We start from the raw sequence: 72,089 nt of genomic DNA on the forward strand, positions 1-72,089 counted from the left end.
AAGTTTAAATTACAAATATATTTCCCTTCGCCATCTTTTTCCATTTTCAAACATTTTTGAAAAAGCACCAGGGAGCCACTAGGTGGCGCGAAAGAGCCGCATGCAGCTCCGGAGCCGCGTGTTGCCGACCCCCGAGCTAGAGGAAGTGGTCGGGGAGAGGGAAGTCTGGGCTTCCCTGCTTGGGCTGCTGCCCCCGCGACCCGGCCCCGGATAAGCGGATGACGATGGATGGATGGATGGATGGATGGACAAACCCAATTGAGTCCAAGGTTCCTTGGTTTGCACCAGCCCGACATTAAAATCAGTAAAAGTCAGATTATCATTTTCATGATTCCCTGAGAAACTAAAGAATATGTAGAATATGTCACATAGTTAAAGAACAAAAATGATGGTTATTTCTGGGTTCGTTCTCTAAGGCAGTGTTTCCCAACCTTCTTTGAGTCGCCGCACATTTTTCACATTTACAAAATCCTGCGGCACACCACCAACCAAAATGACACAAAATGACGTTCTAACACAGTACATATTCGATTAGATGACCTTTATTATAATACATATAATTAATAATATAGTTTGTTAATGTACTTATACTTAGTGGGAAACCTGGGGCTGTTTGGATGAACACAAAATGGATATCCTGCAGTAATGGTAGAAAGACACACACGAAGCTCTTCCTCAACAGCTCTCAGTCTCTCTCTGTTTTTAGTTTTTATCGCCGTCGAGCTTGAGAAGCTCAGCTCACACAGATATGTGGTTGAAAACGGGAGCAATGTCAGAATAGCTTTGTTGGCTAGAACGGGGAACTCCTTGGCAACAGATAACCAGAAACTGTCCAAAGGAAGATCAGCAAAGTTTAGCTTTAAACCACCATCTTGTTTCAGTTCAGAGTTCCTCTTGCTCCTTTGAAGTCAGGTCCTTTCCAGCACCCGATGCTGAGCTGTGTGGGTCCCGAACCCAGTCAAGGCATTCTGTGGAGGCTGAATAGAAATAAAATGACAACTTCAAGAGTTTTCAAATGTGGGCCAATCAGCTCGCTCATTGCAGCAGCGTTCCCATCATGCAGTTCCTCGGTGAGTGGGAACATCTCAAGATGGCCGCGTCAGGGCGGAGCATCTCGTTCACCTTTACAAGCTGCAGTATTAATGTTTCTGCCACAGTGTGGGACTTTCTGATTTAGCTACAAGTTCAGCAACAAGGTAGCTAGCTTTGAGGACTCTCTCCTTTACCTTTGAGGTTTCTCTAAAAAGAGTTTCCTGTTCCTCATTGTTTGCACGTAAGCGTACAGAATAGTCCATCTTGTTCTGAACGGGGTGTTCCGTTTGGAGACGGCGTTTGAGCTTGCTTGGCACCATGGAGTTATTGGATAGCTTCTCACCACACACCAAGCCCAGCGGAGTCGGTGCCGTTGCATCCCCGGTGAAAGTCAATCCAAATGAGAGATAGCTTTCGCTGTGTTGCCTCAAGCTCACCGTCTTTTCTTTATTCTTTTGTCGACCACTCATACCAGGGCCTTCATCTGGGTCTGGATCTTGTCCAGGGTCCTGTTCGGCATTTGCATTTTCTCTTCTCAAAAACGTCTCCATCACTGTCACTCCTCGTCTTGCTGTGATCCCAAACTGCCTCTGAGGATGATCCCCCTTAAAGGGGAACCAAAGCGCTCACAATGTGTAGAGTAGGCAAAGGCGAAAGCATTTGCACCCTGAAGACCACGCTGAGAGACTTCCACCAGTACGTCACATGCCCCACCAGGCACAACAAAACCCTCAACCTCTGTTATAGCAACATCAAGGATGCATACAAAAAATTCGAAATCATAACTTTCATTTTGTCCCTGCAATACCCGTGTTTCACCAGCAGATGGCGCACTGACAACCGCGGTGGCGTGTAGCGAATTACTCTTTGCATTAGTTTTTTTTCCCCATTAGTCTCTGACCCGTCTGTAGAAATGAGCGGACCAAAGAAAAGCAAAGTAGACGGTGAGGGCCGAGTGTTTAATAAAGAGCGCACAACAAGATTTCTTTTCACCGAAATCCGATCTACGGCTGCATGTCTGATATGCCAAGAAGCCGTTGCAGGTTTTAAAGAATATAATATCAGCCGTCACTTTGCCACAAAGCATGCAAACTACGCCAGCAAGCAATCAATGCAAGAACGGGAGTTCTGCCGTCGCTTCTCTGATTTAAAGAAAATTGACGCATCACTTCAGCTGGTGTCCCGTCCCGTCACAAGACCCTGAAACAGCACCGCAGGAGCTGCAGCTGGAACTGATCGATCTTCAGTCTGACTCCGCCTCAAAGGATAAGTTCAAGTCTCTTAACCTGAATTACTTTTATGTCTCACTTAACGAAGCAACGTTTCCAAACGTCCGGAGGACGGCACAGAATATGCTGTTGTTTGGCTCGACCTACGTGTGTGAGCAGACGTTCAGCGTCATGATCAATAAATCCCGTTCTTTTAATGAAGTGCTCATTTACGCACAGCAGTGGAACAACAATGAGTGCAGCAGAAATGATTGAGATTTAGTATTTCGTGTTTTGATATGTTTTGAATGTTGAAAGTGATCATCTTTTTTCAATAAATGTTGATTTATTTACGTGTTCAAGTAAAATTTACTAAAAACAGATGCAATCACCAGGTTTGACAGATCACAGTGTCATTGCTATTTTAATCTATTTACATTTCTCCTCACACTGTTGTTCTATTTTAATCTATTTACATTTCTCCTCACACTGTTGTTCTATTTTAATCTATTTACATTTCTCCTCACACTGTTGTTCTATTTTAATCTATTTACATTTCTCCTCACACTGTTGTGCCAAAATATGTGTAAATGCTGCATCTTGCATATTCATTGTGACAAACGTACTACCTGGATTAGGGCTATTTTGCACATTTGAAAGACGCAGTTCTTCGTACACACTGTTAGTAAAGCGGGTTGTACATTTATCTGTGTGTGTGTACTGTGCTATGAGGTTTGCACACGACACGCAGCGCTTTAGTATATATAAACACTCATCCAAATGCTCCTGGCCCGGCCCCTCTGTCAAAATTTCAAACCCAATGTGGCCCGCACGTCAAAAAGTTTGCCCACCCCTGACCTAGACAGCCAGCGGTTGAATGACGACATGCGGCTAAACATATCGTCACCCGTCAGATTGGGGAGGGGGCCAGAGAAAACTACGGAGTCCGACATAGTCCTAGCAAAGCTACGCACGACTCAATATTAATTTTAGTGACCTCCGGCTGGCGTAGCCGGACGTCATTAGTGCCGACGTGGATTACAATCTTACGGTATTTACGTTTAGCTTTCGCCATCAACTTCAAATTTGATTCAATGTCGCCCGCTCTGGCCCCCGGGATACACCTCACTATGGCCGCTGGAGTCGCTAGCTTCACGTTTCTGAGAATGGAGTCACCAATCACCAGAGTACTGTCCTCAGCAGGTGTGTTGCTGAGCGGGGAAAATCTATTAGAAACGTGAACGGGGCGGTGGTGAACCGTAGCGGGCTTCGGACTATGCTTCCTCCGAACAGTCACCCAGCCGCCTTGGTGTCCCGGCTGCTCGGAGGCAGCCCGGAGACGGTTAGCGGCTCGGTCCGCACCGCTAAGGGAGGGCTGGCTAGCTATCGAAGCTACTGGATTCGCTTCTATGGTGCGGAACCGGGTCTCTAAATCATTTAGCCTCGTCTCCAACATAGCGAATAAACTACACCTCTTACACGTTTCGCTGTCAGTGAAGGAAGCAGAGGAGAAGTTAAACATTTGACACACTGAGCAGGACAGCGGAGAGGCAGAGGGAGAAGCCATCGCTAGCTAGCTAGCGGTGCTGACAGCTGTTCGGTAGTTAGCTTATTAAACCAAAGGAAAACTGCCCAACAAAGTTGTGAAAATTGGTGGAGCTAATCTGCTATCAATGAATATGACAAGCAACAATTAAATGTATGTGGGAAAAGGACAGAAAGTATGAAAGATTTTTCAGTGGCAGAGAGAACACAACCAAGCCGTGAAACAAGCAAACAGGAAGTGACACAATACGCTCACCGGCGCACGTCAGTACGTCGATCCTCCGCCAAACAGCGCTGTTGTCAGTATTGTGAGTGTGAAGTTAAGTGTTCATGAGTCTTACAGTCGAGGGGAAGAAGCTGTTCTTGTGGCGGGAGGTTCTGGTCCGGATGGACCGTAGCCTCCTGCCTGAGGGGAGAGGGTCAAAGAGTCCATGTCCAGGGTGAGAAGGGTCGGCTGTGATCCGACCTGCACGCCTCCGAGTCCTGGAGACATACAGGTCCTGGAGGGATGGCATCACCTTCTCCGCAGCACGTACACGGGTGTGACCGTGTCTGTCGGCCTCAAAGCGGGCAAAGAAATGATTTAATTCTTCTGCCAGCGAGGCTTGAACGGGGACCTGATTCTGAAATTAGGGTGACCAGACGTCTCGCATTGTGCGGGATTGCAGCGCAGTACGTTGCACAGGCCTTGACAGATTTATTCTGCTCCAGCTCGCAGAGAGAACAGTTTGAGGACTTACTTTGGCCGTTGTATTGGTTGACAGTAAATACCTCATTGCCAGTGCGACCTGTCGTTGTTTCCGTCGCATCTATCCTGCGTTATGATCATGCGGTCAACAAAAAGTTTCTCCCCACGCTCACCCCACCAGCATAACAAGACACACACACTGACACAGCACAGGTGAGCGCACACAAATAAAGCCTCCACTCCAGCTGTGCCACGCCCCAATCACCGTGGCGTGGATGCGCACACACCCAGCACGCACACACCCAGCGCACATTGGCTCTTATAGACCCTCCTTTTCAGGCGGATTTCTTTGATCCTGTCTGGAGTCCGGATGCGCGTTCCCACTGGCCCAAACGGAGCGGATTATCCGAGGAAAGGAACTCTGGTCAGTTTAAACGGGAGCAAACGGCGGCAGTGTGAAAGCTCCCTTAGAAAGTAGAGGCGCTGGTGGGCCTTCTTTACTCAGGCAGCTGAGTTGGTCCTCCATGCCAGGTCGCTCGCGATGTGCACGCCCAGGTACTTGATGCTCTGGACCACCTCGACAGCCGTTCCTCTGATGTAGAGGGGGGGGGGTGTAGCCTCCTTTCCTGTAATCCACAATCATCTCCTTCGTTTTCTTCACATTGATGCAGAGGTTGTTTTCTCTGCATCACTGCACCAGATGTTCCACCTCCTGCATGTCCTCAAAACACTTCAAATATATGATATGTCTGGAAATAATAATCATTGTTTGGCATCTGCAAAGTGTCCCACCTTTGTCCCACTTAGACCTGCTGTCCCACCTTTGTCCGGTGATGATCTGGTCACCCTAATTCTGATTAGTTCTCCGAGTCACGTTCGTGAGAGGTTGCTATGGCTTCAGTTGTCCACCAGATGCCACTGTCACTGAAGGTTAGAACCTTTTGCCTGCCTACCACTATAATTAAATTAAATCTTTTAGGGAGACATGTGGCTACTCACACTTTACCAAATGTCGTCACTTCAGTTCCGACTTCCGACCGCCGTCTGGACGTGGACCAATTGAATGTAGCCAGAAGTTGTGTTCAACGTCCCCACCTCACGTGGACCAATCATGGTGGACTGCGTGGAGGGCTGTGGGAGGATTCAACGCGGTAGCAGTCAAGTCAGCTGCAGTTACGCGAGGAAAACGGTTTCAAGTTAAGAGCAGTTTGCTTTGCTGCAGGGCACAAGCCCAACATGCTCGCTATGCGGAACTAGACTGGTTAGACTAGAGCCTGGTTTAAATACCAATGGCCATAGGAAAAAAAAAATCAGTCTAATTGTCCTAATTTAGACATTTGCTTCCACACGGAAGCAACTTGAACTCAGCCCATATTTGTATGTATAGATTTATGACAAGACTTCGATATTTGAATTCCGGAGTATATTTAAAAGCAATAATAAATACGACTTCTGGTCTGATATTTGTTTGAATTTAAAGTTCCAGCCTGCCATGAAGCTGCTCGTTTGCGAGGTGTTTTACTCTTTAAAACAACCGGAAGCAGTATGTCTGCTTGTCGGCGTTTTGACCTTAGCTTCCGCCCTAGCCGCGGCGTCAGTGGACCGATTGAGGTGACCGCGTTCCGGGCCTGACGCGTGCGAGCGAGCCGGTGATAAGAGGATCTCCGAGCTATCAACAAGCAGGCTCTGAATCGGAAGGACCGAGCAGGACTCTCGGAGCCGGGCTGAACAGCGTATCCTGCTCGGGCTTCAGCTTCATCTCTGCCGGTAAGCTAAAGGCTAGTTAGCTTCACGTGTCTCTGCGCGGGTTAGTTCCGGTCCCGGACAGAGCTAGCTATCCGTCCCTAGACCGGGTATCTGTCCCTAGACCGGCTGTCTGTCCCTAGACCGGGTATCCGTCCCTAGACCGGGTATCTGTCCCTAGACCGGGTATCTGTCCCTTAACCGGGTGTCTGTCCCGACCGGCTGTCTGTCCCTCGACCGGGTATCTGTCCCTCGACCGCGTATCTGTCCCTCGACCGCGTGTCTGTCCCTCGACCGGGTGTCTGTCCCTCGACCGGGTGTCTGTCCCTAGACCGGGTGTCTGTCCCTCGACCGGCTGTCTGTCCCTAGACCGGGTATCTGTCCCTCGACCGGGTGTCTGTCCCTCGACCGGGTGTCTGTCCCTCGACCGGGTATCTGTCCCTCGACCGGGTATCTGTCCCTCGACCGGGTGTCTGTCCCTAGACCGGCTGTCTGTCCCTCGACCGGCTGTCTGTCCCTCGACGGGCTGTCTGTCCCTCGACCGACTGTCTGTCCCTCGACCGGGTATCTGTCCCTAGACCGGGTATCTGTCCCTCGACCGGCTGTCTGTCCCTAGACCGGCTGTCTGTCCCTAGACCGGGTATCTGTCCCTAGACCGGGTATCTGTCCCTCGACCGGGTGTCTGTCCCTCGACCGGGTGTCTGTCCCTCGACCGGGTGTCTGTCCCTCGACCGGGTATCTGTCCCTCGACCGGCTGTCTGTCCCTCGACCGGGTATCTGTCCCTCGACCGGGTATCTGTCCCTCGACCGGCTGTCTGTCCCTAGACCGGCTGTCTGTCCCTAGACCGGCTGTCTGTCCCTCGACCGGGTGTCTGTCCCTCGACCGGGTGTCTGTCCCTCGACCGGGTGTCTGCCCCAAGGCCGGGTGTCTGCCCCGAGGCCGGGTGTCTGTCCCTAGACCGGGTATCTGTCCCTAGACCGGGTATCTGTCCCTAGACCGGGTATCTGTCCCTAGACCGGCTGTCTGTCCCTAGACCGGGTATCCGTCCCTAGACCGGGTATCTGTCCCTAGACCGGGTATCTGTCCCTTAACCGGGTGTCTGTCCCGACCGGCTGTCTGTCCCTCGACCGGGTATCTGTCCCTCGACCGCGTATCTGTCCCTCGACCGGGTGTCTGTCCCTCGACCGGGTGTCTGTCCCTCGACCGGGTATCTGTCCCTCGACCGGGTATCCGTCCCTCGACCGGCTGTCTGTCCCTCGACCGGCTGTCTGTCCCTAGACCGGGTATCTGTCCCTCGACCGGGTGTCTGTCCCTCGACCGGGTGTCTGTCCCTCGACCGGGTGTCTGTCCCTCGACCGGGTGTCTGTCCCTCGACCGGGTGTCTGTCCCTCGACCGGCTGTCTGTCCCTAGACCGGCTGTCTGTCCCTAGACCGGCTGTCTGTCCCTCGACCGGGTATCTGTCCCTCGACCGGCTGTCTGTCCCTAGACCGGCTGTCTGTCCCTCGACCGGGTGTCTGTCCCTCGACCGGGTGTCTGTCCCTCGACCGGCTGTCTGTCCCTCGACCGGCTGTCTGTCCCTCGACCGGGTGTCTGTCCCTCGACCGGGTGTCTGTCCCTCGACCGGGTGTCTGTCCCTCGACCGGGTGTCTGTCCCTAGACCGACTGTCTGTCCCTCGACCGGGTGTCTGTCCCTAGACCGACTGTCTGTCCCTAGACCGGCTGTCTGCCCCGAGGCCGGGTGTCTGTCCCTTGACCGGGTGTCTGCCCCGAGGCCGGGTGTCTGTCCCTTGACCGGGTGTCTGCCCCGAGGCCGGGTGTCTGCCCCGAGACGGGCTGTCTGCCCCGAGGCCGGGTGTCTGCCCCGAGACGGGCTGTCTGTCCCGAGATGGGCTGTCTGTCCTTAGACCGGGTGTCTGTCCCGAGACGGGCTGTCTGTCCCGAGGCCGGGTATCTGTCCTGAGACGGGCTGTCTGTCCCGAGGCCGGGTGATCTAGAACCCAGGATCTGTTTCTGGTAAGATTCCCAACATTTCCTGAAAGTTTCATCCAGATCCGTCCAGAACTTTGAGGTGTCTTGCTAACCGATGGACGCCGGCGGTCACATAACCGCTGCCTCTGCCTAAAGTGTGATGTAAAAGCAGGGGTGTCCAAACGGTTCCAGGAAGGGCCGAGGCGCTGCAGGGTTTCCTTCCAGCCGGTTACTAAAGCAGGTGATTCTGATGATCAACACCTCCTTGAACTTGAGAGAAGGAGCTCATTAGGGATCAGCTGCTGGAGAGATGGTGGGAAAGGAAACCTGGAGTGTCTCGGCCCCCCAAGGAACAGTTTGGACACCCCTGATCTAAACAATAGGTGACGATGTTTCAGCATTGCCGGAAACAGAAGAAGATCCTCTCCCTTCAGTTGCTTTTTATTACCGGTAACTCGGTTGCTCAGACAGTCACTCCTGCTAGCATTTACTAATCCTTCCCGTGCTGCTAGCATTTACTAATCCTTCCTGTGCTGCTAGCATTTAGTAATCCTTCCCGTGCTGCTAGCATTTACTAATTCTTCCCGTGCTGCGAGCATTTACTAATCCTTCCCGTGCTGCTAGCATTTACTAATCCTTCCCGTGCTGCTAGCATTTACTAATCCTTCCCGTGCTGCTAGCATTTACTAATCCTTCCCGTGCTGCTAGCATTTACTAATCCTTCCTGTGCTGCTAGCATTTAGTAATCCTTCCCGTGCTGCTAGCATTTACTAATCCTTCCTGTGCTGCTAGCATTTAGTAATCCTTCCCGTGCTGCTAGCATTTACTAATCCTTCCTGTGCTGCTAGCATTTAGTAATCCTTCCCGTGCTGCTAGCATTTACTAATTCTTCCCGTGCTGCTAGCATTTACTAATCCTTGACGTGCTGCTAGCATTTACTAATCCTTCCCGTGCTGCTAGCATTTACTAATCCTTCCTGTGCTGCTAGCATTTAGTAATCCTTCCCGTGCTGCTAGCATTTACTAATCCTTCCTGTGCTGCTAGCATTTAGTAATCCTTCCCGTGCTGCTAGCATTTACTAATTCTTCCCGTGCTGCTAGCATTTACTAATCCTTCCCGTGCTGCTAGCATTTACTAATCCTTCCCGTGCTGCTAGCATTTACTAATCCTTCCTGTGCTGCTAGCATTTAGTAATCCTTCCCGTGCTGCTAGCATTTACTAATCCTTCCTGTGCTGCTAGCATTTAGTAATCCTTCCCGTGCTGCTAGCATTTACTAATCCTTCCTGTGCTGCTAGCATTTAGTAATCCTTCCCGTGCTGCTAGCATTTACTAATTCTTCCCGTGCTGCTAGCATTTACTAATCCTTCCCGTGCTGCTAGCATTTACTAATCCTTCCCGTGCTGCTAGCATTTACTAATCCTTCCTGTGCTGCTAGCATTTAGTAATCCTTCCCGTGCTGCTAGCATTTACTAATCCTTCCTGTGCTGCTAGCATTTAGTAATCCTTCCCGTGCTGCTAGCATTTACTAATCCTTCCCGTGCTGCTAGCATTTACTAATCCTTGACGTGCTGCTAGCATTTACTAATCCTTCCTGTGCTGCTAGCATTTACTAATCCTTCCCATACTGCTAACATTTACTAATCCTTCCAGTGCTGCTAGCATTTACTAATCCTTCCCGTGCTGCTAGCATTTACTAATCCTTCCCGTGCTGCTAGCATTTACTAATCCTTCCCGTGCTGCTAGCATTTACTAATCCTTCCCGTGCTGCTAGCATTTACTAATCCTTCCCGTGCTGCTAGCATTCACTAATCCTTCCCGTGCTGCTAGCATTTACTAATCCTTCCCGTGCTGCTAGCATTTACTAATCCTTCCCGTGCTGCTAGCATTTACTAATCCTTCCCGTGCTGCTAGCATTTAGTAATCCTTCCTGTGCTGCTAGCATTTACTAATCCTTCCCGTGCTGCTAGCATTTACTAATCCTTCCTGTGCTGCTAGCATTTACTAATCCTTGACGTGCTGCTAGCATTTACTAATCCTTGACGTGCTGCTAGCATTTACTAATCCTTGACGTGCTGCTAGCATTTACTAATCCTTGACGTACTGCTAGCATTTACTAATCCTTCCTGTGCTGCTAGCATTTACTAATCCTTCCCGTGCTGCTAGCATTTACTAATCCTTCCTGTGCTGCTAGCATTTACTAGTCCTTCCTGTGCTGCTAGCATTTACTAATCCTTCCCGTGCTGCTAGCATTTACTAATCCTTCCCGTGCTGCTAGCATTTACTAATCCTTCCCGTGCTGCTAGCATTTACTAATCCTTCCCGTGCTGCTAGCATTTACTAATCCTTCCTGTGCTGCTAGCATTTACTAATCCTTCCTGTGCTGCTAGCATTTACTAATCCTTCCTCTACTGCTAGCATTTACTAATCCTTCCTGTGCTGCTAGCATTTACTAATCCTTCCTGTGCTGCTAGCATTTACTAATCCTTGACGTGCTGCTAGCGTTTACTAATCCTTCCCGTGCTGCTAGCATTTACTAACCCTTCCCGTGCTGCTAGCATTTACTAATCCTTCCCGTACTGCTAGCATTTACTAATCCTTCCCGTGCTGCTAGCATTTACTAATCCTTCCCGTACTGCTAGCATTTACTAATCCTTCCTGTACTGCTAGCATTTACTAATCCTTGACGTGCTGCTAGCATTTACTAATCCTTCCCGTGCTGCTAGCATTTACTAACCCTTCCCGTGCTGCTAGCATTTACTAATCCTTCCCGTACTGCTAGCATTTACTAATCCTTCCCGTGCTGCTAGCATTTACTAATCCTTCCCGTACTGCTAGCATTTACTAATCCTTCCTGTACTGCTAGCATTTACTAATCCTTGACGTACCGCTAGCATTTACTAATCCTTGACGTGCTGCTAGCGAAAAGAAAAAAAGATGACGAGTATCGTACATTTTAGGACGAACGGACCAAAGAATCGGCCTTTGTGGAGAGAGCATCCTCTCTGCCCCCCGCTGCCCCCCGTCGGGTCGGACTGTTGTGTGTTTTTGGTCCCGGGGTGCAGAACGTCCCTGTGCCACGCCCCGTCTCTGATCCTCGCCCGTGCTGACCGCAGCTGGTTTGCGCGCCCAGGTCGTGTGTCGTGTTTTTTGTTGTGAGTAACTTGTTCACTTTGTCTGGATCTTATGTTCCGTTTTGTTTGCGGCACCAGCCGGTCGCCGTCTGTTAGTAGAGCTTGTGTTGCATTTTATTGTGAAAAATCACAGAGCGGAAGCACGCTGTCACGGCTCCGCCCTGAGCCTGGGCTGCCACTGTAAAAGTAGGCCGTCATCCCGCCGTTAGGGGTGGGCGTGGCCAGCTGTGTGCACGGTGGCAGAGTGGACTTTGTTTGGCTCCACCTTAATTCCAGATTACTACTATTTTAATGTATTCTTACCTGGGACCTTCTTTTGGAATAAACGTGTGAAAAAGACGGGGCCCTGCGTTTGCTTCAAGAGGGCATCACTTGCTTTTTGGTTTTCTCTCGGCTGTGTATTATTACGTTGGGCTCCAGCCCCCCCTCGTCCTGTGTGCAGCTCCAGGTGTAAATGATCAGTTCAACCATCGCACCGTCTCTGTTCTCTGCTTTCTGGGGTCCGCTCACGTTAGTCCGTAACGTTCAGAGGCTTATTATACTAGTTTATTACCTGCTTACCGCTTATACTGACGTTTAGCTGAATTCACGTTTAAAATATATTATATGGCTCTCACTGAAATAAATGTCCAAATATTTTGCTTTCATGGCTCTCTTAGTCAGAAAGGTTCCGGCCGCTGCCTTAGATGATACTTGATGTCGTGTGTTTCTCACCTGTAATGGTCTCCTTTCGTACACGGTTTGTACATAAACCTACGAGCTCTTGGTTGTTCCCGCTGCCCGTCGGTCGTCACGCTTTCGATGTTTTCCAGTCGGGTTTCGGCGCATGTGATGATGTAACAAGAATAAAATAGCTCTTCATTGTTATTACAGCAAGAGCAACAGAATTGCAAACACTTTCATATGCAACTGATTTAATGTGGTTAACCTGATATTTACGTCTGTATTACACACTAATGCTACATAACAGGTACCTAGGTCACCGATGTAGTATTTTTAATCAATTAGACCTAAACTACTAGATAACCAGGAAACGGAGGAAAAGAGTCCCATAGAAGGAATCACTGAATTTCAGGGGTGAACGCGTACATTGTGCGAATCCCTTTTATCAGGAAATTTAACTCTGTAATGTGAAACTATTAATACAGGAGCCCCCCAGGGGTGCGTTCTGCCCCATGTCTTAGACACGCTGTATACCAACGGCTGTCAGACTGTCGGTTTAGGGAAGGGAATGCATTTTGTGTCTCCTTATAGTGAACGAAACGAGGAAGGGAGGGTGTGTGAATGTGTGCTGCTAACCTAAACTGAGATGTGGGAGGGGTGCAAGGACAGGAGAACATGGGGGGTCTGGACGAGGAGCGTTCGTAGGAAACTACAGAGATGTAAAGGCTGTGAATGGTGGAATCGTCCATTTATCTGAGGACACTGCACAGGATAGAATCAAGACTGCATCATTTTTCATTACAGTATATTGAAAGCAGATGAGTAAACCAAGGCTATTGATCCTCAACCTGCCACAACGTCTACAGCGTGCGTGACAGAATCGTTGATTACCTCCGGCGAGGCAGAGGTCGTGTAATCGCTCGTCTGTATAACTCATAATGATCTGGACAGATCTTGATGAAATTGTCAGGAAATGTTTGGAATGTTACCGGGAACAGATGATTACATTTTGGTGGCAATCCAATAGAGATATTTTGCATCTGTGGAGCAATTTATTTTTATTTTATTGGTATTGTTAAATGTCGATGATTTATGTACGAAGGACTTTCAACGGAAACAAGACCGCAAGAAATGCTCCTCTGAGACAGGATGTTTGATGTACTTGTACTGTAATACATGCTACTGTGTGACTGTACTTGTACTGTAATACATGCTACTGTGTGACTGTACTTGTACTGTAATACATGCTACTGTTTGACTGTACTTGTACTGTAGTACATGCTACTGTGTGACTGTACTTGTACTGTAATACATGCTACTGTGTGACTGTACTTGTACTGTAATACATGCTACTGTGTGACTGTACTTGTACTGTAATACATGCTACTGATGTTTATGGAATTTTAGTTATGTAGGGGGGGGGAGGGGGGGTGTCTCAGCACTGAATTTCATTTGGATCGGATCCAGAATGAGGTCAGGAAAAAATATTTAATTTTAACATTAAAACCATTCATGGATTCAAGAATCTGTTAAAAATACACATCATCTCTGATTCACTTTGTCTTTTCATGTTGGTGTATAAAGATACCAAGAACAATCTAGAACCTTCTGGTGCTGATCCAGATCACCATGTGGACGGTGTAGATCCAGTTAGGAGGGGAGCGAGCTGCTTGGGGGAGGTCTGTGCTCTGAGGGCTTTTCTAGTTGGTTTTAATTTCTAGAGGGCCACATAAATGGTAATGGTGGGCCAGGTTTGGCCTGCGGGCCTTGGCTTTGAAACGTGTGCTTAATGGGTTCTCCCCCTTGACGACATGGAAGACCTTTCAACGTGATCCTGAACTTGATTGAGGCGGCTGTGGCCGAGTTGGTAGAGCGGGTCGCCCAGTGATCAGTGAGTCAGCGGTTTGAATCCCAGCTCTGACTGTCCACATGTCCAAGTGTCCTTGTGCCAGACACTGAAGCCAGTGGGTCTGACTGTAAAGCGCTTTGAGCACCGCAAAGGTGGAAAAGTGCTATTTATGTGCAGTCGAGTTACCATTTCACGACATGGAAATCTATCGGTGAGCATGGAGCCGCTGCACGCACGGGCGCCGCCATCTTGTTAAGTCGTCTTGTCCCACTATGCAAGTGCAATAAAGGCTTTCTATTCTGTCCCGTGAAAATCTATCGTGTTGTTTGTGCATAATAATGCAGCTTCAGCGGTAGCACGGGTAGCGTCTCCCCTGGGCCGGTCCCGAGCCCGGATAAAGCAGGGTGGCGTCCGGCGTGAAGCGTTGCAGAATCACGCATGCAGTCGACTGGAGAAGTTGTTTTTGTATACTCTTGGTGAGGGTAACAAACAGATACTTACAGGGCAGTGAAAACGTCCCCCGGAGAGTGGAGGGGTGTCCATTAAGCATTCAAACGGAGAGACTAAGGTGCTGCAGGTTTCTGTTAGAGATTAGGCTGAGTAAAGAGCACTCTGCTGATCGCATTGCTGGAATAAATACTGCATTTGTTCATTCACAGCTCATCATGGGGGGCAGGAAGGCTGTGCTGGGTGCCGTCTTCTGGCTTGTTTTGGCGATGTTGCCCTCTCCCACAGGTAATGTGATCCATCATCATGTAGAGCCGTGTGTTACATGAATCCCAGATTGGTGAACGCTGCTCTGCCAGGCGCTGGATCAGCGATGAGCTCCACCGTCCGGCAGTCTCCGGCGTTCCTGTTCTGCCTCGCTCTGTGTAACGTGTCTTTGTGTTTGCAGCGACTGTAGCTGTCATGTCAGTCGATCTCGGGAGTGAGTGGATGAAAATAGCGATAGTGAAGCCTGGCGTGCCGATGGAGATTGTTCTTAACAAGTAAGTATGACGGGGAGGTTATTACACAAAAGTACTCTGCTAGCGGTCAGACTCTCTCCTGTTGGGAGGGGTTTACTGAGGGCACCGTTCACGCTGTCATTAAAGGTTTCACCAATACATCCATGATCAATTCAGTGGTTGCAGAACTCTGGATCTGCCTCAAAGATCGTGGTTCATTCTTGTCCCTTCACAAAATCTAATTGGAATCTGATCGTCTGTTAAAAGACACAATCACATTAAAAATGGAGGTAAAGGAAGATTTGATTTAGTTTTGAGTGTGATCCATTTATTCTGATGCCAGATAACTGTTTAGCATCTTAATTAAACATGCATCATGTTACCAGCATCATTGAACATGGGGCGGCGGTGGGTCGTCCTAGGACCGAGAGGTTGGCGGTTCGATCGTAGCTCCACCTCACGGCTCGTTGTGTCCTTGGGCAAGACACCTCGCCCGCGTTGCCTGTGTGAATGTTGTGAGCGAGTGAATGTCGGTGGGGTCAGGAGGGCCGATGGCCCGCTTGGCAGCCTCACCCTGTCAGTCTGTGGCTACAGTAGTAGCTTCACCACCAGTGTGGAGTGAATGAGTAAGGCACAATGTAAAGCGTCTTTGAGTGTCCAGAAAAGCGCTAAATAAAACCAATAAATATTATTATAAGAATATCGTCCTCCAGCTCTACAGTCTGCAGGACTGGGTCAACATGGAGGATCAGTGTGTACGTAGGTAGTTGCACAGGACAGATCTGAGTGAAGTGCATGTTCCACTAGCCCGGGGGCTGGGAACACGCGGCTCTTTGGCGCCACCTAGTGGCTCCCTGGCACTTTTTCCAAAATAATTGACAATGGAAAAAAAAAATTTTTTTGTTTGAATATGGTTTCTGGAGGACAAACATGACACAAACATTCTTTACGCTTTCCAATGCCGTAAAAATGTGTAGAATAAATATTACATTCCAATACTTCTGTCAACGAAGACTTGCTTCAAAGCCTGCGACACATCAGCAGGGCGGGGTGCCAGGCAGGTGGCTGTGTGATGGGCCATGGACCCCCCCCCCCCCCCCCCCCAAAGGTAAAAAGAGAACAGAGGATTCAACGATTCTTGGACCGAATCATTTGCATTCGTTGCCGATGCGGAAGGATTGCCTGAATGTTTGCTCTGTAGCGAGAAGTTATCAAATAACAAAAAGAGTCATGTGGAAAGACATTTCCAGGGAAAGGCTACGTTTGCAGCCGAGCACCCAGTTGGGAGTGAGAGAAAGTGTGATTGCATCACTGCATGGATCATGCTGATTGACTCCTGCAGCGTGTACTGTACCTTTAAAATCTCAAATTGAGGCTGATAGATTTAAATAGATTTAAAAAGTGGATTGCATCTCCAAAGTTGCAAGTGTTGTTGCATCCCGGGAGATAATAATATTGTACTGAAGTTAAACTTGATGCGTCATTCTCCACAGGATGCGCTGCAGGGAAAATAAACATTTCATCATGAAGGCTCATTATGTATTCGTAACCAACTTAGTCATTTTGATAGTCGGCTAATATAGCTAATATAGATAGATACAGCATGTGTTGCCTTGATTATAAGGCTTATATAAGGCTTTTAATTTTGTACGGCTCCAGACATATTTGTTTTTTGTTTTTTTGGTCCAATATGGCTCTTTCAACATTTTGGGTTGCCGGCCCCCGCTCTAGCCGTATGCAGTAACACCGCGTATAAATCGTTCCTGGACTGAGCTCGTAACTTGAATCACTTTTATGTCAAATAAAAACACTTGAATCAAAACTAATAACAATATACACACACACAAAATTATATAATTAATTGTATACAGTGGTACTGTGATATAAAATGTGGCTTTATGAGTTTTACCTTCAAGACAGATGATAGCGGCTAACGGTGGTGTGCAGTGCGTGGGGGGGGGGGGGTTACAGTACCTAGACACTTTATATAGTAATTGTACCTCACACGTACACAAACATCCGCTCGCACTGGCGTGCCAGATCACTTCCGGACGCCATTGACGCATGAATGTTGCGTGACGTGTGCGTGGAGCGCTCGTATGTCGAGGTATTACTGTGAATGTCATGATACAACAACCAGGGATCTGCCTTTGATTAGAACATGAGCCTGACCTTTCTCCAGAAGGATGTGTGGACTTTGTAGTTGCAGTCCAATGTTTCTTCAGGCATCACACGGCGTTCTGTCTGAGTGCTATATGCTGCCCGTGTGTGCGTGTGGCTGTGTGTGTGTGTGGAGCATATAGAGGGCCGGGCAGGTTGTGGATCCATCATAGTCATGGAATGAAGAGCAGATCTACAGATTCTGAAACCATCAACTTAAACTTTTAAAATTCCACTTTAAAGTGAAAGTCTAAATAAAATATTCCATCATTATCATGACAACCACTTGTTCCTTAAAAGGAAAGGAGGAAGGCGTAACAGGCGTCTGTTTCGTTGATAGTTCGGCACCAAAACAGTCGGCCGTATCATACGGGGAGAAGTTTATCGCTTTTTAGTGAAATACGTCTTTTAACGCTTGCTGTTGTTACATTGCAGGGAGTTTTGTTTGCCTCAGAGTCATTTGATTTTGAACCGATACCGAGTCCTGATCGATACTTCTATAACGCATTAAAAATAAAGAGTGAAGAAACGGATCCAGGATGTCCCTTATTTTTTAGTTTATCATCTTATTTCAACATTTAACTCTTAAACAGAGCACTTCTGTGGTGTAGCTTGAACATTCAAGTAATAAATAAAATACTTTTTTACTTTGGACTTGGACTAGTGCAGCAGGAAATATTAAATACCAATGCGCGGTTTCCGATCACGAGATCGGATCGGGGCGATGTTCTTGAAGACGCGAGAGTTCTAAATGCCCACGATGAGCAGAATGTTCAGATGACCGTATGTCGTATTGTCTTCAGGGAGTCTCGGAGGAAAACACCCGTTGCTGTGTGTTTGAAGGAGAATGAAAGACTGTTTGGCGATAGTGCACTAGGAGTGGTAAGAGTTCTTCTTATATTTAAGCTCAATGTCAAATATGTCCGTTTAATGAAGATTTCAAACATGAACTTTATCTTCTAAAATGTTTTCCCTGTATGCTATTAATGGTGAGCCATTGTGTTCATTTCAGTCTGTGAAGAACCCCAGAACTGTTTATAGACGCCTCCAGAACCTCCTGGGCAGACGGCATGACAATCTCCAGGTAGCGCGCTACCAGAAGAGCTTCCCTGAGCACCAGCTCCAGGCAGACCCAGTGAGAGGCACTGCTTACTTCCACAACTCAGAGTAGGTGTTCTTACCTGCCTCCTTATGCTTTCAGTATCACATGATGAGTCTTTGAAGTAGTTTAGTGTGAATCACTGATTGCTATGTTTAACTATTGATCTAGTATATCATTCAGATTGTTAGTTTCCTCCACCAAGGAGGTTATGCGTCTGTCTGTTAACAAGATAACTTAAAGTTCGGGAAATGTTGGGAATCTTACCAGGAACATGGATTACAATTTTGTGAAGATCCACAAGAGATCCTCGATTCTGCACCACTTTGAAGTCTTAGGTAGCGTTGCTGTCAATAAAGCTTTAACATTTGTGCCTCATTATCTCGGTTGATTATTGACCGATATTTATGGAATTTGACAGTCATGCAGGACGTAGACCTCTATCTTACCACCGAATTGCAGATTCATCTCGCCTGATCAGCTGCCTCTGTGTTTTCAGGCTCTCCTGTTCTGTGTGTTGTCCCGTATTCCCTAGTTCTATCTTTACTACATGAGGAAACAGATCCAGTTAAAATTGGGGGCAAGTTTTAGAACAAAACAGAATTATTTTTTTTATATTTCTCTCGTTACTCCACAAGGGAGGTTCTTGTTTTTGCTGCCTTTACCAAGACACTGGAATTAGTAGTGGACAAACAGAATTCTTGTATCTTCTAGGGATCGGCCAATGAAATGGGCTGATATTTGGCATTTGGACACATCCGGCACATTTTTAATCCAACAGCCGATGAGAGATTAATGTAAACTGGCTTATTGTGGCTCTGATGCAGTCGCTACTCTGTGTCCAGCATTGTCCTGCCCACAGCACCATCTGATTGGCTCCACCATTTAGCCATGGCACGGGTAAAACAGCAGTGAGCTGTGCATGCAGGGGGGGGCTCCGTGGACACAGAATGTTTTGCGAGTGAAGAAACTCCGCAGAGAGCGTATACAGTAGTCCCTCATTTTCCGCGGGGGTTAGGTTCTAAAAATAACCCGCAATAAGCCAAATCCGCAATGTAGTCATCTTCATTTTTACATGAGAAATTCATAATATATCCCAGCCTTGTTCAGTAGTCAGTTTATTCCTTATTCAGTGTCCGAGTTGAACAGCTGGGCGAGTACGGCATCCGATCCCGGTCCCGTCAAAGTCGCCGTTGTCCGTTCAGTGACAATTCCTGCCTTCGTGAAAGCTCGGACCACGGTCGATACCGATGTATCAGCCCAGGCATCCACGATCCATTGGCAGATTGTGGCGTTATGTCGCCGGCGCTGTCCCCCCGTCTTCGTGAACGCGTGTTTGCCTTCGGTCGTCCACCGTTCCCACGCAGTTCGCTTGCAAACTTGTCCTTAGAAGGATCCTCCTTTTCACCGTCGGCCCAGGTCAACGTCTTGTAGATTTCTCTGCCTTGCTCGCCGATCCATGTACCTAGCTAGCCTGCTCGTTGCCGGCTAGCTCGTTGCTTAGCTGTTGGCTCGGAGAGCGGTTCGGAGAGCGGTTCGGAGAGCGAAAACAAACGTGACGTGACTCTTGAATCTCTTGCACGCCAACCCATCCCTCCAACGGCATCATCAAGTTCGCCGATGACACCACCGTGGTCGGGCTCATCTCGGGTGGAGATGAGTCGGCGTACAGAGATGAGGTTGGTAAACTGATGGCGTGGTGCTCGGTGAATAACCTTTCATTGAACGCCACGAAAACTAAGGAACTCATCCTGGACTTCTGGAAGCGCAGCCCAGACCCGGTTCCACTGACCACCATGGGGGGCTGCGTGGAGAGGGTCCACTGACCATCATGGGGGGCTGCGTGGAGAGGGTCCACTCATTTAAATTCCTGGGCGTCCACATCACCGACGACCTGTCCCGGTCTGCTAACACCACGGCGGTGGTGAAGAAGGCCCAGCAGCAACTCCACTTCCTGAGGGTGCTCAGGAGGAACCACCTGGAGGAGAAGCTGCTGGTGGCCTTCTGCAGAGCCCCCTGGAGAGCATCCTGGGTACTGCATCACGGTGTGGTACGCCGGGTGCACAGCAGCAGAGAGGAAAACCCTGCAGAGAGTATCAACACAGCCCAGAAGATCACCGGCTGCTCTCTGCCCCCCCTGGACTGTATTGCCGGCTCTCGCTACCTCAGCAGAGCTACAAACATCGTCAGAGACTCCTCCCACCCTGGACACGCCTTGTTCAACCTGTTGCCCTCCGGATGGCGCTACAGGTTGAACAAGAGCAGGACCAACAGACTCAGAGACGGTTTTATACCGAGAGACATCAGCGCTCTGAACACCGATCAGGACTAAACGGGACAAACACTCACTATGTGCAATAACTCATGTACTGTATTTCCTTATGCAAAGTACTGGCCAATCTCACTCCATGCACTGATCACTTTAAATCCTACTTTTACTGTTCTTGACAGTAAAGTACCTGCAGTCGCTGATCCACAAAGTTAAAGCAGACTCCGTCCTTACGATGTTCTTGTTGCGGGCAGTTACAACCCTTTCTGCTTCCCTGTTAAAACATATTGCTGCTGTCGTTCTTGTGTTATCTTCCTCCTTTTTTATGTAACGAACCGAAGACTCGTTTATTCCGTAATGGCGCCCTACAGCCGCGTAACATTTACCCTCCTTTAGCATGTCCAGAAGTACAACTTTTTGTACAATGGTTAGCGTCTTCCTCTGCCTTTTGGATGCAACCACAGGTGCCTTTGTCGGCGCAGAACGTTTCGTCGCCATTGTGGTTCTTGCAAATACTGTACTACTTCGGATGTAGGAATATGCTGATGTCGATTTGGCTAGTTGAGCGCATTCTGCACTGTACAGGAGACAAGGAGATTGACAGCGGCACAGTACAGTCCTTTAGCCAATCAGGTCGCAGAACACGTTCAATGCGCGTTCGTGCAAGAAAGAAAAAAGTATGCAAAATTGCATTAAAAAGCTCAGTGAAGCAGCGAGGTCGCGGAAGATGAACCGCATTATATCGAGGGACTACTGTATTGAAATTTATGAGCACAAGAGAAGCCATCTAGCTGGAGAGCAGCAGAACGTTTTTTGCACCAATCTAATGCTCCCTGAGCCGCCACCTAATCGTGGTGGGTTTGCGTGTCCCAGTGATCCTTAGGAGCTCAGTTGTCGGGGGGGCTATATGCTCCTGGTAAACAGGTTCTAGGGGAGGGACCAGACAAAGGGTGGCTCAAAAACCCCTTATGATGTGTACAACAATTGGTCCTGGGCTTCCCTCGCCCGGGCGCGGGTCACCGGGGCCCCCTCCTGGAGCCAGGCCTGGGAGTGGGGCACGATGGTGAGCGCCTGGTGGCCGGGCACAGCCCGAAGAAGCAAAATGGGACCTTCCCGTGGACTCACCGTCCATAGGAGGGACCAGAGGGGTCGGCTGCAGTGTGAGCTGGGCGGCAGCCGAAGGCGGGGACCTTGGCGGTCCGACCCTCGGCTCCAGAAACTAGCTCTAGGGACGTGGAACGTCACCTCTCTGGCGGGAAAGGAGCCCGAGCTGGTGTGTGAGGTTGAGAAGTTCCGACTGGATATAGTTGGCCTCACCTCGACACACAGCAAGGGCTCCGGAACCACCCTTCTTGAGAGGGGTTGGACTCTCTTCCACTCTGGAGTTGCCACTGGTGAGAGGCGCCGGGCAGGGGTGGCAATACTTATTGCCCCCCGGCTCAGTGCCTGTATGTTGGAGTTTACTCCAATAAATGAGAGGGTAGCCTCTCTCCGCCTTCGGGTGGGGGGGCGGATCCTGACTGTTGTTTGTGCCTATGGTCCAAACAGCAGTTCAGAGTATCCACCCTTTTTGGAGTCCCTGGAGGGGGTACTGGAGAGTGCCCCTTCTGGGGATTCCCTCATTTTGTTGGGACTTCAACGCCCATGTTGGCAATGACAGTGAGACCTGGAGGGGTGTGATTGGGAGAAATGGCCCCCCTGATCGGAATCAGAGTGGTGTTTTGTTATTGGACTTCTGTGCTTGTCACAGATTGTCCATAACGAACGGCGGTTTGATTCCCAGCTCCGGCACCTGTGTCCACTGTTGTTGTGTCCTTTGGCAAGATACTTCACCCACATTGCCTGTTTGAATGTTGTGAGCGAGTGAATGTTGGTCAGGAGGGCTCGTAGCTCACCACCACCAAGTATGGAGTGAATGAATAAGACTGCACTTGTATAGCGCTTTTCCACCGCTTTACATTCACCCTCACATTCACCCATTCACACACACATTCACCCTCCAGTGGGCGACTGCTGCCAGACCCACTGGGAGCAATTTGGGGTTCAGTGTCTTGCCCAAAGGCACTTCAACATGCAGACAGTCAGAGCTGGGATTCAAACCACCGACTTTCTGATCACTGGACGACCCGCTCTACCAACTGAGCCACAGCCCACACACAATGTGAAGCGTCTTTGCTCTATATAAAATCAAGCATTATTATTATTATTATTAATGTGACTCACATTTCTGGATTTTTTTTTTTATCCAACTTTGCTTTACTTACTTTATTTTATTTAAAATGTCAGGAAGCTATTTGTTTAATTTGTCATTTAACTTTGTTAGATGTGCTGCTGAGCCTGAGAGCTGCCTGCACTTGTCACAATTTTCAAACAAAGATTTATTGATTACTGTCCAAGATTTAAAAAACAAAACAAACATATGCTTAAATGCTTTTAAACGAAGCTAGGCATTGGAGCTAGGGTTAGGGATTATTCTAAATATCGGCTCCAAATATCGGCTATCGGCCTCCTTGACCACTAATAATTGGTATCGGCATCGGCCATAAAAAAATATATCGGTTGATCACTAATATCTTCAAAAGCTCTGGATCTAGGTCCAGAAGAATCCACCATTACTGAAAGTGTGCTTTTCGTGAGTTACTTCTAAACCAATAATGATATCAGTGTGGATCAAATTAGTAAAGGTTTGTTTTCATGGTTCAACATCTACAAATAGATCAAATAAATGTAGGACCATTATTTTTGGTGCAAGTCCCAGTTTAGGGAGACTGATGTGCTTGGCGAAGGTCTGAGTTTTTCTAGTTATGAAGATGGTTACTCAGGATTGCAATAAATTGGATAAAGAAGCGCCCATCTAACCTGTACTTGTGTGTTTTTCCCTCCAGGAAAATGCAGTACACACCTGAGGAGCTGCTCGGTATGGTGCTCAATTATTCTTGTGCACTGGCTCAGGACTTTGCAGGTCAGCCTGTTTATGGAAAATGCTGTACAACATGTTCAAATACGTAAAGCGTATCAATTATTTTCCAATTTATACTTCATTATCTCTCCAACTCCCAGAACAACCGATTAAAGATGCGGTGATCACCGTCCCCGCATTTTTCAATCAGGCAGAGCGCAGGGCAGTCCTGCAGGCTGCACGCATGGCAGGTCTGAAGGTTCTTCAGCTCATTAATGACAACGCTGCTGTGGCGTTGAACTACGGCGTCTTCAGGAGGAAAGACATCAACACCGTACCTCAGGTTTGTGTGTGTGTCAAGACATTATCGAGACTAGCGAGGACCGAGACGAGATCGAGATCGAGACGAGACTTTATATGTCAAAGAGAAATTGTAACGAAACGGAACAAAATGACCAGTATCTTTTTTTTCATTAACAAATTCTGCCATGTTGTTTTTGAACCAGAACAATGAAACAAAAGTCACCTCAGCAAATTTGTTGTTTCACTTCTTCTACAAATTATGCAATCATACTTATTACAACTGGCACTGTCCTGACAAGCCATGATAAATGTCATTTCACAAAGACAATTTTAGATAAGTCAGGAATAATGCTTAAATTAAATGAAGTGAGTGGAGGAAAAAGGTATTTATAAAATAATTTTCTTGAACATGGGTTTTTAACTTTGACAATTTGCATTTTGGAGTATTTGTGTGAGCTAATATAAATGACATGTAAAAGACATTACATTAAAAGATTTGGCATTTTACAGGTAGCATTACGGGGAAAAGGTCAAATGAATGAGGTTTAATTATAATAAAATGTAATTTAACTATATAATTTGGACAAGTTTGGCGGGCCGGATTAAATAGCCCAACGGGCCGCATATGGCCCCCGGGCCTGGGTTTGCCCATGCCTGAACTAGGTTAACTGAGGAAGAAGAGGCAGGGCAGAGTGAGGGGGGGGGGGGGGGGGGTTCCATTAACTCTCGTATGGAACCCAAACGTAATGTTTGAGGAGTTTGCCTACATTTTTAATGGCTAATTTTCCGGGGTGCTGCGTCTCCAGTCATCTTTGTCAGCTCTGTATGCAGGTGTGTGTCCCTCCAGGTGTCACAACGACTACGTGACACAGTGAAGGCAGCGCAGCAGCTGCATTCTGCATTTCTCACTTATCACAGTACTGCTGGCATAGTCTCGACTGTCCAGGTCAAAATGTCGTTTCTGTCAAATCAATCTTGTGTTTAGCCCACATTTAGAGCATTTTACTTGTGTGACAGAGGAATACCTGGAAAGAGCATTCAAATGAATGCATTTCGGACTGAGTCAACGTTTATTTTTGCTGTAATGGTTCATTTATCTATAATTGTATATGATAAAAGGCTTAATTTTTTTTCTATATCTTTTGATCTCATTCCTTTTCAGAACATCATGTTTTATGATATGGGGTCAGGCAGCACAACAGCAACCATTGTGTCATATCAAATGGTCAAAACAAAGGAGTCTGGCACCCAGCCCCAGCTGCAGATCAGAGGTGTTGGGTGAGTCCAGTGATGGAAGCTTGTCCTTCACTCATTTATACAATTTTACGACCTAACATTCATCACCAAAGAAAGAAAAGCATGGATGATTTCTGCATATGTGATTGATACCTACCTCGAAATGAATCACTCCTGGGCAGCATATGTGTGGTCCACGAGATCTGGGTCCATCAGCACTGATTCAGAGCTGTTGGTAGTTATGCACCGTTCACATTGTACCAATTTTTTTTTTGCTTTTAGTTTTGGGTGAGCATTTGTTAAAGGCTTTTTCCCCATCAAGCAATTACATTCTTTTTGGGAATAGAAATGACATAATATGTCTCACAAAAGTAAAACCCAACATCTACATATATTTATGTGGGGTACCGTATTTTCCGGACTATAGGTCTTCACTTTTTTTCATAGTTCAGATGCGACTGTACAGTTTACTGTATGTATAGTGAACTGTACAGTTTACTGTATGTATAGTGAACTGTACAGTTTACTGTATGTATAGTAAACTGTACAGTTTACTGTATGTGTAGTAAACTGTACAGTTTACTGTATGTATAGTGAACTGTACAGTTTACTGTATGTATAGTGAACTGTACAGTTTACTGTATGTATAGTAAACCGTACAGTTTACTGTATGTATAGTGAACCCCAGGTTATCCGCACTTCCAACTCAAGTACCCACAATTGTTTAATCGTTACTTCTCGTGAGATTTCACTCAGCATTCAGATCTCGCGAGAAGAAACTATCTGATTTTGATAGAAATCTCGCGAGATCTGAATCACGTGATTAGTTTTGTTTACCTGGTACTTAAGGCGGTGTCGATCAATTGATCAGCGATAATTGCCGCACATATATACAGCGCAACGATCTCCTTTTCCCATATTCAGAGAAATTTTATTCAGAACAGGCGAGTAGCCCCCAATCAGGTCCAGAATCCCTTGCACACAAGATGACGGTATCCGCGAAACGGCCTGTGAAAGTGCAAGGTGCCGTCCAATCAGCTAGCGCCGTTTATAGAGGCATGCTGAATGACAAAGAAACGGCATCTCAGTTCCAGCGATTTAATAAAATGGATTAAATATAAAATGTTTACGTAGAGTAATTACGTTTTTAATACTTTTCCTTAATGCTGCACGTAATTAAAATAATACTATTTAGAATTTTTATAATAACTGGTGTAAAAGTAAATGTGATTGAAAACCAATCAATATGAGCTTGGGTTGGTTTCCTCAGAGATTAGTCTGACGAGGAATTGATGTCCTGCCCCTGTTCTGGCTGTAGGTTTGACCGTGGGTTAGGGGGCTTTGAAATGGACTTGCGACTTCGTGACCACCTGGCCAAATTGTTCAATGAGCAAAAGAAAAGCAAGGAAGATGTGAGGGAGAACCAACGGGCCATGGCCAAGCTCCTCAAAGAAGCCCAGAGACTCAAGACTGTGCTTAGTGCAAATGTGGACTTCATGGCCCAGGTAAGTCCAGGGACCTGAACCCACAACTTTCGGTCTGTTTTGCTGCTTGAACATTAAAAAGCAATTCAGTAATTCTCTGAAAAATATGAAGTTAATTGATTTAAAGTTCCTCCTACATTTGAGGAAATGCAGCAGTTTCTTGATGTATATATGAGAAAACACCTTCGTGAACCAGACCAATATCCAGGTCACGTTGGAAGTAGTCCTATTGCATTTTCTCTTCATTTCAGGTGGAAAATTTAATGGATGACATAGACTTCAAAACTAAGGTGACCAGGAGTCAATTTGAGGATCTCTGTGCTGATCTGTTTGAGCGCGTACCTCGCCCAATCCAGGACGCCCTCACCGCTGCTGAAATGAAGCTGGTTAGTTTCCCTCACCTGCAGCTTTGTTGTCCCACATGACACAATAAGATAACACATTGGGTACCATTGAGCTTTGAACTGACACGGTACTCCTGTCATTTCAAAAATGTAATTTAATTTGTCAAACATTACAATTTATGGTTGGGCACCGGCATTGCTTCAAATGATGGAGCTGCTCACAGATCTGGGAGCAGCTGCAGAAACTGGTTTTTACTGCATACATGATACTAGACCTAGAAACATGGTCTTATGAAACAACTGAAGGAATGTCAACTGACGTGTGTTGTGCTGAACGAAACTATTAAGACTTGTGAAAAGGATCACTGTCGAATACATCTTTGGCGATGCTACATAGTTCAGTCATGACTGTCACTTTGCTCCAGGAAAAGACCTCTTCAGGTGTTTTCCAACTTTAACTGTGCGGGTAGACCCTAAAGCACAATGCCCTGCAGCCGGCGGGTCCGGCATTGATGGCCAGTCATTGCCCATCCTTTCCTGGCCCCCAGTTCAACTCCTCTCTTCTATTACGGAGCCAAAAAGATGCTGTTTCTGCTGCCTCCCCAACCTGTGGGAGGCAGCAGGAACCTCCCACAGGTTTTCCTCCCTCTTCCTGCTACTCCCAGCGCTGTGAGTGTCTCCCACACAGACTGTGCTGGGAAACCCCTGCACCCAACCTCAATTGGGAATAGCCATACCAGCCATCCCTTGACCCTGCACTCCCCGACAACGTCCTGGTGCTTGGAAGCCTTCCTTTCATATGCCTCCTTGCAACCATCTTCCCATAGTACCGTCAGTCCAATCAAGATGATCTTTTTTGACTCTTCCGACCACAAGACCAAGTCGGGCCTCAGTGATGTTTGTACAAACTAGGGGAAGACAAGTCTCCTTCCCAGGTACACTCTCATCTTCCAAGATTGTGCCACTTGGAGAAAGATCCTCTTGGGGGCTGGTGGTTTCTGCTCTTCCCTGGTCTCTCGTTGGTCTACTGCGTTTTCAGTCTCCCCCGCTCTAAGGTATCAGCCAGTGTACAGAAGACCTTGTTGTGATGCATCTATATCTTCCCTGTGTGCCATTGTTCCACTCCCTCCACACAGTGGGTCCTCCATCATTCCCCATCAATAGCTCATGTCTCTCCTCCTCCTTGGCTCTGCTGTAAATGTGTGGATCTGAATCCTTGACTCCCTATGCATGGTTCCCGATGATGTCCTTCAGCTTCAGTGCACTTGTGCCACGAATGTGCCAGCAGCCCATTTGCATCCCAATCTTGTTGTGACATCCACATTTCTGACCTCTTCATTGGAATCTTGGTATTCATCGTAAACTTGCACTTAGCCACCTTGAATTCTTTGACAACTGATGATTGGGGGTCATTAATATCCAACAGCAGGGGGCAGCAATATCTGTTGTAGCCTTTGGTCTGCCTTATCAGCAGAAGAAGAAACATAGCTTTACATGTTTGCTCTGTTTGTGAGGCCACGCCACAGTGACTGCATCCTGCACTTCATACTCATACATATTAAAAGTTCCAGGTTCTGAGCAGAAGAAACACAATGTTGCTTAAGACTTCAGACACAGTGCGCTGCGTGTGCAAGGTAGGTTTGTTGAACCCTTTCTTCTGTTAGGTGCTTTGTCTGTAGAACATAATGAAAAGTGTAGCCACATTTACAGCCACTTAACCCTTAAAGGCGACATATTACGATGCACTCGCTTGTTTCTACACTATTATGGTTGTTTTGGGTCCTTATCAACCCCAAAATGGCAAAATAAACCATTACAGTAAGTCAATCCTGCGTAGTTCTTTAATCACCTACTGAAACGCGTCTGGCAGAAATCTCTCCCCCTGTGATGTCACAGAGGGCGAACGTGCACAAGATTCATTGCGAACTTGGTTTCGTTTTCAGAGGCTTTTCTAGCAAAGCTGTTTGAGACAGGAAAGACGGACGCTGTCGTGCAGTTGCTATTTTGACCAAAGACTGGCACAGATATTTATTTTTGTTTGGGGCCCGTCAATGTTTACGTCGCAAGGCATTCTGGAGGAGGAGCTCGATGACGTGGCTCGGGCATCTATTTAGGATGCCTCCTGAACGCCTCCCTGGTGAGGTGTTCAGGGCACGTCCCACCGGGAGGAGACCACGGGGAAGACCCAGGACACGCTGGAGAGACTGTCTCTGGCCTGGGAACGCCTCTGGGGTCCGCTCGGAAGAGCTGGAAGAAGCGGCCGGTTAGAGGGAAGTCTGGGCTTCCCTGGTTGGGCTGCTGCCCCCCCACGCATGGAATAGAAACTACTGTAGTGGCTGCAGTTGCGGTCAGATAATTCAGTTAGTCAAACTTTATTAATAAAATATAAACCAACGTTCTGACAACTCTGTTCACTCCCAGGACAAGTGTATTCACAACACGGTACCGGTAGCTCTTACCGGTATTTGCGCCGCCTTTCCAACTCCATTAGTCACAGTTCAAAGCTACATGAACAGCTGTTTTATTTTTTCCCCCCCAATATAATAACAATATAATAACTCACCGTTGTTCAAACGTTAATGTCCGTATTCACAATACATCCCAGCCTTGTTCAGTTGTAAACGCGTGACAGAAACACGCAAAGCTCACTTTGTCAGTTTATTCCTCATCAGTGTCCGAGTTGGTTCAGTAGATTCTTTGTTGACCATGTTTAACAATGTTCTCTGCGTTTAAATCGAACTTGAGCTGGGAATTGAACACTGTTCCTACATACTTATAAGAGGTACCTCTCTCACTCTCTCTCTCTTCCTCCCTCTCTCCAACAGGATGAAATTGAGCAGGTGATTTTGGTTGGTGGATCCACCCGTGTCCCTAAAGTTCAGGAGGTCCTGCTCAACGCTGTCAGGAAGTAAATGCCAGCCACTCACTGCCCCCATTCAACTAATTGGCGAAATTTAATGAACACAACTGTTGTATAACTAATTAAGTGTATTTCATATTGTCAAGCAATTCATTAATTATGATCTGGGATTTATTTTGCCGAAATATGGTTTCTTGTACGCAAAAAGGTATTTATTTTAATTTTATTTTTTATTCTGCTTGAAACAAACAGTAAACTAAACTAATCTTACTGAAACATTTCTGGGAAAAGCCCTCAACTTGATGTATATTCATTTAAATTCATTACATTATTATGTCAGATCAATAGATTGATATTTAACAAAAAGTATATTTATAAAGTTATTGATTGTTTTTAACAGACTTGAACAGATGCTGTCCAGACATTTGCATTCTGCTGTATTTGTGACTAGTCTTCTGGATGGCGCCTCCTACGGTCGCCCTGGTGCTCTCGTGCGTTCTGTGTTGTCTGTTTTTTAACGTGAATTGTGCGTCTGCGTGCTCTTACACCCGTGCAGAGCTTCTAAACTTTAGATCGACTCCCACGGACCTTTTACCCATTTTTTTAGTTTCTGCTGCAGAATTAGTTCATGTTTTGGTGAAACGAGTGAGACGCCGGAGAAGAGGGAAGCGTGCCGGCGCTCTCGTCCGACTCCGCAGGCGCGGATCTCGCACGCCTTTACCTGGAATATTCCTCTCCAACGTCCGTTCTCTCAGCACCAAGCTGGACGAGCTGGTCCTGCTGCTGATGAGGAGAAATAAGGACTTTTCCTCCTCTTGTGTTTTGTGCTTTACGGAGACGTGGCTCAGCGCACAGATCCCGGACAGCGCGCTGCAGCTGGAGGATTTCCGCCTCTTACGCGCGGATCGTGACCCGCTGCTCAACGTGCACTCGCGGAAAAGATTTTATGTTTGGAGCGGACTTTCCCTGATTCTCTTGTTATTGTTCTTGGTGACTTTAACAAGGGAAATCTGAGCCAGGAACTTCCCAAATACAGACAGTTTATGAAATGCCCCACCAGAGAGGAGAACACGCTGGACCATTGCTACACGACGGTGGGCGGGGCCTATCGCGCTGTACCACATGCTGCCCTCGGACTATCAGACCACGTGGTCATCCACCTCATCCCAGCAGACAGAGACTGAAGCTTGCTAAACCAGTAGCAAGCACATCCAAGATCTGGACTGGTGAGGCTGTTGAGGAGCTCCGCTCATGTTTGGAGACGACAGACTGGGACATATTTAGGGCTGCTACGGATAACCTGGACGAGGACACGGACACGGTGACCTCATGGATCAGCTACAATGAGGAGCACATTGTACCAACGCGCACCAGGGTGAGTTACGCCAACGACAAGCTCAGCCAGATCAGACGTGAGACAGAGACAGCTACAAGGAGGTGAAGTACAGGTTTAGCAGGGAGCTGAAGAACGCTGAATCAGTATATTCACGCAGACTCCAGCAGCAGTTCTCTGCCAACGACCCTGCAGCAGTTTGGAGGGGGGGGGGGCATTACCAACGACAAGCCCAAAGCCCCCCGAGCTCTGAACGACCTGCCGCTTGCCCAGCGTCTAAATATGCACTACTTCTGCTTTGACCAACCAGCCCCCCACACCCCTCCGGACCCTTCAGTCACCCCCTCCTCCACCCACAACATGGAGGGCAAACCGCCAAATGCCTCCACAGACTCTCCCCCCCACGCCCACTGTCCTCTGCATCCATGAGCAGGATGTGCACAGACAGTTCACAAAGCTGAACCCCCGTAAAGCTGCGGGGCCGGACAATGTTCCCCCCCCCACCCTGAAACACTGTCCCAGTGAGCTGACTCCAGTCTTCACAGACATCTTTAACACCTCCCTGGAGTCCTGTCATGTTCCAGCCTGCTTCAAGTCCTCCACCATTGTTCCTGTCCCCAAGAAGACAAGGACCACAGGACTTAATGACTACAGACCGATAGCGCTGACATCTGTAGTCAGGAAGTCTTTTGAGCGCCTGGTTCTCCACCACCTGAAGACCCTCCCCGCCCCCCTCCTGGACCCGCTGCAGTTCGCCTACCGAGCCAACAGGTCTGTAGACGACGCAGTCAATCTGGCCCTCCACTTCATCCTGCAGCATCTGGACTCCCCAGGAACCTACGCCAGGATCCTGTTTGTGGACTTCAGCTCTGCGTTCAACACCGTCCTCCCGGGACTGCTCCAGGACAAGCTGCTCCAGCTCGACGTGCCCGACTCCCTCTGCTGGTGGATCATCGACTTCCTGACGGAGCGGAGGCAGCATGTGGGGCTGGGGTCTACGGTCTCGGACACCCTGACTATCAGCACCGGATCCCCCCAGGGCTGTGTACTTTCCCCCTGGCTCTTCTCCCTGTACACCAACTGCTGCACCTCCAGCCATCAGTCCGTCAAACTGATTAAGTTTGCGGACACCACCCTCATCGGGCTCATCTCGGACGGTGATGAGTCTGCCTATAGGAGGGAGGTGGACCGGCTGGTGTCCTGGTGTAGCAGCAACAACCTGGAGCTGAACAGCCAGAAAACAGTGGAGATGATCGTGGACTTCAGGAAAGTCACAGCCCCACCGCCCCCCCTCTCCCTCACAGACTCCCCTACCCCCATCTCCATCGTGGACTCTTTCTGCTTCCTGGGCACCACCGGGACCTCAAGTGGGAGCCGACCATCAGCTCCCTCATCAAGAAGGCTCAGCAGAGGATGTACTTCCTGCGGCAGCTGAGGAAACTCAAGCTGCCAACCCAGATGTTGGTGCAGTTCTACACCTCCATCGTGGAGTCCGTCCTCACCTCCTCCATCACCGTGTGGTACGCTGGCGCCACCACCAGGGACAGACACAGACTGCAGCGCATTGTACGTGCTGCGGAGAAGGTGATCGGCTGCAAGCTGCCATCGCTCCAGGACCTGCATGTCTCCAGGACTCGGAGGCGTGCAGGTCGGATCACAGCCGACCCTTCTCACCCTGGACACGGACTCTTTGACCCTCTCCCCTCAGGCAGGAGGCTACGGTCCATCCGGACCAGAACCTCCCGCCACAAGAACAGTTTCTTACCCTCGACTGTAAGACTCATGAACACTTAATAATTCTGTCCCGGACTCCTGAACATTTCATAACTGACAACTTGCACTGTTCCATTTGCTCTGCGTGATTACGCTAGTTCTACTGCTGCTAATACACATCTGTGTATCCACTCCTGATGCTGCTGTTTTGTGACGTGTGTGTACTTGTATGTTTTCTGTATTTAGTCATTACTGTTACACGTAGCACGACTTCACAGAGAAACATTCCTAGTCTGAACCCTCACTGGCAGTAAACTGATTCTGATTCTAGTCCCAAGTGCTACCAGCAACATTTAGCTTCCACCACCATGGGGAGTATTGCTGGGCTCTGTTAATCTCCAAATAAATAATTAGAAAATAAAATAAAACATCAGGTGCTGCACGTTAACACATCAAAAAACACTTTTCTGAGCAATACAAGTATTGAACACTGAACTTGTTGCCTTTCCTCTGCTTCAGATAATCAAAAATAATAGACTCATCAGACACGGGGTGTCTCCTGATGATGATGATGATGATGAATATATTTATTAGATAGAATGTTAGAGTACAAGTACAGTCACACAGTAGCATGTATTACAGTACAAGTACGGCCACACAGTGGCATGTATTACAGTACAAGTACAGTCAAACAGTAGCATGTATTACAGTACAAGTACAGTCACACAGTAGTGTGTATTACAGTACAAGTACAGTCAAACAGTAGCATGTATTACAGTACAAGTACAGTCAAACAGTAGCATGTATTACAGTACAAGTACAGTGACACAGTAGCATGTATTACAGTACAATTACAGTCACACAGTAGCATGTATTACAGTACAAGTACAGTCACACAGTAGCATGTATTACAGTACAAGTACAGTCAAACAGTAGCATGTATTACAGTACAAGTACAGTCACACAGTAGTGTGTATTACAGTACAAGTACAGTCAAACAGTAGCATGTATTACAGTACAAGTACAGTCAAACATTAGCATGTATTACAGTACAAATACAGTCAAACATCCTGTCTCAGAGGAGCATTTCTTGCGGTCTTGTTTCCGTTGAAAATCCTTCGTACATAAATCATCGACATTTAACAATACAAATAAAACTAATATTAAATTACTCAATTGATGCAAAATAATAAAACACAAATAAATTACTCCACGGATGCAAAACGATACAACGTAGGTGGACAAAAAAAGCTTGGTAAAGAGCTTTGCTGAGGTTCTAGCGGCTTTGCTGTTAACGTTAGTCAGTGTCCACTTCAGGGTGTCGCTGACTGTTCTACTCCAAACAACTCAAGCATTAAATGCCAACGCATAAAAACTGATTTTATAAAAAGGCAATACAGAAGCAGTAAAGTTAGAGATTAAAAATTAGATTAACGCGATTAAAATCATAACACGCTAAATATGACTAATTAATTAATCACAATGATTGCGCTGATTTGACACCCCTTGTATTCCATAGAGTAATGTGACATTTCAGGTTTGCCTGGATATATACATCCAGTTATAATTGTGTCCTCTGTGCAGAGAGGAGTTGGGGAAGAACATCAATGCAGATGAGGCTGCTGCCATGGGTGCTGTTTACCAGGCTGCAGCGCTCAGCAAAGCCTTTAAGGTCAAACCCTTCTTCATACGAGATGCAGCCGTCTTCCCGATCCAGGTTTGTGCCAGTTTGTCCCTGCCTTATTCTGCATGAAGTTTATTTCATTAACATGCCTTTAGAAAATCACTTCTGCTTAGTAGTGGAATGGTTATCTTTGGTGAGAAACTGATGGTAGTGTTTTTTGTGCCATATCTCCCATGTGTATACTTTTGAAGAGAGAAAGTGAGACTATATATATATTCATGCATTGGTTATTTCGTTTAGGTGGAGTTCACCCGTGAGGTGGAAGAAGAGGGCACCAAAACCATAAAACGCAACAAACGCATTCTCTTCCAGAGGATGGCCCCCTACCCCCAGCGCAAAGTCATTACATTTAATCGCTATAATGATGACTTTGCTTTTGACATCAACTACGGTGACCTCAGCTTCCTGAGTCAGGACGACATCAGGTTACATATCGTCTCATATGTTATTTGATACTTGGAGGAAGCTGCACAATTGCTACAGCAATATTAATATATTAATGCCATTTCTGGCTTGATAGTCATCGTCAAAGGCTGACGATGACAAAACTGAATTCCTAAGACTATAGCGATGATCTTTCAGAATCTGTTTTCAGCATATTGTGTTCCCTAAATGTGAAACTGCTCTTCTCTCTTTCTGGGATGTGTGTTACAGTGTTTTTGGCTCTCTGAATCTGACCACCGTGAAACTGTCTGGAGTTGGCAGCAGCTTTCAGAAACACAGCGATGCAGAGTTTAAAGGCATCAAGGCCCATTTTAACATGGATGAAAGTGGAGTACTCCTGTTGGACCAAGTCAGTGATGCTCTCTACATCTACACTGTTTCACATTTAAGGTTTTATCTGAGTGACTCAAGTCACATGGATTTACTCAAGCTAAACTATAGTTACAAAGTTGGCTTGACTTGAACTTCGACTGGAGGCAGTTGATTTGAAAGAACCCATCATAAATATATTGCATATATGCATATTTGTTAGGCCATTCAGACAGGTGTTGTTTGTCAAACATAACTGTTTATAACTGATACCACTCTGGAAAGTGAAAAACATGTCTGGTGAATTTAGATTTATATTTCCAATACAGTATTTTTTGGACCATAAAGCGCACCTGATTATAAGGTGCAACATCAATGGACGGGTCTATTTTCATACGTAACGCGTACCTGGTTATACTCAGTTTATCGCAAATCCATCCAATTCTTCACCTTCGGTGTCTGAGTTGAACAGTTGGGTGATTTCGGCACCAAGCGTACCCGGATCCCTCTCGTCATTATCCGAGTCGGTCTCGTTGCTGTTCAGTGATGATTCCGGTCTTAGCCCAGGCATCCACGATCCATTGGCAGATAGCGGCGTAACTCGCCCGCGTAGCCTCTCTGTCTTGGTGAATGTGTGGTCGCCTTCTGTCATCACAATTGAACTTTGAACGACCTGCTGTTGAAGTTCTTTGGTTAATCCACTGGGAATGGTTTGCTTCACCCGTGTTTTTAGAGTATCGGTGAGATGGGCGTGCATGCCGTGATCTTCATGTCAGGTGCTACCGCTATTGCCTCGAGTCCAATAGAGACTGTAGAGATGCTTCTGCTTGCTGTTCTCTGTTCAATTTTGGCCTCTAACCGTGGCCATCTCGTGTTGTTTGCTCGGGAACTCTGTTTGGTCTTCTTTACTTGGCGCAGGTCGTCTTCTTGTTTCCTCCACTTCCGTACCATTGATTCGTTAATGCTGAATTATCTCGCAGCCGTTCCCATGATCTAGTAACTACGCAGTAGACTGATAGCTTTGCGTTAGGAATGGCTTCGTCTCTTCAAAGCACGTCTCTTTGCCGGTGTCATTTCTGTGGCGAGCCGGGACTTTTGCAGTGCAGACAGTCAGAGAGATGAATTCTGAAACAGAACATGCGATTTATTGAGAGCCTTACACACAAATCGTTACAACTGCGCTCCTTCGTAGGGAAGTCGTTATCCGCTATCGGGACTTCAGTGACGGTGTTGAGTGTTTTAACATGGTGCCCCAAAGGCATGCAACTTCAACCTCGCTCTTCCTCCAACACTATTATGTTGAAGCACAGCACCGGCTCCTGACTATAATACTATGGTGAAGGACAGCACCGGTACGTATCACTCCGCCAGGCTCCTGACTATAATACTATGGTGAAGCACAGCACCGGTACGTATCACTCCGAGAGGCTCCTGACTATAATACTATGGTGAAGCACAGCACCGGTACGTATCACTCCGAGAGGCTCCTGACCATAATACTATGATGAAGGACAGCACCGGTACGTATCACTCTGAGAGGCTCCTGACCATAATACTATATTGAAGGACAGCACCGGCTTGTATCACTCCGAGAGGCTCCTGACCATAATACTATGATGAAGGACAGCACCGGTACGTATCACTCTGAGAGGCTCCTGACCATAATACTATGATGAAGGACAGCACCAGTACGTATCACTCTGAGAGGCTCCTGACCATAATACTATGATGAAGGACAGCACCGGTACGTATCACTCCGCGAGGCTCCTGACTATAATACTATGGTGAAGGACAGCATCGGTACGCATCACTCCGCGAGGCTCCTGACTATAATACTATGGTGAAGCACAGCACCGGTACGTATCACTCCGCGAGGCTCCTGACTATAATACTATGGTGAAGCACAGCACCGGTACGTATCACTCCGCGAGGCTCCTGACTATAATACTATGGTGAAGCACAGCACCGGTACGTATCACTCCGCGAGGGGCCTGACTATAATACTATGTTGAAGGACAGCACCGGTACGTATCACTCCGCGAGGCTCCTGACTATAATACTATGTTGAAGGACAGCACCGGTACGTGTCACTCCGCGAGGCTCCTGACTATAATACTATGGTGAAGGACAGCATCGGTACGTGTCACTCCGCGAGGCTCCTGACTATAATACTATGTTGAAGGACAGCACCGGTACGTATCACTCCGCGAGGCTCCTGACTATAATACTATGTTGAAGCACAGCACCGGTACGTGTCACTCCGCGAGGCTCCTGACTATAATACTATGGTGAAGGACAGCACCGGTACGTATCACTCAACCTGTCTGCGTGTGCCGGCGGTGCGTGTTTTGACGGAGATGTACGTTTGCTAACTGGTAGCAGCGGCTTCGTTTTAAACGTTTCCCCGGTTTTCCCGTACGAAACCTTATGAGTTGACAGGTATGCCATTTTGAACGATTTTTGAGCGCCGTGTACCACAACAAAAACCGGTTCGAGGTCAGTAAGCAAAACCAGAATTAATACATAACGTGCACCGTGTTATAAGGCTCAGTCTATCTTTTTAGCAAATTAAAGGATTTTAAGTGTGCGTTATGGTCCAAAACGTACGGTACATATGACAGCAACAGTTTGTGTATTTATTACAAACTATTAATATCACTCAAGTCGTGTTGAGATGTAATTAAGAATCATGTTTTTAACCTAGTAGAGTGTGTTAGACAATATATACAGTGGAACCTCGGCTCTCGAACATAATTCAGTCTGTAATATTGTTCAAAAACCAAAAAACCTCCCATAAGAAATAATGTAAGCTATATTAATTCCCATTGAAATGCCTACAGTTATATTATGTAACTATGTGCAGGCCCGTCGAAGTGGGGGGGGGCAACCGGGTGTTGTCCCGGGCCTCAGGACCATGGGGGCCCATGAGTGACCCTTAATTTATTTAACTAATATTCGCCCATTATTTTTTATGAAATCATTGACGATAACATTAAACTTAATTTTTAACTCAAAATGTATGTAACAATTAAAACTCTAATTTTTGTAAATGTTTTCCATCTACCCCCGTCTTTGAAGAAAATGGTTTGACCCCTCTCTGGCGCGCTCCGGCTACGTGCACAGCAGTGGGGAATTTGCTGTTTTGCATAATCATAAAAAAGCATATTTTATAGGCAAAACAAAAATGGCTAGTCGCCACAAATCTGGTGCACAGAAAAGAAGGGAGAAAAAGAAAAGAGGAAGATCACAGGTCACGGTGAAAGAATTAATGAGGACGTTTTTAAAACGGAATTAAAACAGCAGCAGGGCTGGACGTGGAGTCCGGTGATGGTGCTAAGCTAGCCGCTAGCACCGATGACGGATGAATGAATGAATATATTTATTAGATAGAATGTTAGAGTACAAGTACAGTCACACAGTAGCATGTATTACAGTACAAGTACAGTAAACAGTAGCATGTATTACAGTACAAGTACAGTAAACAGTAGCATGTAATACAGTACAAGTACAGTCAAGCAGTAGCATGTATTACAGTACAAGTACAGTCACACAGTAGCATGTATTACAGTACAAGTACAGTCACACAGTAGCATGTATTACAGTACAAGTACAGTAAACAGTAGCATGTAATACAGTACAAGTACAGTCAAGCAGTAGCATGTATTACAGTACAAGTACAGTCACACAGTAGCATGTATTACAGTACAAGTACAGTCACACAGTAGCATGTATTACAGTACAAGTACAGTAAACAGTAGCATGTATTACAGTACAAGTACAGTCACACAGTAGCATGTATTACAGTACAAGTACAGTAAACAGTAGCATGTATTACAGTACAAGTACAGTCACACAGTAGCATGTATTACAGTACAAGTACAGTAAACAGTAGCATGTAATACAGTACAAGTACAGTCAAGCAGTAGCATGTATTACAGTACAAGTACAGTCACACAGTAGCATGTATTACAGTACAAGTACAGTCACACAGTAGCATGTATTACAGTACAAGTACAGTCACACAGTAGCATGTATTACAGTACAAATAAAGTCAAACATCCTGTCTCAGAGGAGCATTTCTAAAAAGCCCTTGCGGTCTTTTTTCCGTTGAAAGTCCTTCGTACATAAATCATCGACATTTAACAATACAAATAAAACTAAAACCAATATTCAATAACTCAATTGATGCAACGTAACATTAGAAAAACAAAAATAAAATGATTTTACACCGCCGATGCAAACTAACAATCTAAAATAAATCACACCACTGATGCAAAATGACAATGAATGACAATAGATTACATAAATTGCAATAAATTACAATAAATTACTAAAGCAATTAATATGTGCGACGTAGGTGGACAAAAAAGGAGGGGGGGGTTTGATCCGGAGAGAGTCGTGATGACTATCTCCGTTTCTGTCCCCCTGAAAGGTGTATTTTTAGGGCCGTTTTGAAGGAGGCCAAAGAGGTGCATGTTTTGAGGGCAGGAGTCAAACAGTTCCACCCTTGGGGGGCAGTATTGTAAAAAGATGATTTACCCATGTTAGTCCTGTAGGAGGGGGTAATCAGGTTGTTGTTTGAGCTCCCTCTAGTGTTGTGGCTGTGGGTGTCACTAAATCTGTGGAGGTGTTTATTCAGGTATGCAGGGATTGAGGGGACTGAGGGCAGAGCTGCATTGACTATTTTAAATGCCAATCCCATTTTGAGTTGTTTAACCCTGTCTTCTACCCTGAGCCATTTTAGGCTAGCAAAATGTCCAGGAAGAAGGTGGGTCATGGGCCCCAGATTGAGGAGTAGCCGAATCGGAAGTAAGCTAGCCGCTAACACTGGTGATGGCTGGTAAGCTAGCCGCTAACACTTGTGATGGCTGGTAAGCTAGCAGGCGACCAACACGCCCACGCCCACACCCACGACACTCAACAGCACACACACCCCGACACTAAACAACACACATACAGACACACACAAACACGAGTTGACGAGCACAGCGAGTCAACTCGTGTTTGTGTGTGTCTGTGTGCCCCCACAGACGCGTAGCCCTCGTCTAGACCATTCGGAAAATGTATTTTGTGTAATAATTGCATACTCAGAAAAAAAGTTATATTGTTTTTGCAAAAATTCTTTATTCTTCTTTTTAGGCCCGAGCGCCTATCCTAGGCGTAAGGGGCGGGGCTATTGCTTTTGCAACGCAGAAGACGACAAGTTGATGAGCGCAGCTCTCACACACTCCAATCCAAACCAGATTTTAAACACTTCTGGACACTTTAAAAGGGAAACTTTGACAATCGGCCTTACAGCGCCCCCTAGAGAACGATAACAAAAATTGAATGGGAATTTAAAAGATAGTTTGCCAGAAATGATTGAAATTTTCCAGAAAATTCCCTCATGTGGTCCCGATCAAAAAACACAAACGTAACCATGTTGTTGTTTTTACGGTGTTGCCGTGGCGATGGCAACCCCTCCTATGGGGAGGGGTCCGACGCAAATTTTGTCAGACAGCCACGAAATTCGGTACAGACATGCGTCATGTCAGGGCAAAAAAAAAAATATTATGGCCACGCCCCCGGACACACAGGAAGGCGGCCATATTGGATTGAAACTCCTGACGGCAGATGGCCATAATCCAAATAACGATTTGACTAAACTGTGAGCTACTCATGCAGCTCAAATCTAAACACTTGTGAAGCACTCAGGACAAAAGCGGCGTGCGTCGGCGGGTCAGCTCAACGGCCTGTCGGCCGGCGAGGGCCTACAACGCCGCTTGCGGCTTTAATGTTGGCTCGTCCTTTCCAGTGACTGTAGCTGGGGGAGAGCGTCCCTTCAGGAAAATGAAGATAATTAAAGACGACCTGCGCTCCACCTGTCCCAGGGCAGGCTAACAGTTTAGCCATGTTGACCATTGAGAGAGAGCTCGTTCAAAGACTCCATTTCAGTGACATTATTAATGACCCTGCAATCAGGAAAGCGAGACGCATGGCCTCACCACTGTGATTTTGTGGAGTGTGAATTGTTAATTTGATGACTTTAATGAAGAGAGAAGGCTGAAATGTGTCCTGCTAAACTAATGTGAGAATTAGCATTATATTACCCAGCAGGTGATTGCGGTCTTTATGAGTAGTCAGCTGTTTGTGATCAGTAAAATTTGTGTTCAATTTAATTGAAATTGGTTGTGAAGTTCTTGTAATGTTCTTTTATACTTCAGTTTTTGCCATTAAGAGTAATTTTCACATTTCTGCTATGTGGCTGTCTGATTTAAACGAATGGCGAGATATCATGGAGCATTTTTTGATGGGGGGGGCATATGGCTCCTGCTTGTCCCGGGCCCCAGCAAGTCTGTTGACGGCCCTGACTGCACAGATAACACATAAAATGTAAATATTACGAGAAACGAAGCATAATAAAAGTGAGTTTAACACAAGGCTGCGGTGTCGGGAGGGGGGGGGGGGGGGAAAGGTTCTTCCTTTGTGTCTAAGTCCATAAAATCACTGGGTAACGGTCCTTCTAGGGGTCTTCCTTCTCTTGCGTGCAGTTTCCTTAAAAGTGTAAATCATTCATTTCTCCATACCTTTAAAGCACAGCAAGATCCCAGACACGGACGCCATTTTCATATTTGTCAAATATTTCCTTCTTCAATTCGACGGTTGTTCTTCTCACTGCTTTCCTCATTCCTTTGCCAGGCGTCTTACTCCTGCCTTTCTTTGGATCCAGGCCTAAGAGCTCAAAATAATAAATGTGAAAAAACACGACACAAAGTGACCTTTTTTCACGCAGGTCGACTCAAACTGAACCTACTGGGGTAGACTCCGCCTTCATTTGCGTGTCTTTAATTACATTAATTTAGAACACAAAATATGAGTCAGGTTGTTGTAATTTTTTTATCAGTCAAAATAATATAAATTTCCATTCACAGGTGGAATCTGTCTTTGAAATGATTGAGGAGGAGAAAGAAGAGGAATCCACATTAACGAGTAGGTTTATACTGAGGGGTGGAGGGCTCCATTTCCAGAAGGAGAGTAAGGGTGGGGGGGTGGGAATAAAACGGCTAGTGGTTCAGGGACCGTAAAAAGGTGGACAGATAATAATTGTTTGGGGCGCGGCAGTGGCTGCGTCCAGTGGCTTGGAGACTGGAGGGAGGGGGGGGCTGGTGTGGAACCTGGACGGACCGTTGGAGAGGGTTGCTGAGGTGCCCCTGAGCCAAGGCACTGAACCCGCAGAAGTTGCTCCCTCGGCGCTGCTACTTGGTTTGCCCGTGCACTCCATCGTCTCTCTCCTGCACGTGTGTAGTGTTTGTGTACCGAGTGGGGGGGAAGCAATTTCCCGTACTACTACGACTACTACGACTACTACGACTACTACTGGACTTTCGTCTTGTCCCCCGAGGGGTCGCCACAGCAAACCAACCTCCTCCAACCTCTAAGCCGTCCATCATGTCTGTCCTCACCACTGTCTCTAAGCCGTCCATCATGTCTGTCCTCACCACTGTCTCTAAGCCGTCCATCATGTCTGTCCTCACCACTGTCTCTAAGCCGTCCATCATGGCTGTCCTCACCACTGTCTCTAAACCGTCCATCATGGCTGTCCTCACCACTGTCTCTAAGCCGTCCATCATGTCTGTCCTCACCACTGTCTCTAAGCCGTCCATCATGTCTGTCCTCACCACTGTCTCTAAGCCGTCCATCATGTCTGTCCTCACCACTGTCTCTAAGCCGTCCATCATGGCTGTCCTCACCACTGTCTCTAAGCCGTCCATCATGGCTGTCCTCACCACTGTCTCTAAGCCGTCCATCATGGCTGTCCTCACCACTGTCTCTAAGCCGTCCATCATGGCTGTCCTCACCACTGTCTCTGAGCCGTCCATCATGGCTGTCCTCACCACTGTCTCTAAGCCGTCCATCATGGCTGTCCTCACCACTGTCTCTAAGCCGTCCATCGTGGCTGTCTTCACCACTGTCTCTGAGCCGTCCATCATGGCTGTCTTCACCACTGTCTCTAAGCCGTCCATCATGGCTGTCCTCACCACTGTCTCTAAGCCGTCCATTGTGGCTGTCCTCACCACTGTCTCTAAGCCGTCCATCATGTCTGTCCTCACCACTGTCTCTGAGCCGTCCATCATGGCTGTCCTCACCACTGTCTCTAAGCCGTCCATCATGGCTGTCCTCACCACTGTCTCTCAGCCGTCCATCATGGCTGTCCTCACCACTGTCTCTAAGCCGTCCATCATGGCTGTCCTCACCACTGTCTCTAAGCCGTCCATCATGTCTGTCCTCACCACTGTCTCTCAGCCGTCCATCATGGCTGTCCTCACCACTGTCTCTAAGCCGTCCATCATGGCTGTCCTCACCACTGTCTCTAAGCCGTCCATCATGGCTGTCCTCACCACTGTCTCTAAGCCGTCCATCATGGCTGTCCTCACCACTGTCTCTAAGCCGTCCATCATGCTGTCCTCACCACTGTCTTGTAGACCTGTCCCTTCGTCCTATCACAGAGCACACCTGATAGTTTCCCCCCCCGTTCCAGCCTGCCTGCGTTATCCGTGTGTTTATCTCTGTCGCCTCTAGATGGAGAAAGAGAGCTGTGTTTACGGTTATGGGTTTATAGACGTGTGTATGCTGGTGTTCCTCTTTGACCTGTCCAGGATTCAGGGTATAGGATCAGTCCAATTCAATGATCAACTGCTATTCTGATGGTTTTCTTGTACCATCTCCGAGAACATGTATTGATTAGAAGGGTGTAAAGTTCATGCAGTATAACTTATAGCCTGTACACTCATGATTCCTGTCTTTCAGAACTAGGTAACACCATTTCCACCTTGTTTGGAGGAGGATCATCAGAAACTGGCCCAAATATAACAGAACCTGTCCAGGTACTTATTTCAATATATGCTGCAGCTTCTTAACCCACTTTGCAGTGCTCGTCCACTCAAGCTTATCTGTAACTGATCAAACTTGTTCACATGACAATTGGGTGACACTTCCTGATTTTTGCTTTCCAGGATGAGGAGGAAGTACCTCCAGAGTCTGGAAAGGATTCCAAGGATGAGAATATGACAGAAGAGGGCCAGACAAATGAAGCGACCACGGACAAGCAGGACGATTCAGAGAAAAGGGAAGGTGAAGAGAGAAACCAGGACAAGGCTGATGTCAAAACGGATGACAAGGTTGGATCTGTTTCATGTAGTGCTGGTTAGAGCAGGCATGGGCAAACTAAGGCCCGTTGGGCTCTTTATTCCGGTTCTGCCCAACTTGTCCAAATTATATAATTAAATTAAATTGTATTATAATTAAACCTCATTCATTAATGCTACACATCCTTTCCTGTAATGGCTTTTACATGTCATTTATATTAGTTCACACACACTCCGTCCATCTGTTCCTGGCCCAATCCCTCAAATGTCAAATTTTAGAACCCATTGTGGCCCGAGAGTAGAAATGTTTGCCCACCCCTGGTTTAGAATGTCTGCCTTCACAGTTAACATTTATATGCATCAGCGATGAACCTCTACAGCCTTGTTAATGCATTTACTCATATTTCTGCTGCTAAGGAGAAAAACAATGGTGATAAATCTGGAAATGTGGAGGCAGAGAAGCTTGCGGAAAAGCAAAAAACCCCCAAAAAGAGTAAGATCTCAGAAGAGATCCCTGTGGAACTCATCGTTAATGACGTCCTCGACCTCACTGCAGATGATCTTGCGTCGTCAAAGAAGAAGTAAATCACCGCTATTGACTTCCCATCAGCTAAAGTTCATCAAGTCGGTAGTTTGGTTCTCTAAAGTAACCATGTTCCGCTCCAGGTTGCAGGATTTAACAGACAGAGATGTGGCCAAACAGGAAAGGGAAAAGACTCTGAACACCCTGGAAGCCTTTGTATTTGAGACACAGGTAAGTCATAGAAGCTTCTAAATTTCATCTGGCCCCATTTCTGTAGCCACGAGAATAGGAACAGGAGTTACCAGTGAGTAGAAGGAATACAAGACAACGTTAGATGTAATTAAATATAAAAACACAACCTATCTGAAAGTATTGTACGATATAATGACATCGCCTATACCACTCAGAAATACAACCCAATGTTTCTGCAGGACAAACTATACCAACAGGATTACCAGCTGGTGGTGTCAGAGGAAGAGGGGGAGCAGATCGCTGCCAAACTGAGAGCGGTGTCTGAGTGGATGGACGAGGACGGCTACGCTGCCACCACCAAGCAGCTCAGAGAGGAGCTGTCTCAGCTCAAGAGCCTGTGCAAGGATATGTTCTTCAGGGTGGAGGAGCGACGCAAGTGGCCCGGCCGCCTGGCTGCACTAGACAGCATGCTCAACACCTCCAACTTCTTCTTGAGGTGAGTGTTCAAAAGGGAGGGGTGAGAAGCATTTCTATTTGCTAATTAGGCCCGACAGACGCGTAGCCCTCGTCAGGACCATTCCGAAAATGTATTTTGTGTGGTAATCGCATACTCAGAAAAAAAGTTATATTGTTTCCGTGCGACGAAGCTCCAAACTTGATGTAGAATTTAGAGCGTTTTCGTACACCAAACATTGCTCCCGTTTGCACACACACACTCCAATCCAAACCAAATTTTAAACCCTTATTGACCCTTCCCACCTGGACACTTTAAAAGGGAAACTTTGACAATCGGCCTTACAGCACCCCCTACAAGACAATAAGAAAAATTGAATGGGAATTTAAAAAATAGTTTGCCAGAAATGATTGAGAATTTCCAGAAAATTCCCTCATGTGGTCCCGATCAAAAATCACAATCGTAACCATGTTGTTGTTTTTACGGTGTTGCCGTGGCAATGGCCAAACTGTCCCATATTACCCCAAAACAGTTAAAGACTGAAGTGTGAGCGACTAATGCAGCTCAAATCTAGACACTTGTGAAGCACTCAGGACGAAAGCGGCGTGCGTCGGCGGGTCAGCTCAACGGCCTGTCGGCCGGCGAGGGCCTACAACGCCGCTTGCGGCTTTAATTTTTTTGTTCTTTCATAGGAGTGCAAGAATAATTCCAGAGGATGACCAAATCTTCACTGAAGTTGAAATGAATCTGTTAGAAAAAGTGATCAATGAGACAATGGTAGGTTTTGATTTTTTTTACTTTACTTTATTAATTTAAAAGTAATTGAAGCTGCAGAGCCAGAGCCCCATTGCTCCATAGTTCTAGTTGTGGATGCTGGATCCAACATGTCCTAGGAAGAGAGCCTTGTAACTGAGATAAACGTTGGATAAGATCTCTTTGCGCAAGCTCAAACCTCGTTTCATCCTGGGTTATGTCTGTCAACTCGCATATTTACGTATTTTCCGCACCATTCGGCGCACCTTCAATGAGTGGCCTATTTTAGGACTTTGTCCACATATAAGGCGCACCGCGTTATAAGGCGCATGGAATAGAAGCTTCTATAGTGGCTGCAGTTGTGTTATGCATCCACTAAGTGGAGCCGCACTAAAGGGAATGTCAACAAAACAGTCAGATGATTCAGTCAGTCAAAATATAAACCAACATTCTGACAACTCTGTTCACTCCCAGAACAAGTGCATTCACACGGTACCGGTACCGGTAGTTCTTACCGGTATTTGCGCCGCCTTTCCAACTCCATTAGTCACAGTTCAAAGCTACATGAACAGCTGTTTTATTCTTTTCCCCCGAGGTAACAATATAACAAGAACTCACCGTTGTTCAAACGTTAATGTCCGTATTCACAATACATCCCAGCCTTGTTCAGTTGTAAACTCGTTCGGGAGATCCCTCAAATTCTTCCTCTTCAGTGTCCGAGTTGAACAGCTGGGCGAGTACGGCATCCAGTCCCGGTCCCGTCAAAGTCGCCGTTGTCCGTTCAGTGACAATTCCTGCCTTTGTGAAAGCTCGGACCACGGTCGATACCGATGTATCAGCCCAGGCATCCACGATCCATTGGCAGATTGTGGCGTTATGTCGCCGGCGCCGTCCCCCCGTCTTCGTGAACGCGTGTTTGCCTTCGGTCGTCCACCGTTCCCACGCAGTTCGCTTGCAAACTTGTCCTTAGAAGGATCCTCCTTTTCACCGTCGGCTCAGGTCAACGTCTTGTAGATTTCTCTGCCTTGCTCGCCGATCCATGTACCTAGCTAGCCTGCTCGTTGCTGAGGGGCGCACACCCCAGCCGGACACACACACTGAGCTCCGATCCCAACACAGACGCATCTCACAACACTGCGGTGGCCGCCATTATCGTGTTGATCCACATAAAAGGCGCACGGTCAAGTTTTGGGAAAATTAGAAGACTTTTGGGTGCGCCTTATAGTGCGGAAAATACGGTACGTGCCTCCAAAAATGTGCGCGTCTCATGACCGCTTATGAATGGATGTCAATTTCGAGCTCTATATTCAAAGAAGCACGAAATACTCGGTATTCTCTGTCGTGTGAATTGTTTGATTGCTCAGAGAACTGGTGAGTTTTGCAAGAAAGTGATTGCCTTGAGCGCCAAATACAAGTTTTATGCTAGTCAAGATGTGACATGTTTATTTGCTCGAGCTAGAGCAGATGGGACTATTGACAACGATCTAATCCAGGGGTACCCAAAGTGGGGTTCGTTGAAAAAAATATATATATTGTTGTTTTTTTCTTGTATATTTTAAAAACTGAATTGGCAAGAAGCCATTATAGAGGAGAGGCAGAGTGAAACGTTGAATGAGGCGAGGAAATGATCAGTTAGGGGAGTTCAACAGTTGGATGGGGTGAGGCCAGAGCAACAACTTAGATCCAGGGTATGTCCTTTAATATTGTCGGAATCCAGTTAGACTTAGTCAGGGAGGAGATCCTGGATGAGATGACCCTTGCCGTGAGGGGGCGGATGTTCAGCAGACAGAAGTTGACAACAGAGTGGACTGGTTTGACAGGAGCGCTAACCGACCTAGCCATGGAGGCTAGCACGTTATGATTGACAGATCGATGAGTTAATGAACGTGGAGTCCACCGGGACCCACGTTGGATGTATTGCCGGCGAGGCAGGAGAGCGAAGTCCGGGTACAGGTACAGGTACAGGTACAGGTACAGGTACAGGTACAGCGCAGCCAGCGGCAGCACAGACAGGTAGGAGCAGGGCGGGAGAAACTCAGCAGCCATAGAATGAAATAAGCGTGCCACACGTTGATCAAGGACCAATAAGAAGATCCAGATTAGCACAGACCACATGTGGATCCTCCCAGTGAACGTTGTAGACTGCAGTGGAGTAGCAGGCTGTGGTGACGAGGCGAATGCAGAGACAGGTAAACGAATCCACTCACAGCTACGCAGTTACAAACTGAGCTGACCAGAGGAGAGACGGGGACTGTATCGGGAGAAGGATTCTGAGGACAGAACTGCAGGGAACAGGACTGAGGACGACCCAGGAGAAGAGACATGGACGTAGTGAGGGAGGACATGAGAGTGGCTGGTGTTGGGGAGGACGATGCAGAGGACAGGACTAGAGGACGACCCAGGAGAAGAGACATGGACGTAGTGAGGGAGGACATGAGGGTGGCTGGTGTTGGGGAGGACGATGCAGAGGACAGGACTAGAGGACGACCCAGGAGAAGAGACATGGACGTAGTGAGGGAGGACATGAGAGTGGCCGGTGTTGGGGAGGACGATGCAAAGGACAGGACTAGAGGACGACCCAGGAGAAGAGACATGGACGTAGTGAGGGAGGACATGAGAGTGGCTGGTGTTGGGGAGGACGATGCGAAGGACAGGGCTAGAGGACGACCCAGGAGAAGAGACATGGACGTAGTGAGGGAGGACATGAGAGTGGCTGGTGTTGGGGAGGACGATGCAAAGGACAGGACTAGAGGACGACCCAGGAGAAGAGACATGGACGTAGTGAGGGAGGACATGAGAGTGGCCGGTGTTGGGGAGGACGATGCAAAGGACAGGACTAGAGGACGACCCAGGAGAAGAGACATGGACGTAGTGAGGGAGGACATGAGAGTGGCCGGTGTTGGGGAGGTCAAGCTGGAAGTCGGTCCTTCCAGAGCCACAGAACCTGTATTTGTTCACAGGTTGAATCGTTCTACTATGTGTGATATTGATGTTTCACCTTTGAAACACTCTCCAGGTGTGGAAGAACGACACAGTAGCAGAACAAGAGAAACACTCTCCCACGGAGCGACCGATCCTCCTGTCCAAAGACATTGAGGCAAAGCTGGCTCTGCTCGATCGAGAGGTCAACTACTTGCTCAACAAAGCCAAGTTTGCCAAGCCAAAGGCAAAGGTCAAAGCTAACAGCACCAGCTCTGATAAAAGCAGTGAGGCCAACAGCACATCAGAAGAGAGCACAGACGCACAGAACGGTCAGTACTGCTGAGTACCGGCACAGAACATTATGTACTATGACTATGCAGACAACGAATGAAAGATTAAGGTCTCAGCTTTCATCAGAAAAACAAAGCGTGTTCCTACAGTTTTCCCTTCTGGAGTTATTTGGAGAACCAAAATCAGCGTTCTCCAAAAGAAGACGGAGAAAAAGAGCTTTTTGTACACACACATTTCCAGCTGGTCACAATGACTTTAACTCTAGTATTTATTGAGTGTCGGTCCGCTTCGGTAGCGCTAGAGCCAGGGGTGTCCAAACGGGTCCAGGAAGGGCCGAGACGCTGCAGGGTTTCCTTCCAGCCGGTTACTAAAGCAGGTGATTCTGATGATCAACACCTCCTTGAACTTGAGAGAAGGAGCTCATTAGGGATCAGCTGCTGGAGAGATGGTGGGAAAGGAAACCTGGAGTGTCTCGGCCCCCCAAGGAACAGTTTGGACACCCCTGCCGGCTAGACCCTTCAGCTCTGTGATTTCACCGGGATCGTCGGCTTGGTTTTGAAAATAGACAGAAATAAACAGAAATAGTTACTTTCTTCTCGGTTCCGTGACTCAAACTCCACCGTTTCAGCAGCTCATAGCCGTTATCCCTCCTCCTCTCTCTGTCCTAACCCAAAAACAGCAGCACTGCCCCCAATGGGTGGAGGATGCCATTACAGTCTAGGAGAGGTCTGACCCCCACGCGCGAAAACACGGTTTGGACGTATATATAGTTAATCAATCCTAAATAACTTTTGTCTTTATATTGAAATGCAGAAAGCCCAGAGGATTTGCAGCCAAGTGAAGCCCCACCCCCTGATAACAACGGTGTACGCACAGCCTCAGACAACCAATCACAGCCTCCAGAGGAAAAAACCACAGGTTGGTCTGCCATACCTGTTACAAATGATGGTGAACTTTAGAGATGGATTCAGTCCTGTATTAGACCAGACATGTAGAAAAATGTAGTGTGTACTTTATGTTTTCCAGAGGAAGTGAGCAAGGTTGCTACCCTAACCCTGGTAATTTAAGCTGCACACCTAAAGCTGCTAAGATACAGAGGATGACACCCTACTGACAAATCAATTCTCTGCGGCACATCAATTTAATGGACTTCAAACAATTAACAGTTTAATCTAGTTGTGTCCTGATGATGGAACATTTTGTTCATTTTACACAACATAGCAATGTTTTTATTCCTCTTTTCCTGCAGGTCATTGTGGGTTAGACGTTTATCTTCATATTTACCAGCTTCATGTCGTGAGATGTTGGCCTTCCTTTATTCTCAGTGAGGTGTGAGTCTGAATGAAATCAGCTGAAAGTAGCAGTATAGACTCTCATTTCTCGATTGGGGGTTTTGTCCTCCAATCTATAATTCGCTGCAGCACCTGCGGTGAGCTTGAGCAGTTGTGTCTCCGGGTCAGAGTCATCATTTGACCTCATTTGACCTCATTTGGGTACCGGTTCCGAAGTGGAGCGACGGTCAGCGTGACGTCGACTCCCTGATTCACAGCATGACAGCAGGATGTCATTCGGACTTGAGGCGACTGGGGCGACGGTGGTTGAGCGTGTCGTCCTAAGATCGAGAGGTTGGCGGTTCGATTCCCGGCTCGGGCACATGTGTGCACTGTTGTTGTGTCCTTAGGCAAGACGCTTCACCCACATTGCTGTGTGAATGAGTGAGCGAGTGAATGTCGGTGGGGTCAGGAGGACTGATGGCTGAGATTGGCAGCCTCACCCTGTCACCTCACATGAATAATGTAATACCATGTGAAGCGTCTTTGAGTACCCACAAAAGCGCGATATAAAATCAATGCATTATTATTATTATTGATAAATGTGGGTGAATGGTATCTAGAAGGGGGTAGATGATGTATTTATGTAGTAGAGGTATATTCTTGTGTTTTTAGACCGATTTGTCGAACAGTCAGGGATCACTTTAATACAGGAGTGAGACGAAGGGTTCATTTTCTTCGGTCCATATATAAGTGGTCGGTCCATATTTTCAAATTTTGCCTTTAATATATATATATAATTTTCCTAAATGGCTTGTCATAATATATATATATATATATACACACCAGGGGTGCCACTGCCCACACTTTTTCAGCATGCAAGCTTTTAAAATGACCAAGTCACAAAGATCTACCCACTAAAACATGCTAAACATAGAAGTATTTTCAAATATATTGAGGATTCTTTATGTACAATGTATGCTGATGTACCCTGCGTACCCGCATGAGCTAATATTGAACAACACAACTGAATTAACTGAACATGTTTTTGTAATTGCATCAGGTTTGGAAGGACTTCTTGATATTAATGATGACGTGACGGAACGATGCCTCGGTGGCAGCTTTCGCTTTTGAAGTATGTTGTGTGTAAAACGGCTGCTGTCCGGACAGCTGGGATCTTAATTCATGAACCTTTCTGTTTCTCAGCTCGCTTTTCGGTGGAAAGTCGGTGTCGTATTGTCGTTATTGCGATTGTAGACTGGCAGCGTAAACGCAGCGCAGCTGCTTGACGTTTATTTTGAAATGTGCGCTCTTATTTTGACCTGCTGAAACAAGTCTGGAAGAAACCTGTGATGTCACAGAGGGCAAACGTGCACGCAGCTGCGCTCATGCACGCAGAGCTGTTTGAGACAGACAGGAGTTTCTTCACTCGCAAATCATTCTGTGTCCATGGAGCCCCCCCTCCCCCCGCATGCACAGCTCACTGCTGATAGGCTGTTTTACCCGTGCCATGGCTAAATGGGCCAATCAGATGGTGCTGTGGGTGGGACAATGCTGGATACAGAGTAGCGACTGCATCTGAGCCACAATAAGCCAGTTTTATATTGATCTCTCATCGGCCGATCTGTCGATCCCTAATACATGTGTATGTATATTTATGCACATAATACAAATGTGCACGCGCGCGTGCGTGTGCGTGTGCGTGTGCATATAAACACACACTGTTTTCATTTTTCCCACTCTGCCCTCATTCCAGGACCAACAGAGAAAGTCCGACCTGAAAACCACAGAGGGGATGAATTATAACAGCAGGAACTGGGAGAGAAAAAAATCAATATTTATTGACGGTGTATAAATGTTCAAGTTTCTCTTTTTTTTAAATTACATGTTGGATGCTGATTGTAACAATAAAAGGCCGCTCATCTTCTACCACTTTTTGATGTTTACAGAATCCACAATAAAAACATTTCAACAGGAATAAATGCCAGGACTGCATCTCTTTGTGCAAATGAAACCCATGACGACAATGACCCTGCCAGTGACCCTTCAGTAGGGCCGAGATCTAGCGCCGGAGCGTTCAGGGGCGGAGTCTGTGCTGCAACAAAGATTTGTTGATTGTCTAAGATTTTTTTTTTTTTAAGAAGAAGCTATTTAAAAAATATATGCTTGAAAATATTTAAACAAAGTTCGGTGTTGGGGTTTGTATTATTATTCTATTTGTATTATGTGATTCTGTGCAGCCTCACATTTGGCCTTCGTTCCCGTGACGACACCATCTCAGAGTTGTCACAAATTCATTTTGCGTGGGTTTCTTTTCTCAGCTCAAACAGGACAAGCTGAAGAAATCCTTCAACAACGTAACGTTTAAATGTTGTGACGTATTGTTGATTGAAGTACTTTCAGGAAGTATGAAAGGATTCCCTGACAAACTTCTCAGGCCCTTTTTTTTTTTGCTTTTCCTCGGCTCATCTGGACTGCTGTGCATTGTGGGCTTGTCGAGAGCCATGTTCTGGGATCTGTGCCCCAACCCAACAGGAACGATGACATCATGGGTTAATGATACCTTAAGGAGCGTATTGACACATTACACAAACTGACGACACCAGTGACACTGGGTCCCTCAACGGTGACCTCTGCTGTAGATCTAAAATCATTGCGGGTAAACAAAATGAAAAAAAGGTGAAAAACCTGCGTGCTGTAAACCCAACATTAGCCAGTGAAAAAATATTTAATCTTCAATTGCTGGTCTCTTAATTAAACTATGATCATCTTTGTATAATATCATTTTCTCCACCTGGGTGTGTGAGGATTCAAATTTTGCTCAGGAGCTGGCATGTAAAAAATATAGCAGATTTGTATGTAATAAAATTCAGAGTTAAAATGTTTATGTGGGATTTTGTTATTGTTCAATCGTATGAAATAACAATAACACATTCACACATTTCTGAGAATGATCCATGAGTGGAAGCAAAGCGGAAATCCAATAGGCGACAGCGAATGACGTAATCTCCATTCAACAAATGTCGATACAGTTTGTTTCCTTCCAGGATGCCGGAAGAGGGGGGGCGGGGAGAGAGGGGAAAGGGGGAGACCACGAGGGGAGAGAAGGACAGGAGACGGGACCAAGGAGAAGCAGGTGAGCGGGGGACGGGGAGGGTGGAGGAGAGAGGTCAGAGAGGAGGGAGGAGGAGGTGAGGGGGCCATGGCCACGCCTAGGTCACCAGCCGGACCCGGGCCGCTACTACCAGCAGAGGAGTGACAAACTGCGCCAGCTCAGTGCCATCCCGAACGCATGGGCCAGCACCCCCGCATGGCAACCCAGGGGAACACCGGGGGGGCCGCCCGGGAAGCATGCGCCACCCAGCAGAGACCAGAGGGGCCGGGCCACAGAAAAACAATAAGGAATACAATGTGGAAAACAACATATTTTGTGTTAACATCGTGAAAATGTATTTCCAGATACTTTTAGCCTACCAGTCATATGGACAATTAAAAATATTCGCATATATTAAAATTGTCTGGAGAGGGAGGCATGGCAAATCTATATTCAGTGTAAGCTTTATCCAACAGAGAGGCTACATCAGACGAGTTGACCTTGACTTGAGAATGGTTCAGAGATAAGGCAAATCTAAAACTACCTCTGTGTACCTGGTCGAGATATAAAATACATTTTGTGTCACTTCTGTGTGCTCACTTAGCACTTTACTGGGTACAGTGTGTGACCATTTTGCCACATATATTAGTATGTAGTATTTGACTGACAGTGTGTGTGCCACCCGCAGATCGCTCGTCAGACTCCAGCTCAGTTGCTCTCTGCCGCTAACTCTAGTACAGCAACTTCTCCTTGCACTACAAAATAAACGTCACGCAACTGCGCTGCATTTACAGTGTGGCAGATAAAAAGATGAAGGCCCTGGTATGAGTGGTCGACAAAAGAATAAAGAAAAGACGGTGAGCTCGAGGCAACACAGCAAAAGCTATCTCTCATTTGGATTGACTTTCACCGGGGATGCAGCGGCAGCGACTCCGCTGGGCTTGGTGTGTGGTGAGAAGCTATCCAATAACTCCACGGTGCCAAGCAAGCTCAAACGCCGTCTCCAAACGGAACACCCCGTTCAGAACAAGCCGATGGACTATTCTGTACGCTTACGTACAAACAATGAGAAACAGGAAACTGTTTTTAGAGAAACCTCAAAGGTAAAGGAGAGAGTCCTCAAAGCTAGCTACCTTGTTGCTGAACTTGTAGCTAAATCAGGAAGTCCCACACTGTGGCAGAAACATTAATACTGCAGCTTGTAAAGGTGAACGAGATGCTCCGCCCTGACGCGGCCATCTTGAGATGTTCCCTCACACCGAGAAACTGCATGATGGGAACGCTGCTGCAATGAGCGAGCTGATTGGCCCACATTTGATAACTCTTGAGGAGAAGTTGTCATTTTATTTCTCTTCAGCCTCCACAGAATGCCTTGACTGGGTTCGGAACCCATTCTACCATTACTGCCAGGATAAACCATTCCCACTGGTTTAGATCATATTTATCTGATAGATTTCAGTTTGTACGTGTTCATGATGAATCTTCTACGTACACTGAAGTTAAATATGGAGTTCCACAGGGTTCAGTGCTTGGACTGATTCTGTTCACGCTGTATATGCTTCCCTTAGGTAACATTATTAAGAAACACAGCATAAATCTCCACTGCTATGCAGACGATACTCAATTATACCTGTCAGTTCAGCCAGACAAAGTCGATCAGTTGGTTAGACTTCAGACGTGCCTTAAGGACATTAACTCCTGGATGACCGAGAACTTCCTGTTGTTAAATCTAAATAAAACTGAGGTTCTGGTTCTTAGGCCAAAGAATCTCAGAAATGTTTGTTCTAGTGTTGTAGTTGAACTAGATGGCGTCTCAGTGTCCACCAGCACCACGTCCAAGAATCTGGGGGTAATCTTTGATCAGGACCTGTCATTTCAGTCCCAGATAAAGCACGTTTCAAGGACTGCGTTCTTTCACCTTCGGAATATTTCAAAGGTCAGGCACCTACTAACCCGAAAAGATGCAGAACAAATAGTCCATGCTTTTGTGACTTCCAGACTGGACTACTGCAACTCCTTACTGTCCGGCTGCCCAAAAAGGTCTATTAAACATCTCCAGCTGATCCAGAACGCAGCAGCTCGTGTTCTAACAGGAACCAGACTGAGAGAACACATTTCCCCTGTTCTGGCGTCTCTGCATTGGCTTCCTGTTAGGGAACGGATTGAATATAAAATCCTTCTACTCACTTTTAAAGCCCTCACCAGCCAGGCCCCTCCTCACCTTACAGAGATGATTCTGCCATATAATAAATATTTATCGAAACAGCCCCAGGTTTCCCACTAAGTATAAATACTTAAATAAAACTATATTATTAACTATATGTATTATAATAAAGGTCATCTAATCTAATATGTACTGTGTGTGTCATTTTGTGTCATTTTGGTTCATGGTCTGCCCCAGGATTTTGTAAATGTAAAAAATGTGCCGCGGCTCAAAAAAGGTTGGGAAACACTGTTCTAAACCCCCTTGATCCTGTATTCCTTTCTATTTGTTTATTTGTTCTACATTCTGCCAAGGTTTCAATGCTTAAAGCAAAGAGAATTGGAGCTGTTGGGCTGCCCTGTTGTACCCCCCCTCTTTATGTGGAAGAAATCGGAGCAATGACACGTATTCTCGACACCGGATCTTTGTTCAGAGTGTTGATCCAGTTGATGAAAGTAAAACCAAAACCAAACTCCTTTAATGTATGAAGAATATCCAGTCCACCCTGTCAAACGTCTTCTCCGCGTCCAGCGAGAGAAGCATCGCAGGATGGATGGACTTCCTAGCAGTAGAGTGCCCTTCTGATATTGTTTGAGCCTTGAGGTTTTGTAAGATGTTCTACTTCTAATTGCGTAAGTTTTGGCACATTTATAAATCTAAAAATACCTTCTATATTGGTCTTGCCCTGTGATGCATCTGGTGTATAAAGCTTTCCATAAAAATCCTTAAATGCACCTGCAATTTGCCCAGGGTGTGACATATCCTCTCTTGTTGGGGGGTGTTTTATTGTCGGCACCACACGACTGGCCTGAACATTTCTAAGCTGGAAGGCCAGTAGACGGCTGGCGCGGTTTCCAAACTCATAATATTTTTGTCCCGCAAAGTGCATCGATCCCTCAGCTTTGTATGTCAGTAGTTTATCAAGAGCGTTTCTCTGATCCTTAAGTTTTAATAGTACGGTCCCATCCCCATTAGCTTTGTGTATTTGGTCTAGTCTTCTGATTTAATGTTCATGCTGGTCTCATGATTAGTTTGTCTTTTACTAGAAACTTTAAACTATTTCCTCTTATTTCTGCAGCCTGTGGGAAGTTTTCGATGTTTTGATTAATATGTGCAAGAACATGAACGTGTCACTAAAACAAGGAAATGAACAGAATGTAAACATAATAAACAGCAATGACTCCCATCTATCCAGCCAGCAAACCTGGTCCAGCATTAGCAGGCTCCTGCTGGTCCTCAGGCAGAGCAGTGATTCCACTGATTTAGATCGATTCCCTACACTGGGTCTCATAACGAAAGAGCAAGCAGCATAACTGTGACTGACCATGATCGCATACGTGATTCCCCCATTTAGTAAAACTGAGCATACTTTTATTCCATTTCAATGCGTATTACGCACTTTAGCGTAAGGGTTAGTCCGCGTCAGTGAGAGATCCGTTTCCACCTTGTCTCCCTTTCTTTCTTTTGTTCCACAGCTCCCTGTCCATCATCTCTCGTTGATTCGTTTCACAAAGACGCCCAGTTCTTGAAGTGTTGGAATAGCAATTAATTTATTTTTTTTTCTTTTTTTTTAATTATTATTATTATTTGTTAATTATTTTTTATTTATTTTTTTATGAATGAAGAGTTTTCCAGACAGACAGGAGATGCTGTCTGACCGGATGTGATTGGCAAGAGACCTTCCGTGTGATTTTTGGAAATTATACACAGTGTTGGGAAACTATAGGTAACTTAAATAATATTACTTTTTACCAGTAACGAGTAGTGTCACGAATTACATTTTAAGTTTTACTTTGTCACATTTACTTTTTTTTCCAAAAGTAATATATTACTTTTTTCACTCCGACCGGATACGGAAACGATTCGTCCTCGTCTGTTTTTAAGGTCGGTGGTGTAAACTCGATCCATTCCGTTTGGTGCTGTTTTGCTGCCCGCTCGCTCCACAGAAGCGGACTGTCTCTCCGTTAAAATCAAAACATCAGCGCTAGTGCGTCCATATGTCTCCGCTTCAGAGTGGAATCCGTTCAATGATTGGCTATAACAATAAGACGGACAGAAGCAATGTTTTTCTTGTTATTCTTATTACATTAATGTGCATATTGCATTGAAATGCACCAGCGCTCGTTGGACTCATGGCCCAGCAGCACTTTGAGCTTGTCTGCTTTAATAAACAACTGAAGTTGTTCAAAAAGTGTGTTTTGTTATCAGATTGAGTCCAGATGTGGTTTCATTGAGACAGCAATTTATGGATTCCTACAAAGTAAAAGTATTCATGTTCATTTAATTCAAATGAGGGTCCAGATTGACTCAGACGGACTCATCATGTTATGTGTTCAGGAACCTGTTTGTAACTTCTCATTGTTGGTTTAACTCCAATGTAGAAAAGAGAAGAAACAACCGCTAATGTTGAACATGCAAAGTAAGACTTTAGGGGAGAAAGGATGCAATTATTGAGGGTGAGAAGAAAAAAGTAACTTAAAGTAATAAGTAACTAGTTAGTTTTGGCAGGGAGTAATAAGTAAAGTAATGTAACGTCGGTGCAAACCATGAATCAGGAGAGGAGGATTCTTTACCGGGATTTATTCCAGCCCTAACAGAACAGTTAACCGGGTCACTGTTACGGCCGAAACCCACGCCAACTCTAACTCACGTCTGGAACCTTCTGCTGCAGCGCGCTAGTCTCCGCTCTCGGCTCTCTCTCACTTCCCACTCTGCACGCGCACATAACACGTAATTTAAAGGAACAGTACAACACAAACTCTATAATGATAATCCCCTAAGGATCATTACACTGCCCCCCCAACAATAAGTTCCTCGTCCTCGAGGGAACAACGAAGTCTCTGAACCGGGGGGGGGTAGTCTCCTTCTCCGCCTTGGCCTCACGGGGTTCTGAGGGACAACAGGAACTGCCGGGGAAGGAGAGTAAACACTGGACGATGAGGACGACTGCTGTGGAGAGTTCACCTGCTCCGGGGGTTGGGGGGGATGAGGCCGCTCCCGTCGCTCTGCGAAGTGGGGAAGAGCTGGGCCCTTGTAAGGGGCTAACCTGTCTCTGTGGATGACCACCCTCCTGCCCCTAGGTGGCAGCTGCACCCGGTAAACCACCTCCCCTACTCGCTCCTTTCTTGTTAGGACGTTCCAGCCCGTCCACCCCCTCAGTACAGTTTTTGACTGAGTGTTTTGTGTTTTTGGGAACCATTAAAGACTGTATTTTGATTTCCCAACTCAGTCTCCGCATTTTTGGGGTCTGGCTCTGCTCCTTGGCCCTACAGGACACGACAGAGTGATCTGGTCATCATGGACCCCACGGAGTCGGACAGAATCCACCACGCCCTGTCTACCCAAGGTGCCTTGGTAGGACGGCATGAGCAGGCTATTAATGAGATCCTGGCGGCGGTTCAGGGCTTATCGGCCGGTGTCGCTCGGCTCACCCAGGCGGTTACCCGAGGACCTGACACCGCCTCGGGGGGAGCCCCAGCCCCGTCTCCCCCTGCGCCAGCCCCCGTGAACCCTCAGTACCGCGAGCCGAACATTCCGGCTCCCGCCCGGTACTCAGGGGAGATGGGCACCTGTGGACAATTCCTGTACCAGTGCTCCATCGTTTTTGATCAGCAGCCGTTTACGTACACCACGGAAGGAGCCAAGGTAGCGTACGTGAAGAGCCTGCTGTCGGGCCGAGCCTCAGCGTGGGCGTTGGCCGTCTCCGGCGCCAACTCACCCGTTACGCGCTCTTACCATTCGTTTGTGTCTGAGCTGCGGAGGGTTTTTGACCATCCAGTCAGGGGGAGACAAGCAGGCAGCCGGCTCATCGCCCTCAAGCAGGGCACCGCCTCCGTCGCGGACTACGCCGTAGACTTCCGGGTGTTGGCGGCGGAGAGCCACTGGAACGAGGACGCGCTACAGAGCGCGTTCTGTCACGGCTTAGCCAGCTACATCAAGGACGAGCTGGCGGCGCGTGACGAGTCCGAGACATTAGAGGAGCTGATCTCGCTGTCCATCCGCCTGGATAACCGGCTGCAGCAGAGAAGGAGGGGGCGGACAGGAGAACAACGCGCCTCAGCCCCCCCAGCAGCCGACGGGACCGCGATGCGCAACGTGCCAGCCCCTGCCCCTCCAGCAAGCCCAGCAAGCGTCTCTCCAGCGACTGAGGAACCCATGCAGTTGGGGAGGTCCCGGCTCTCCAACGTGGAACGGGAAGGCCGCCGTCGCCAGAACCTGTGCTTGTATTGTGGGGAACCCGGCCACTTCCTCGCCACCCGCCCACAACGCCCGGGGACCCGAGCCGAGCAGCCACCCAAGGGCGCCACCTGGAGCCACGTGCATCGGTGACGGAGCCCTCTGGCAGGATCTACGTACAAGGTACGATTCAGGGCCACGAGAGCTCGCTGCCGATCCACGCCCTAGTGGACTGCGGGGCGGATGCAAATTTCATAGACACGGAACTATGCGCTCAGAGTAACATTCCGCTGGAAGAACTACCACAACCGTTGAAGGTCTACGCCAGGCATGGGCAAACCCAGGCCCGGGGGCCATATGCGGCCCGTTGGTCTTTTTAATGCGGCCCGCCAAACTTGTCCAAATTATATCATTAAATAAAATTGTATTATAATTAAACCTCATTCATTTGTCCTTTTCCCTGTAATGCTACCTGTAAAAGGCCAAATCCTTTAATGCAATAGCTTTCATGTGTCATTTATATTAGCTCACACAAACACTCCATCCATCTGTTCTTGGTCCCGCCCCTATGCCAAATTTTAGAACCTATTGTGGCCCGCAAGTCAAAAAGTTTGCCCACCCCTGGTCTACGCGCTCGATGGTCTACAACTCGCCCTTGTCACGCACCGCACTGCTCCGATAACTCTTCGCATCGCCCTTATGACTGTGCCATTGACCTGCTCCCCTCTCCCCTCCAAAAGGCTGTGTAATGTGTCAAAGCCGGAGAGGGAAGCCATGGAGACCTACCGTATTGGCCCGAATATAACACGATGTTTTTTGCATTGAAATTAGGCTGAAAAAGTCGGGTCGTGTTATATTCGGGGTCTAGACATTATACCCATTCTGAACGCTAGATGGCGCCAGATATCGTTACAACGAACGGTGAACTGAACTCCCCAGGCTAAAGCAAACGCCTAGCATTATTTTATTGCAATGTTTTTCCTTATTTATATGTTGTGAGAGAGAAAGAGAGAGGGTGCAACTAGGAGACAGAGATATGTGAGCAATAGGAGGAAACGGAGTTTTGTTTAACAGTGCAAGTAAAATAAAGCAGCTTCAGTGATTCAGCACGTCTGGCCGGCGTCCATCTTGTGTTGCTGCGCTTCAGCCTTCGTCCCCAGCGTGGTCTGGAAGTTAACCCCGGAGGCGCTGGAGAACAACGATCCCCCCAGTTAGACTTCACTTTGATGGTTCATGCAGTTACTGCAATTTTGTTGTTTTATCAGTAGATTGGTTTATTTACATTTTAAAAACCAGAAGCCATTCATTTACAAATGTGATTGCACTTTAGTTCACATATTTAAATGTTCAGATATTAAGATGTGAGACAGTTTTTGCATGATTTGAATGTGGCAAAATAACATGCTTTTTCTCTCGAATTTATTGTTATAATCATTTGTTTCAGATGTACTGTAATTATTTTCTGTATAAAAATTGAAATTGGTGTTCAAAAAGTATTTTCTCAAACTTGAGTCTTGAAAAAGAGGGGGTCGTATTATATCCGGGGTCGTGTTATATTCGGGCCAATACGGTACATCTCTGAGTCTTTGGCGACGGGCCTTATTCGTCCTTCTTCTTCTCCCGTGGGTGCGGGTTTCTTTTTTGTGGAGAAGAAGGACAAGACACTACGTCCCTGCATAGACTTCCGGGGACTTAACGACATCACGGTGAAGAATAAGTACCCGCTCCCCTTAATCGACTCAGCATTTGGTCCCCTCCATCAGGCCTCCGTGTTCACAAAATTGGATCTCCGCAACGCGTACCACCTTGTCCGTATCAGAGAGGGGGACGAGTGGAAGACCGCCTTCAATACCCCATTAGGCCATTTTGAATACCAGGTTATGCCATTTGGCCTTACGAACGCCCCGGCCGTTTTCCAGGCTCTGATTAACGATGTGTTCCGTGATATGTTAAATCAGTTTCTGTTTGTGTATCTTGACGACATCTTGATATTTTCTCGGACTGAGCAAGAACATGTACAACACGTGAGGCTGGTTCTGCGGAGGTTGCTGGAGAACAAGTTATTTGTAAAAGCAGAGAAATGTGATTTTCATACTGAGTCTGTGAGTTTCCTAGGCTTCATCCTCGAGAGGGGTCAACTTAAGGCCGACCCCGCTAAGATCCAGGCAGTGGCTGACTGGCCACAACCCGAATCCAGAAAGCACCTCCAGAGGTTTTTAGGGTTTGCGAACTTTTGCAGACGCTTCATTAGGAACTACAGCCAGGTGGCAGCTCCCCTAACTAGACTCACCTCTGTCAAAAGCCCGTTTGTGTGGTCACCCGCAGCTCACTCAGCTTTCCAACGCCTGAAAGCGTTATTTACCACGGCACCTGTGCTGTCGCACCCAGAACCGTCGTTGCAGTTTGTAGTCGAGGTGGATGCATCAGACACGGGCGTCGGGGCAGTCCTGTCCCAACGCTCCCCTCAGGATCAGAAGATGCACCCGTGTGCCTATTTCTCCCGTCGGCTTACGGCTGCCGAAAGGAACTACGACGTGGGGAATCGGGAGCTGCTGGCCGTAGTGTTAGCCCTCCAGGAGTGGCGTCACTGGCTGGAGGGCTCCACACATCCCTTCATTGTGTGGACAGATCACAAGAATCTGTCGTATCTACAGACCGCCCGCCGTCTCAACTCGCGCCAAGCTCGGTGGGCTTTATTCCTTGGCCGCTTCAATTTCAGATTGACTTATCGTCCAGGCTCCAGGAACCAAAAGCCCGACGCCCTCTCCCGTCAGTCCTCACCCTCTGCGGAAGAGGTCGTGGTGGAGACCATCCTTCCTTCCTCCTGTGTGGTGGGGGCTGCCAGGTGGGAGATCGGCCTGCCCCGCTAACCGTATGTTCGTCCCACCAGCAGCCCTGTCCTCCATGCTCCAGTGGGGACACATGTCCAAGATCGCCTACCACCCTGGGAGCCGCCGGACCCTCACCCTCCTGCAGCAGAGATTCTGGTGGCCCAGGATGACTGCTGACGTCCGGGAGTTTGTCTCTGCCTGCTCCGTCTGTGCCCGCAACAAGGCTTCCCACCGGGCACCCGCTGGCTTACTCCGTCCACTGCCGGTACCGCATCGCCCTTGGTCCCACATCGCCATGGACTTTGTCAACGGCCTTCCACCTTCTCGCGGCCATATGGTCATTCTAACAATTGTGGACCACTTCTCGAAGGCGGCTCACTTCATCCCTCTTCCCAAGCTCCCTTCCGCTTTGGAGACAGCCGAACTCCTCACCCTTCATGTCTGCAGGCTCCATGGAATTCCGATGGACATTGTCTCCGACCGAGGCCCTCAGTTTGTGTCCCAGGTCTGGAGGACGTTCTGTCGCTCTCTGGGGACCTCGGTCAGCCTGTCCTCGGGGTACCATCCCCAGACCAACGGCCAGACGGAGCGGGTCAACCAGGACCTCGAGGCGGCTCTCCGGTGCGTGTCGGCCCAAAGTCCTGCTTCCTGGGTCACTCACCTGCCCTGGGTGGAATATGCCCATAACTCCCTGGTCAGCTCGGCCACTGGTGTGTCCCCGTTTATGGTCTCTTTGGGGTTCCAGCCCCCTTTGTTTCCTGCCCAGGAGGAGGAGGTCGCAGTCCCCTCTGTCCAGGAGCACCTCCAACGTGCCCGGCGTGTCTGGCGCGAGGCCCGGGAGGCCCTTGTGCGGACCGCGGCCCGCAATCAGCAGATGGCAGATCGCCATCGCACCCCTGCCCCTCCGTATCAGCCGGGTCAGAAGGTTTGGCTGTCCTCCCGCGACCTTCCTCTGCAGTCGGTGGGTAGGAAGCTTGCCCCCAGGTACATTGGCCCGTACGAGATTGATGAGGTCATAAACCCCAGTGCGGTGCGGCTTAAGTTGCCGGCTGCGCTGCACATTCACCCCGTGTTCCACGTCTCCCTTCTGAAGCCGGTGGCCGACAGTGAATTGTGCCCTGCGGCCGTGCCCCCTCCGCCCGCCCGGCTCATTGACGATCATCCCGCCTACACCGTCCGCCGGCTGTTGGATGTCCGCCGGCTGTTGGATGTCCGCCGGCATGGCCGGGGGTTCCAGTACCTGGTGGATTGGGAGGGGTATGGTCCGGAGGAGCGGTCGTGGGTCGCGCGGCCTTTGATTTTGGACACCGACCTCCTCACTGCGTTCTATCGGGAGTTTCCGGACAAGCCGGGTAGGCCGCCGGGTGGCGGCCGCTGAGGGGGGGTACTGTTGGGGTTTTCAGGGGCTTTCATTCATTCTTCCCTCTCTCTCTCTCTCTCTCTCTCGACAGTGGGCGTGGCAGAGAACGGAGGGGCAGTTACAGACGCACCTGAAAACCATCATCCCCATTATCCCACGGCTTAAAGTCCCTCCGTCCCCACAGTCAATCACCAGATCACCCAAATGTCTCCCGTGTCTGTCTCCCGTCCCCTCCGATCTGTCCCTGGTTTTCCCGTTCCCGTCCCTGCTCTTTGGTGAAGCCGTTCCGTTCTCTGCCGTTTTCTGAGCTCAGCTGAGTATTTTGATTTTGTTTGTTTGAGTTGATTTCCCGTCCAGCTGTGGGTTCTGCACTTTTGTTTGGCTGTGATTTTGCGTTGTTTTCTTGTTAGGACGTTCCAGCCCGTCCACCCCCTCAGTACAGTTTTTGACTGAGTGTTTTGTGTTTTTTGGGAACCATTAAAGACTGTATTTTGATTTCCCAACTCAGTCTCCGCATCTTTGCGGTCTGGCTCTGCTCCTTGGCCTTACGGGACACGACAACCATTCCACTTTAAATGAGAGAGTGAATGAGGGACCGGCCGTACCTGACCTCAGCACATTTCCATTTCTGTCTGACTATATGAGGAGGAGGAGGAAGGAGGCCCCTGACTTTGTCTCTGATTGGAAGGCTCTTTTTCAAGCTAAATAAGAGCTTTTACATCAGTGTAAAATAAGTCACCGCAAAATATTTTGGACTGACTCCTAAAAGACTTTCAGCAGCCAATGGAAACCTCTCTCCTTCCCAAAGGTTTCATGAGCCTGACACCAAGTCGGCGTCTTTTATACCATGAAAGAATATGCTGCCATTTCTTCTTTCATGAGCTGATCAATTTAATAACATTTTAAGATCCAGTAAAAAAGTATCTTGCAATGATTCTGCAGTTCTTAAACTGTCATAAGTGAGGAAGGAGACATTTACGAGGTCTATTGATCGCTACATGGCTCTACGAGGCGTTTCATTGGTTGCCACGAGGTGCCAGATAAACACGAAGCCTCGCAAAGGACAGAGAGGAAAGTATTTTCCAGCCTGACCAAGATGACTTTGTTAGACCTACAGTGCTATAAACTCAGAATACTGTCTAACCTGAAACTGTAAGATGGTTCTGAAACTCAATGCCTCGTGGTCGGAAAGTCAATCCGTCCTTTTTCACTACTAGTTGTTGAAAAGGTTCGCTCTGGTCAAGGCTGCGCATGTTTGAGCGACATTTAAAGGGATGGGAACAGAAGACTAGGGAAGGCCCAAACGAGGGAATAAAAGAAATGAGGGGAGGAGGTGAAGCGAGGACGAAGATCAGTGTTCTGACTGTGGATCGTTGGGGTGACATCAGTTTGATGTCAATGATGTAAACTGCGTAAAGACTTTGTATGTCTGTAAAGGTTATTGGTTATCTGCTGGGGGCTAAGCCCCCCCGGTCCTCAAACCCTAGTGACGCCCCTGGTCGTCTGTAAAGGTTATTGGTTATCTGCTGGGGGCTAAGCCCCCCCGGTCCTCAAACCCTAGTGACGCCCCTGGTCGTCTGTAAAGGTTATTGGTTATCTGCTGGGGGCTAAGCCCCCCCGGTCCTCAAACCCTAGTGACGCCCCTGGTCGTCTGTAAAGGTTATTGGTTATCTGCTGGGGGCTAAGCCCCCCCGGTCCTCAAACCCTAGTGACGCCCCTGGTCGTCTGTAAAGGTTATTGGTTATCTGCTGGGGGCTAAGCCCCCCCGGTCCTCAAACCCTAGTGACGCCCCTGGTCGTCTGTAAAGGTTATTGGTTTCTGCTGGGGGCTAAGCCCCCCCGGTCCTCAAACCCTAGTGACGCCCCTGGTCGTCTGTAAAGGTTATTGGTTATCTGCTGGGGGCTAAGCCCCCCCGGTCCTCAAACCCTAGTGACGCCCCTGGTCGTCTGTAAAGGTTATTGGTTATCTGCTGGGGGCTAAGCCCCCCCGGTCCTCAAACCCTAGTGACGCCCCTGGTCGTCTGTAAAGGTTATTGGTTATCTGCTGGGGGCTAAGCCCCCCCGGTCCTCAAACCCTAGTGACGCCCCTGGTCGTCTGTAAAGGTTATTGGTTTCTGCTGGGGGCTAAGCCCCCCCGGTCCTCAAACCCTAGTGACGCCCCTGGTCGTCTGTAAAGGTTATTGGTTATCTGCTGGGGGCTAAGCCCCCCCGGTCCTCAAACCCTAGTGACGCCCCTGGTCTCTGCCAGTTGCCAGAACCAGTTGAGTGTTTTGATTTTTGTTTGTTGGAGTTGATTTCCCGTCCAGCTGTTGTTTCTGCCCTTTTGTTTGGCTGTGATTTTGTGTTGTTTTCTTGCTAGGACGTTCCAGCCCGTCCACCCCCTCAGTACAGTTTAGACCGAGTGTTTTGTGTTTTTGGGACCCATTAAAGACTGTATTTTGATTTCCCAACTCAGTCTCCAAATTTTTGGGGTCTGGCTCTGCTCCTTGGCCTTACGGGACACGACACTCTGTGTACTTTATCTGTGAGCTCTTCCTCATCCCTGAGGCTGCGGGCAAACAAAATGGAATTTTTTCATCCAAAAGTCGGAAATCAAGATGGTTGTCAATTTGAAGACTTGTGATTGATGACTTTCCTTGAGCAGTTGATTGATTTCATAGGTTGATTTTATTTATTTATTTTTAATGACACAAGCATGGATGACACCAGAATAAATTACCATGTGTGATTATATATATATAAAATTGTGCTTCCTTTGATTTTTAGATATTTTATTTGATCTGTATCTTTGATGTTCATCATCTTTTAATTTGATCTTTGATCAGTGATTGAACAGCTGCGATTGGACAGCAGAGATTGGACCTTTTTTGTATCCAGACAGGATCGATTTCAGAATTAAATGTATTCCAAGATTGATCAAGATCAAGAAGTTTATTGCATGAATAATTCTTTTGGAAAATATTTTCGCCAGATGCCATTTTTTGTGTTCTATGCTTTCGCCACAAGAGGGCGAACGTACTCTGATGCTGAGAAATAGTGTCTGCAGAAGGAGCGAGAGGAGCGAGAGAGAGAATGAGAAGAAGAATGCAGAGTTGATGTTCCAGTGCGAGTTGTACTCATGATGTACTAAAGACGTACTAAAGATGTACTAAAGATGTACTAAATATGTACTAAGGATGTTCTGATAACGTTAAGTGGTTGGAACTGCTGCTGCCTTCTTATTTCCAACCAACACCACACCATTCCTGATGCAACTCTCTGCATTTATCCGGGCTTGAGACCGGCACAAGGGAGATACTAGCAATGCTACGTTAGCTCCTGCTAACCGCACTACCGGTACTACCATGAGGCTGCATTGCCCTGTATGGTTTGATTTCTATCTTTGATGTTAATCATCTTTTTTTGATCTGTACCTTTGATGTTCATCATCTTTTATTTGATTTGTATCTTTGATGTTCATCTTTTTTTGATCTGTATCTTTGATGTTCATCATCTTTTGTTTGATCTGTATCTTTGATGTTCATCTTTTATTTGATCTGTGTCTTTGATGTTCATCATCTCTTATTTGATTTGTATCTTTGATGTTCATCATCTTTTAATTTGATCGGTGATTGAACAGCTGTGATTGGACAGCAAAGAATGAACCTTTTTTGTATCGAGACAGGATGGATCTCAGAATTAAATGCGTTCCAAGATTGATCAAGAAGTTGATTGCATGCTTAATTTCTTTGGAAAATATCTACGCCGGATGCCTGGATACAAAGAACATCTCCCCGTCAGGGAACCGAACCCCGGTCTTCCGCGTGAGATACAAGGTGACGCCCGCTGGGAAAGTTTTTTTTTTTTTTTTAATACACGGCGGTCCGCCGAGTTTGGACAGTCGTGTTTATATACTGTCCTTTTCGCCTCAGCCTTCGTCTACGGCCATACCACTCTGAACACGCCCGAGTGCGCATGCGCAGCAAAGGGGGCGTGTGTGTGTGTGAGTAAGCGGACTGACAGGAGTGACAGGGCGCTTGAAGTCTAACTTCCTCAAACCAAAATTGTTTATTTGAAAAACAACTTATATTTGTGTTGTTTTCAGCCCCCCTGGCACCTGTTGGTGTTAGGGGGGACGAACACCAACTAACTAACAACTCGGACTGTCAGAATGGGGGATAAACCGAATGACGCAGACGAAGGCATGCGTAACGGACAAACTTCTGGTGAGGAGCGTTATCACAAAGATCTGGCGGTGCTCGCAATTGTGGAGGGAGAGGAGGGTGTCACGGTGATGGATTTGTTGAAGGCGGTGAGGAGTGAGTGCGGGGTGGTTGAGGGGTGTCGGCAGAGAGGGCCCGGAAAGTTTGAGCTCACGATGGCGACGGCGGAGGGGAAGAACTCTGTGTTGGACGGGCTCATGTGCGGCAGCGTGACGGTGACGGGGCAGGAGATCAACAGCAGCGTGATGGTGGTGTCCTTTCTAAACCTACCGGTGTACGTCACGGACCAGCAGATAGGGGACAAGCTGACGGAGTGGGGGGTGAAGCCGGTGTCCGCGATCAAGCGGAGGATGTGGCCGGGAACGGAGGTGGCGGACGGCACGCGCTTCCTCCGCGTAAAGTTCACCGAGGAAGTGAGATCGCTGCCGTATTCAACAAAATTCAACACGCTGGGAGGCACAGAGCACTTTAGGGTGATTCACGACCGACAGACACGGGTGTGCAGACTCTGCATCAAGCCGGGGCACATCTTCAGGGATTGCCCTGAGTTTAAGTGCTTTCGGTGCGGCCAGACCGGCCATTACGCACGGGACTGTGGCGAGGAGAGGGGGCGGAGAGAGAGAGAGAGGGAGAAGGAGGAGGCGCGGAGCAGGACAGCAGAGAGGAGCGAGCGGCAGAGGAAGCTGACGAAGGAGGAGTGGAGCAGATGGAGGACGGGGAAGTGAGCGGAGAGGAGACGACGGAGGCGGCGGCGAGAGCGGACGGAGGAGCAGGCGGCGGAGCGGCGGGAGCGGACGGAGGAGCAGGCGGCGGAGCGGCGGGAGCGGACGGAGGAGCAAGCGGCGGGAGCGGACGGAGGAGCAGGTGTAACGTGGTTGACTCTGCGTTGTGCGTTTCGTGACGTACAACCAAGACACGGGATCCATTTATCTGTGCAACGACATTTATTCGTGTCAGACACACCCGGGACACTCGCGGTGGCGCAGCAGCTCGGCTGATCCGCGATCACAATGGCGAATAATAAATTATAAATGTACAATCAAATAAAAATGGGTACCTGTGCACCGACATTTATTCGGGTCAGACACACCCGGGACAGTCGCGGTGGCGCAGCAGCTACGGAGGGAGTAATAACACGTATTAACCACGGGAACATACAAAACCTGCAGACGCACCACACCCGTGGCCTTACCTCGGCTGATCCGCGATCACAATGGCGCCGAGCGCGCCTCGTCTGCAGGCTTTATATGCTCCCATGACCACCAGGGGCGCTACCAGACACAAGTCTGACTGACAAGTGGAATTTAACCCTTTTATCTCCGTTACACTCCCCCCTGCTGAATTCCACTTGACCCATAAGAAAAGAAAAAAAACAGCACCGCACCAGGTACAAAAACAAAAAAACACAAACCCATACACATACACATGTACAGGAAACCCATAAAACATCATCTCCCAATGATACCAATGAGGCATAAGAAATACCAACAGCTGCAAAACCCAGTTAGAAAACCATCTCAATGAGATCAGCGTGAGAAGGGAATGGCAAAAAAAAACCCACCTACACACATAGGGTAAGAAAATATGCCTACATACATATTTTATGAGACACAACTGTCGGTACACCTCAGAGCACGTAAAACAATCATTCCTTCCAATTAAGAGGTAAAAAAAAAAAATCGACAACATTACCGAACATGTCGCAAAACACCCATCGGGAACAAAAACACAATAGTCCATAGAACTCAAAGGACTGGAACAGGTCTTTGGTGCATCACCTCAATAAGTCTTGTCACTGGTCTCAGTAACCGTCCAGCCCTAGATCTACGGTCAGCCACCGCATCAGCTGAAGTCGTAGACGGGGCAGTAGGTGAGTCAACCGCTGGATCTGCAGGAACGGCAGAATCAGGGGTCCCCAACGCCTCCGGACCAGGGCAAATGACAGGTGCCTGTGAAGAGTCAAAGTCTCCAGAACTCATCTCAGGCTCACTATCCACACCATCATCTAGGACAGTATCTTCCAGAGGACCGCAAACCTCCACATTTGACTCACTGCCTGCATGTGACGGCAACTCGGACACCCATACTCTAGTCCTGAAGCCCACAGATTCCGAGTACGCGTCTGTGACCGCAGATCCACTAACGTCACCTGAGCTCGACATGCATGACATCATATCCTCGTCCTGGTCAATTAAGTCCGTATCCAGCAATGGCAAAAAGTTCACTGGCATAATCAGATTGCGATGCACAACCTTAACTTGTCCAGTAGCAGGGTTCTGAATCCTGTAGGTGTGGCTCTCATCTTTTTTCTCCACCACAACATACACCGTATTTTCCCAGCGGTCAGCAAGCTTCCTCTTGCCACGCTCACCCTTGTTTGCAAGCAGTACATGATCGCCAACCTCAACAGGAGCCCCGCGCACTTTCTTATTGTAGAGCTCAGTGTGGCGCCGAAGTTGCTTAGCCGCCGTTGACTGTGCCACAGCCATAGCCTCCTTCATGTCTGTGCGCAGCAGCTCAACATAGCTACTATAATCCACAACCTCGGGATCACTGAGCACAGAGCCAAACGCAACGTCGACAGGAAGGCGCGGAACTCTTCCAAACATGAGCAGGAAAGGTGCATAGCCCGTTGTCTCATGCACCGTGCAGTTGTATGCAAATGTCAGAGATTTCAGTGCTAAGGGCCAACGGTGCTTCGCTCTCGGGGGAAGTGCTCGAATCATGTTCCCCAGAGTACGGTTCATCCTTTCACATGAACCGTTACCCATAGGGTGATAGGGAGTCGTGTGTGATTTTTGCACACCTGCAACCTCCAACAACTCCGCTATAAGAGCACTCTCAAAGTTAGCGCCCTGATCAGAATGCAACCGTTTTGGAAATCCATAGACACAGAAGTAGTTATTCCACAACTGATGTGCGACTGCTTTCGCCGACTGGTTAGGACACAGGAAGGCATGCGCCATTTTAGTGAAATGGTCAGTGACAACTAGCACGTCCAGAGACCTATTAGCAGAATCCTCAGCAGTCCAAAAATCAATACTGACGAGTTCGAGGGGCTCAGAGGTCCTTATGTTCTCCAAGCGCGCTCTGGCTCCGGGTTCAGGGGTTTTGCTGACAACGCAGCGTCTGCAGTGTCTGACATATTCCGTCACGTCTCGTGAAAGCCCCAGCCAGTGAAACCTTTGTCGAGTCAAGAACAAGGTCCTATGCTGTCCCTGATGGCCAGCCTCATCATGTACACCTTGCAACACTTTGTGGCGCAATGAGAGCGGGACAACAACCAGGTACGCCTTTCTTTTGTTTAGTGGATTCTTAGTCACACGGTACAGAACCCCATGTCTCATAGTGAGTTTCTCCCAATTCCGTAACATTTTGGTCACTCCAACAGATTCCTTAGTTCTCTCCCTCCTCGATGGCCTCCTTCCCCTTTCTACATAGAAAATCACCCGGCTCAGATCCGCGTCTGTCCTTTGTTTGTCCTTCAACTCTGAGGGCGAGAGCACCTCAGGGCCAATTTGCTGAGGCAACAGGACTGATTGTGTGAATTGGGGCAGCAGCAACGCGCGCACACACAACTCGGACTCACTTCTCTGAAATCTACTGAGAACAGCAGAGACCTCTAGAGACGAAACTGAGCCAGACTCCACAACCGCCGCGTGCCGCACAAAGACAGGTTGGCCACACTCAGATGCCACGTCAGGTGGGTTAGCGGACCACCGAAAGGCTTCCTGAACACCATTAGCACCCACAGCGGCAGCCTCACCAAGCAGGTCAGC

At 47.6% G+C, this 72,089-nt stretch overlaps 1 protein-coding gene across 1 annotated transcript; it reads left to right on the forward strand.

Annotated features, from left to right (window-relative positions):
• Positions 1 to 6,147: 6,147 nt before the first annotated feature.
• On the forward strand, positions 6,148 to 52,536 carry hyou1 (hypoxia up-regulated 1). Its single transcript, XM_068744199.1, has 24 exons — positions 6,148 to 6,240; positions 14,490 to 14,565; positions 14,726 to 14,819; positions 17,741 to 17,819; positions 17,950 to 18,104; positions 23,191 to 23,267; positions 23,366 to 23,547; positions 24,670 to 24,785; positions 26,062 to 26,248; positions 26,479 to 26,613; positions 29,397 to 29,479; positions 34,062 to 34,194; positions 34,402 to 34,586; positions 34,816 to 34,954; positions 41,826 to 41,883; positions 43,702 to 43,778; positions 43,908 to 44,072; positions 44,457 to 44,620; positions 44,706 to 44,793; positions 44,994 to 45,250; positions 45,901 to 45,985; positions 48,978 to 49,212; positions 49,988 to 50,092; positions 52,202 to 52,536. The coding sequence occupies exons 2-24, from the start codon at positions 14,496 to 14,498 to the stop codon at positions 52,249 to 52,251; spliced, it is 2,919 nt and encodes a 972-aa protein (XP_068600300.1). The 5' UTR covers positions 6,148 to 6,240; positions 14,490 to 14,495; the 3' UTR covers positions 52,252 to 52,536.
• Positions 52,537 to 72,089: the final 19,553 nt, after the last annotated feature.

This window comes from Brachionichthys hirsutus, chromosome 10 (genome assembly GCF_040956055.1).
Source record: "Brachionichthys hirsutus isolate HB-005 chromosome 10, CSIRO-AGI_Bhir_v1, whole genome shotgun sequence".
In the NCBI taxonomy this organism is placed as follows: Eukaryota; Metazoa; Chordata; class Actinopteri; order Lophiiformes; family Brachionichthyidae; genus Brachionichthys; species Brachionichthys hirsutus.

Excerpts from the sequence above, each read along its gene's own strand:
- hyou1 (XM_068744199.1), top strand. The coding sequence starts at position 14,496 with ATGGGGGGCAGGAAGGCTGTGCTGGGTGCCGTCTTCTGGCTTGTTTTG. Across the intron at positions 26,249-26,478 it reads ATGTGGACTTCATGGCCCAG|GTGGAAAATTTAATGGATGA; the intron begins GTAAGTCCAGGG and ends TCTTCATTTCAG. Across the intron at positions 34,955-41,825 it reads GAGTACTCCTGTTGGACCAA|GTGGAATCTGTCTTTGAAAT; the intron begins GTCAGTGATGCT and ends TTCCATTCACAG.